Here is a 72089-nt window from a genome sequence, read left to right on the forward strand (position 1 = left end):
ATTTTTACTAATTTAATTGAGAGCAGTCTCAAATTAATTGTATAATTAATCTTGTCAAATTAGGTAACATTCATACAGCACCTTATTAAAGAAACTTGAATATTTTAAATTACCATGCTATTAGGCATTAATAAAGAAGTTCTTCCTCTGTATTGTTCTGCTTTATATCACAAAGAAGGTAATTGCAATATAAATTGCAATATAAAAGCTAAGTTCTATAGTACATTAATAATTAGATACACATTATTCCCCATTAAAGCTTTTTCTCTTATTAATTCAATCATAGAATGGATAAGCCTTTTTTAAAACAGGAATAATAACCTCCCCCCAAATACTAGGAATGAACTATTGTGCTGATGCCTGAACAACAGGATGGATAGAACCCGAGCTGTTGCTTGACTGGTGTCTCAGAGAAGCAGGTTTCTCAGAAACCTGGTGATATGCTGCAAACCACTTAAAGACACATGTAGCTGTGGAAGCTTTCTTTGCATCTCGTGTTTGGGAATAACTGTGTGTCAATTTCTTGACTGAAAATGAAGAGGTGTGCTCCCTGATATGCTCCTGATGATTACAGAGCACAGCAGCCTCCTTGCAAAGCCTGAACCAGTTGCCCCCAGAGACCTCTGGAAGTGACCATAAGGCTGATGTGCAGGACTGGGTAATGGGAGGTGGCGGCTGTGTTGTGGGAGGGGAGGGTGGGTGGGCTGAGCAGAGGGGAATGGATAATGAGAAGCGCTATCAATTTTTTAGGAGTATATGGAAATTGTACTCAAGGTCAGAAAGCCCAAACACTATATTATATCTGTGGGTGCCAAAGAGATTTTCATTTATGTAATATATTGGTCTACTATTTTAAATCCTTAATCTTAGTGCCTGTAGTTGTGTATAGTAAAAGTGCCTATTAGATTAAATACTTTAGGCACAAGAAATCATCCACGCATGAATGCTGAATGAGTAAAACAGCATTTCACATAGGGACATATGCTTGGGTATAATGTGTGGGATACAATAAATTGCAATGTCAGCCATATACATAGAACAGCCTGTTCTGATAAATTCAAAGTTACTGCTGAGAGGGAAAACCATAAACTAGCAGTGTGAAAGCTGCTCTCACAAGACAGCCAAAATTATTGGCATCTTACAGGTGCATCACATGGGAGTTCACAAAGTTGTCTCTGTGAACATGCTCTACCATGGGGCAGTGGATTACCTGCCTTGAGCAGCCGCCCATGCAAGGCAAGGAAAGGCTAAGAAATGCCAGTTCTTTCCACCCCCTCCTCTTGCACTCTCCTTCCGCCTCTTTCCTAGGTAAAATCACCCCTGGATTAACTGTAAGTGCTCTCAACCATGGTCTTTGGAATACATTCGAAGCAACTCTGTCAGACTCAGCTCTAACTCTCTTAAGCACAGGTTTGTGAATAGGAGCTCATTTATTTATTTATTCATACAATTGAACAGGAGAAATGTGTTCTAAAACAAAGCAGAGCATTTTGTCTATGCCATTTAAAGTAAAGTGGGGAGAGGGAAGCGGGGGCAGGAGATGTTGAACTGAAACATTGCATTCAGCCTGACACCAAGTGTTCCCATCTGTTATTTGAGGCTAGACCTTTCCCATTGTCTTTTTATTTAGCTCTCTTTTGTGGGGAAAAAGAAAAATCCTATTTCAGAGCAGAAATCCAGATTTGTTTTGAAATGTTACCAAAAAAAAACCTCCTTCATTTTTCTTGGCTGAGGCTAATCACCAAATGTGATCAACATTTGCAAATAGGACTTACCTCCCTCTCCTTCCCCAAATCTGAATCTGCTGTCACTTCTTCTTGGTCTCTCTCTATCACTTTTTCTTTTTTTTGTTTTTTTTTGTTCTTTTTTGGTGTTTTTGGTTTTCAGTTTTGTGGGTTTTTTTTAGTGACTAAGCTGGTATAGAGCACTTTACACTCAGCTCTGCCCTTGGGAGCCCATTATTCCAATGGCCAGCCTAATACACTGATTAGGTATGATGCAGCTGTCCTCTAGAATGGGGATCTCTGCTGCCACTTCATGTTTATTTGTCAAAAATAGGATGTTCACAGGATGCAATATCAAAGAATCCTTTTCCCACTTACTGTCTTTTGAGGACAGACATTTCCCAGATTTGTTCTTGTGTGATAGGGATTGTGATAAAGCACCTAGTTGGTTCAAACAATGTGCTATAGTCCAAAAAAACATAAAAGCCTAAGAAGGTAGACAAACCTGCAAAAGTTGCAAAGTTGTGAAAGCCTTAAAGTTCTCTTTTTCTAACAAGAAGTGTATTAGATAAGATGAGGTGCTGCAGAACACTGATAAAAACTACAACAAGAATTCCTCTGAATAATAGGACTTCATAGCTCAGCAGGCAGTTTGCTTCCATCCTGAAGAGTGAGTGACATGAGGGGATGGCTTCTGAAGGCAAGTGGGAGAAAAAAACCCCAGGCTTAGCACAACATGTTGCAGAGAAACAGCTTCAAAGTTTTAAGCATAAATGCTGATTTTTAACCCTACCGGAAAAAATGTCACATACTGCGAAATCCAATGTGCTACACATCTGTGTAGCTGTTACTTGAGTGAGTAACTACTGTGGGAGTGACACTCCCATTACCAAGTCTCGGACAGTTGAACGCTGAGCGGGAGCTACATGGTCACTGAAGAATGAAATGCTGACAAGGTATCGTGTTGGACTTCCTTCACTTTCAGCCTGGTTGTAATCTTAAGGCACCGGGACTTGTATTTTTTACAAGAATATAGGCCCTTTGCAGCTCTATCTGCCCCCTTCAAAGAGTGTGGGATGTAATGTGTGTCTGTTGCTAGCGATATTTTTCTTTGTAATTCAGTATGATTTGAATCTGACGGAGTACAGTTCTTGCTGCTTTTTCGCAGAGCTGTCGTTTTGATTTGTTTGTGGGTTGTTGTTGTTTCGGGGTTTATTTTTGCTGTGTGTAACGATATCTGAATAACCCTGGTGCATCCTTTCTCCCCCGTGTAATCTGTAATATTGGCCATTCCGCACTGCGCTACTCTTGGAGATTTGACTTCAGTCCTATCAGCCATACTGCTCAACCTGTCACTGGCTTCCTGCTGGTAAGACTGACAACGCCAGACTCTGCACATCTTACCCTCCAAAGGGGAAGGGAGGGGGGGAAATGTCCCAGAGATATATTTCCTCTGTTGCTTTTATTAAAATCAATCTTGCTCACCTGCAGGGTTTCTTTTTATTATTTTAAACATTTTTCCCCCACAGTCATTCCACATTATCATTCAATGTTAATAAAACTGGATGCTTGCAGTGAGGAGAAAAAAATGTTTTTTTTATCAGGTGTATATTAGCAGAACATGCTGAGTCCAATCACTGCTGCTTGCAGTTAGTCATTTGTTTCTTACAGCTCTTCTCCCTCCTCCCCAACATCCCACCTTCTAAAGCAAATAGATTTCGGAAGAGAAGTCTGAACACAGATGTCAAGCCCTGGAGTTGTACTGTAGTCAAGTGGATCACACAAGATGTGCCTGTTTCCTTAGGGCTTGGAGCTGACCCATTTCAAGGTCTTGAATCCTCCAAGTCACTGTGCCTTTGGCCACAGGATCTACCCTCAATAAATTGCTAGTGTCAGGATCAGTTTTGAACCGCAGGGCAAGACAATAAACAGGGACAAGTTTATAGAAATATCTGGGCTTCCTTCGATGCTTTTGTTTGAAACAATATGATTCATGATGCATTTGGTAATACAAGAAAAGCCTTCCACTAGAAACAATCCCTAAATTCATCATCTCTTTAAGACTTTGACCTAGAGCAAATGTCACATTCATGTTCAAGTACTTAGCTTAAGTGTTGTCCAGGTTTGTGATATACACAGAAGAAATATTTGCGGAAAACTTTAGGTATTTAGGGAGGAATTGGGCTGATGCTTGGTAGAGCCTTTGGAGCAGAGATGAAAGCAAAATCTTGATCTTAAGAAGGAACCTACTTATTTCTGCCATTCTTAAATTCATCCCCAGGGGCAATTCCCAGCACCTGCCAGAAAAGGAAAGGCTGATAAACCTCCACCCTTTTGTGATACTCAAGTAAAGATGATGAAATTCTGTTGCAAGCATCAGCAAGCACCAGCACAGAGAGTTTTTCTGATAAACAAATCAGAGAGCTGAAGTAGTTAGTTGCATGGGAAATGTGTGTTTGGATGGGTAATACTATCACATCATCGGTGGATGGGCTTTGAGCATCAATGCGTGCAAATCATTTTGAGGAGCACAGGTGGAAGACTCCACATACCAAGTATGTTGGAGAACAGAAGGCTGATGTGGGTTCAGCTTTTTTCGTAAGTACAGACTTCCTGTGGACCTTTGGACATGTGATTGATTTTATCTCTTTTGAGTGAAAATGAACCATACACTTCCAATGTGCCCCCAGCTGTCTATTTGCCACATGTGCTTCCAGAAGGAACTTTGGCTAACTCAGTTTTCCTCCCAGAGCTCTTGTTGTGGCCCAGTCCTAAAGCTGCTGTTGAGGATAACGTCTCAGCTTTCTGCTGCTGTTCTGAACCACTGCTGCTTTCTGAGAAAGTAGTATTTCTTTTCCCCAACATCACAAATCATTTTCCTAAGCAGAAACCAAACCAGCACACAGGGTAAATTCCCTGTCCTCGAGTAGAATGGCCATGTCAAATTTCGTCTTTTCCTTCCCTCTCCTGCTCACTGTTAACAGTCCCTCGTGACACCCGGAACAAGACAGCCGTGGCTTCATTTCCAGGCCCTCCCAAGGACATGTCTGCAGGGAACATACCTGTGGGAAAGGTACAAGAAGGTCCAACATGCAGCTCTTCCTGGCCATTGCTGTAACTGAGAGATGATGCTGCAGGGGAAAGAAAAGGGGTTGGGTTCTTTCCTAGGTATTGGCATCTTTCCCAGGAGACTCAACACAGCATATAGATTCTGCTCAGGATGGGTACGGCCCTGTATTGTACAAATGGGATACGTTGGCCATGCTGAGTTTGTATAGGAACTCAGACAAAGCCTGCGTATCTTTAAGGACACATAGATTACTGAAGGTGTGTACAGTTCAGTAGGGACTTCAAAATTAGTCTTTCCATTAAAGCAATCCTGTCACTGCTAGTCTGCTTACAGTTCCTTTCAGTGAATGGCTGTAGAAATTGGTCTGGAGGATTGTCTGCACTGGAGATTTTTTGTAAAAGAAATTAAGGGGAGCTGAAGGAATAATGACATTTTTTTAGTCCCATTTCATTTCCTCCTTTGGTGTCAAAAGAAAGCAACTATGAATCATTGTCATGACATAAGCTGCTCCAATGAGATTTTGGAGCTGTCTGCCCAGAACAGCACTAAACCAACATGGCAACAATCTAGGGTGCAGTATATCTTATTAAATTCAAGTTAGCCCACTCAGCTTTCATCTTAGCAACTTGTTCTCCTTCAGAAATGTCCCTGGTTGATGGAAGGTCCCTGGATCTGGCATGCACCTTCTGGGATTTCTCCCATAGCGCAGGGCAGGAGATAGTCCAGCGAAGCAGAAAACATAATTTGCTTTGCCTAAAACCACCTGCTCCCAGCTGATATTTTTTTTTCCTGTGAAGATTTTATGTGGGGAGAGACATATGAAGAAAGGAGGAGGGGGAGAATGAAAGGCAAACGCCTGCCATTTCAGGAGACCTGAACATTAAAGACAACAGTGATCTTCTTATGCATGCAAGACTTTACAGAACCATCAGTGTTTCTCAACATGCCACTGCCAATTAAGGGCAGAGCTATAGGCTCTGTATTTTGCAGTGTTATGCAGTGAGTAGGAGAATACCACCTGGACACTTCTGCAAGAAAATGTATCTAAAAGGAAAGTATTAGATGGTTGGGTTTTAACATCTGGATTATTTATATTGGAGTCTCACTGCTTAAGATAAAAGTATCTTCCATTCTAAAGGTCAGGAAATGCCATCCAGCCTTAAATCAGCCTCGTTATGCTAGATAGAATATGCACCTACTAGAATACCAGCTGATTACGTGACCTTGCAGTATTTTTTATGTGGGCACAGGAAGTGTTCAGAGACCAAATAAGCAAACTGATGGATGATGAGGCAAGGTGCAAGGAAAGAAGGAGCATCCCCTCAAGGAGATTTTATTCCTATGTGTTCCCCAGATTTGTCATGAAATATTAGACAGCGAGGTTAGTCCAAACCTCCAGAAGTCTCACTGCCAAATGATTGATCCTTTCTAATTACTTTTTTTTTTTTATTTTTTTGTACTAGTTAAGAATTTAGAGGTAGGGGGACTTTTTTTTTTTTTTTTTTTAGTTTCTGCCTTAGTTCTGGAGAGCACCAACTACTGAGACCAATCCTCTAGAGGAAAAATATCCATTTCCCCCTTTTTCTTCATTCTGTTTGAACTCTACAACTTCCCTAATTCCCCCAGGGAACAATTCTCTTCCCTGCAGAGCTACACTCAGTTTCAAAATTGACTTGAAAACAAGAAAACAAAAATCTGCCTTTCTTTTTCTTGTTTTCTAAAAGTTCTGACAAGGGCCTTTCTCCAGAGAGCCATCTTCTTCAATCTCTTTGTGTTTACTGTCACCTGCCAGCATTTTGTTCTGCATTAAGGAGGCAGTAAGCTAGATAAGCTGCCTCTTTTTTGCGGCTTCTTCCACCCACAGGCCACCTTCCGGCTAGATGTATCCGAATCTGGTCTTCAGCTTGGTCCCTATTCATTGCTCTGATTACTTGTCTACATTCAGAACATTCATATTATTCCGTGGATGGGTCTCTTTAATTGGCTGCGCTTTGCCTTTCTCGCTATTTTCTTTTTCAGTTTGTTCTGCATTTGGGAAAATTTGGAGGCCATGACTGTGTGCGGGGCATCACACAGGAGCTTTCTCTAGTGAGATACTTGCTATTAAACTGTAGTAGGAATCCGTTATTTCTGCTGGAGCTCTATATTAAATTACCCGGATACTTAATTAGACAGACTTAATTTGATTTAAATATCCACACGACTTGTGCAAGTATTATTCATCCTCTTGTAACTTCCCTCTACCTTTGATATACTTTGTCTAATGAGGGTAGTGGCACAAACACACACAGGTAAAAGATGTCTCTGTGTCATTCTAAGCATCATGTCAGTCCTGTTTTATGAAATATTTTGAGATCCTCAGACAGTAGGCGTTTCACTGAAATAAAGAGCAGTATCAAAATATTGGTTCATTTCCTCACCTATTATAGCTATACACTAGTCATGCTTCCTCACCCACATTGGGGCCAGCATGTTATTTGGAGCACTTACCTGAGTATCAGATCCTATGTGTAGCATACTTTTACGAGGCCATAGACCTCTGTTCAGATGCCACTGGCCTGAGAACCTGGTTGGTTCTCTCTGTCTCCACAGTAATTCACTTTCCCATACTCTAGCTTCAAGGGGACTCGGATAAACAGTTTGCTCCCTCTACAGCACATTATGGATGAAAGACAACACAAAGGTTTTGGAACAAATTCTTCTAGTCAGCAGAAAACATATACAAATCTGGGTTAAGAACATGTATGCTTTTCAGCACTTTTATTTCATTACAAGTTTTTTTCTGGTGCAATAATACACTTTCATGATTGCAGTGAATCATGACTTTCCCCATGGAACATGGTGTATATTGTCTCTTTCCACTCAGCTTGTTTGCTCAATATCAGATGTATATTCCATTTCTAAAACACTGGTCTTTGTCTTGCTGTTAACCCTGCTTGCTTGCTTTGTCAAAAATCCTACCCTGAGAGTGGTGCCCTTACATTTGATTGTACAAGGATTTTCTTCATCATGACCTGGGCAGAATTGTTTTCTCTCAAGACAAGCATCATCCTTTGCATATACGTGTCACAAGTTCTGAGAGAAAACATTCAGTAAATTTGAGAAATCAAAAATAGCAAGACCCAAGTTGTTCTACTACAACAGCCTTTTGCACATAAATGTTCCAACTGTAGCAGATCCCAGCTGTAGAAATAATGGAGATAACTCTCCAGAGAATCCATGTGGTCAGTGATTTCTTGGGGTCAGTCTGGCAATAGTCTGAATCATTTCTCTCTTTATTAGTTCTGCTTCTAAACCTAGAGGACACTGTGTCACTAAGTAACCTCTGAGCCCACATTCTCTTCGAAGCTGTTGTTAAGAAGGTAGCCATCTACTAACACCTATTTGAAGGGAAAAATCCCATCACACCCTCATGGTAGGAGCCCAAAGCTGGTTTTTGTTCTCCACAGACAGAACAGACACCAGTACTCAGGTTTGCATTTAAGAAACGTTTATATGAAACATGTCACAAAGCTAGAAGTTCTCAGCTAAAGAGCTTTTAGTACCTGTTTAACTTGTAGCTGGCTTAGTCATGTACTATTTTAAGATTTTTCTGCGTTGGAAAATCTCATTTCAGTGTTAAAATATTAGTGGCACTGCAATGTTATTTCCATGGTGCCCTGCTTAGCTCCAGGTCACTTATATTTTGTCAATCAGTCCTACAGTGTTAGTTATTTATCTATCACTTAACAACCATGCTGCAGAGAATAATTTATCTGGCATAGCATGGTAATTTGTACTATAATTTCACCCCTGCTGCTGCAGACTTGCATTCCGTTACAGCAGTGATTGAGGAAAATTAAGATTCCCAGGTCACACTTTGAGCTCTACGTTTTCTGCCTTTCATAATTTCATTTCACTTCATCATCTTTGATTGAAGAAAAGGTTCATCTAGAAATGTGAGAAGTGGTAAAAATCACCATGTTGTTCAGCCCAATAGGGCACAGTTCAAGAAGATAAAGGGACTGTGCGGTCCTGAAATTGGCTCAGGAGACTCATATACCATGAAAGTTGGACCTGCAGTAAAGCCTCTGCAGAACAAGCTCAAACTACATTTTTTTGGTTTTCACTTCTCTTAGAAATGTAAATACAATATACATGTGACACTGATGTACCCTTTTCCCCAAAGTCTAACCAGTGTTAATGCCAGTCAGTTGTAGAATCCAACCTTATCACTCATCTGTGCTAATTTAGGAGCCATTTATCACAATTAAGTGTGAAACTAGAAAAGGGGATAAATATAAAGAAGGTAAAGAAGGCTGAAAGAGAAGGTAAAAAAGAAGTTACTAATAGAATTAGTTTTACTCAGCCTCTTTTACAGAGCATAATAAATGTACTTAAAAAAATCCACAAAAAACAAAACCAAACAAACAATCTAAAAAAAAAAAACCAAAAAACCCCCAAAACCCACAAGTTTTAATATAATGATTAGATGATGGAACTTCTTGCAGTTCAAGTGGCCAGCCATCACAGAAATACTCTATTTCAGGTATTCACTTTCAGATTGAGGAAAAGGTGGAGACTAACATGCATGCATTTTATCCACTATTAAGTACTAGCATTTTGGCTGTTCTTTCTGTGGAACAGAGATTTTTTCACATTCAAATTGTATCCAGATGTTGCATCCTTCAAAAAAGATGTTAGAGATGGTCATTTTTTGACACAATCAAAATTGATTGATGCCTGTTAAAATGAGAATCTAGTCAGAATTCTAAATACAAAGGAAATATAAATAGTAACAGAATAAGCAATATCAGTTTTATGGAGATTAATTTTAATGTAAGCCTCCTCTGAGAGATTTAGGGGACTTGCTACACACCTACTTCTGCATTCCTAGCATTTACTTACTTATTTTTAGGTGGCATTTTTTTTTCTGGAGAAGAGCTTCTGAAGTAATTGCACAGCAGCCAGTGAGTATCACCTGCTTATCCAGTGCTGACACTGAGTTGCTCTTTTCTCTGTTTTTTTGAGTAAGATGTTCCTGTGCTTGTTGTTTTGTTTGCCTTAGCTCTTCTTCAGTATTGCAGAAGAACCTAGAAAAGAAAGGCTATTCTCATCATCAATCATTTCTTTCTGAATTGCACTTGATCTCCATCGCACACTAAGCTTCGTTAATGGGTACTTCAATCTGGTATCTCAATTCTAATTCTCAGAAGTTACTTATATAGGACTAGGGAGTTCAGCGTGAGCCCGTGTTTCTTTGTTTAACAAGTAACCTGAGAGGTAGATATCTGCTAACAAATACAGATGTGGTGAGACTACAGGCTGAATGATGTTTTTATTATTTGTAAGTAATAAACAACATTGTGCTGGTAAAACAACTGACTATCTTTTCTCATTACCACAATCTCAGCCTATCTAGAAACATACCTGAGTACATACTGGTGAGTTGTCTACACAATAAATGAATCAATGAAAAATATTAGGTAGAAGAGGGATTTGGGAGAAACTGTTGCATGGATACCAATACATACAATTTCTTAGATATTAGTTAACTCCATGGTGTTTCAGACTTGTAGTTTATGTTTTACCTGAACTGCTAGTGAAGGACGAAATATGAAACATGGCAGCATCTGGAAATCAGCAGGCAGCAAGAATTCATTACTGCTGATTTTCCATCTTCAGAAGTGATGATGAAATCCAAACATCAAACCATCAGTCTGAGGACCATCTTGACTGTAGTGTGGTCCCCACCTTGGTTTATCTGTAAGTAGCTTCTTGCTTGCTAAACTCTTATATGTGGCTTTGTGTCTAATTTATAAAAAAAAAATTAGTTCTCAGTATAGTCTCATGATGCTTCTTTCTGCTGCATCCCTTTCCAGGATGACTTCCTCTCCCCCACCTTCCTGGTCTTATTTTGCAGGTGTTCCTTCCATTTCTACTTCATAGTCTAGCAGGTGTCCAGCGAACTTCAGCATGACTTTGAGTAATTGAGCTCAAGCTCTGCTTTGGCAGAGAATCAAGCCTTAAAAGTTGACATCTAAACTTTATTTCTTTTTGTGCATTTAGCCTCTCCAGGTGGCAGGTGATAAGCATCCACCTTTCTCTTGCTAATCTCCACAGAAAATGCAGGTAAGCCTTCCTAATAGTCTTTTAAAAACAAAGAGTATTTTAAAAACCTCCTAAATGGTCCATTATTAAAAAAAAAATTACTGCATTATTATAGAGTGCTATAAAATGTGCCACTTGACAGAACTTCCTCTCGTTCCCTGTGCTTTCCTTGTGTGCAGATTGTACCAAAAGTTTATGAGAACTGCCTTTGACTACTTTTGGAGAGAAAGGCTGGAGACAAACAGAACCAGCCCTAGAAAACTTCTGGAAGTCTGTATCACTTACAGGATTGGGCAAGGTGGGCAGAAGGACAGCTGGAGCAGTTTGTGCGTTAAAGTTTGGTTTTCAGAGCTCAACTTCATGTAGCAAGAGTATGATCAGGAGAATCTCCGCCCAAGTTCAGGTCTGAGTCCATCCACATGGGATGCTTTGGAAAGCCAGGACTTTGCGTCTGAAACCTGTCCCATCTGTCAAGCACTGCTAGGTTTCAGGCATTGCACTCCAGCTTTAAGTCATCTAAAATGCTTGTATGTAGCTACATGTCTTTTTTAAGACCTTTACTGAAATTTGAGAGCAGGTTAAACACTCCATGTAAATACAGCCCAAAATAGATACTGACATGCTGCAAGAAATGTTTTAAATGCAGAAGCGTTTTAGATACCAAGATAGATATGGAAAGTAAATCTTTGTATCTGCCTTCTACTAGCTTTATACTGATGTAACAGCAGATTTTTATCTTAGAGACATATCCATCAGCGTATTGCATTGATATGGAAACTAGTCATAATGGAACAAATGGAGACAGCTGACCAAGTCCTTGGAGTGCAATAAATCCTGGAGGGGTTGTTCTCTTTATACCAACACCAATTTTCACTCTCAGGTGAAGAGAGATTACTCTGCATTTCTATAGCACCACATAAAGATTTTGGGCACAGAGCCTAGAAGATAATTTAGATACCAGGGCAACTGATAGGAGGGAAGTGAAGAACTCCTCTGCCTTTCTTTTCATTTTTTTAAAGTCTTAAATTGCTTTCTAGTATTGTAGAAGAATCTGAAACCTCACCTGGAGTCTCCATCCTTCTCACTCTGCAAGCCAGATGAGACAGTGGAGTGAGCAACCTTTTATCACAGGGCAGAGGTCATCTCAGCTGAGCCAGAAATGAGAACACATCCATGGTGTCAACCCACCAGCAAAACTGAGAAAAATGCTTGGCAGTTTGCTTCTGTATTGATAAAGGCCACTTTCAGGGAATGTGTTTTTCCCAACTGCTGGTTTTCAGTCATCTCCATGTTGCTGCTGGTTTTTTACTCATTCAGGCTTCTCTACTGTGCCCTTTTCCATGCCCCTTTCCCCCTCATTTATCTTTCAATGTCTTCCTTATAGATCCCCCTATCAGAAAAGGTTTCTTCAGCAGTGGTTTGTCCATCTACTAGTGTTTTGCACAAATTATATGGTTCCTCCCAACCCCTTTGCCTCATATACAAGTGTTAGCATCATCTTTTAATCTGAGAAATCCTTTTGGGTTTGCCTCCTTTTACTTGTGTCTGTATGTGCCTATTGCCCTTTGCAAAAGAAAATAATATGACTTATCATTAATTTTCCTCTTTATCCCTAGGAGCATTTTAAATATTGCCCTTTATAAATGTAAATAAAAAGCTGAGATGACTGGGACTTGACTTCCAGTGCCTGTAAACTGCCTTGCATCCTCTTGGGAACTGCTATCATATAAATAGCAATGAAGTCCCTGATTCAGAAGCTCAGAGAAGGAGCATTTCCAGAACAGACAGAGAAAGGCAAAGTACTGGTCCTACTGTTTTTAGGTGTCCTATCATTACAAGAGGTAGAACATGCTGATCTGGCTCCGACTGGTTTACCTGAAAATCAATAGATGTCTGCCTTCTCTAAGCAGCATTTACTTGCCTTTGCAACTACAGTTGTTTTGACTTTGAAATTTGCAATCTGCATTATTCCTTGGCTGCATAATTTGAAGTTAATTATTTGTACATCTGCTTACAAAACCTAATTATTTTAAAAGGTTATTCCTCTCTGTACTCAATCAGTTATTTAGATCATTTGAAAGGTTATGTCACTAGCTGGTTTCTTATCCATTGGTTATCTTTGAAGATACAGTTTTTATAGTGTTGTTTGTTTAATCTGACCACTCAGTGGCATTCACAACTGTTCACTAGGATGCAAAGCCCTTTAGCACACTACCAAAGTCTCCCACTTCAGCAACAGTTGCAGGCTAAGGTGTGTGTTATGCAGTGATAGCTGTTCCAGCTGCCTTCAACCCCACCAGACCCCCTCTGAAGCAGCCAGTGTGAACTTTGTCTGCTGTCTCATGGATTAAGAGAAAAGAAACATTCCCAGTTCTGACATACAGCCTAGAGGAATGCTGTAGCATTAGCAGAAGATATTAACGGCAGTCTCAAAGAAAGGATAAAATTAAAAAAAAAAAAGGTGAGAAACAGTGCTCTTTTGTTATTGTTGGTTTTCTATACTGGACTGGGTGGTTTGCCTGGCTGAACTTCTAGGCAGGTTCTACTGGGTCCTGCAGCAAACCTCTCAGAGCTGATTGGAGGAAGCAGCTCTGTCCAGGCAGCCTCATCCAAAGATGCAGGCTTCCCATTTCACAAGGAATAAGCATCTGAGAGAAAATGGTGCTCTTTTTGTGTTTATTTATATTCCTATGGAAGGAACATAGCATCACAGACCAAATGAATCAGGATCTAGGACTCTTACACCATTCTAACAACTTTTTTTTTTCATATCAGCAGAAAAGATCCATGTTTTGTGCCCATCTAAACAGCTGCTCTGTGCATGTGCAAGTGTGTGTGTGTATGCATTTAGAAGGATGCTTTATTAAATGAATTGGATGTCCTAGAGAGACACCTGGGGATAATGCATAGTTGCCTCTCACTGGTATGCCCGGTTACATCCATATTTATAAACAACTCTATCCTCAGAACAGGAGCCATTAAATCACTATCCCTGAGGCTGCTCTGGCTGTGGTTAGATAAACATAAGTATATCTGTGTATTTTTATGTCTAAGGATTGTAAGCCTGCATAGAGAGTTAAAAAGGGCAAAAGTTCAAAGCAGGATGTGATTGAATGGACGGATGGTAAGAAATAGGATCAGATGAGAGTAGAGCGCCTTGTGTGGAAGGAAGGCTGCTCATTAGCAGTGCAGAGATGCTCTAGGAAAGAGCCAGGCAAGTGTCTCTGAGGAGCAACATTTGGGAGGTCTACAGGCATGGAGTGCCTATGAACAGCAGGAAGGGACCTGACTGAGGGACAGCAAAAAACTCTGGAACCTTTGAGATGTTTCAAAAGATTGCATTCTCCCCTGCATGAATGTGCTAATCTGATCTGAGTAAGGAGTGATGCAGCTTGTAAAAATAAAATCAGGGTTTTCTGTCTACTTCTGGTTTTATACATTGTCCATTTTGTACTGTCTTAAAATCCTGATGTTTAGCTAATTTTTTCTAATCTTCAATTTATCTGGGATTTGTCCTGCAGATTCAGAGTTCCATGGAAGGGCACTGGTTCCTACTGGGGACATTGCTGGTTCACAGCATGATGCAGGTATACTATATCCATGTCTGTTTCTTTAAATTAGTGTGATTTTATTTCAGTTCCTCTATACTTGTGTTACCTCTCTTACCTATCTGCCATGCCCATGAAAGTTGTTTGTTGGATAGTTTTGGAACTTGAAAGCTGCTTTAGCAGGTGAGTTGAATGGCCTGAAGCCAAATGCAAACTTCAGGACACATTTGTATGGCCTAGATGGCACATTCAGATACCTCAGAAGCTTTTGTTTGGTTTTCTTACCACATAGCTTGTATGTTTCTGGCTGCAGTGGTAGCTCAAGTTAATCAATGTTTAATACACAGAGCAAGATCTGCATGATCCTACAGATGGTCATGAATGGTCATTCAGAGATAGGCATTCATCTGGTTGGTGAAAGCTGTTTACAGCACCTGCTTTGAAGTCCAGTGATGACTTGCCTCAATGCTGCTTTCACCTCAGTCTTTACTAGTAAGACTGGCTTTCAGGATCCCAGGCCCCGGACAAGAGGGAAAGTCTGGAGCAAGGAAGACTTACCCTCTTAGTGGATAAGAGCAGGTTAGGGAGCATGTAAACACACCAAACACACACAGGTCTACAGGACCTTATGGGTTGCACTCACAAGTCCCAAGGGACCTGGCTGGTATCAATGGGAGGCCACTCTCTATTACCTTTGAAAGGCTGTGGCAACTAGAAAAAGTTCCTGAAGACTGGAAGAGAACAAATGCCACTCCTATATTCATGAAGGGTAATGAGGAGCTGGGGAACAAGAGGCTGGTTAACATCTTGATTCCTGGGAAGGTGGTGGAGCAGCTAATCCTGGGAACCATTTCCAGGCACGTGAAGGAGAAGAAGGTGATCAGAAATAGTCAGCATGGAATGATGAAGGGGAAGTCACATTTAACCAACATAACAGTCTGCTACATAGATTTGACTAGCTGTGTGGATGCGGGGAGAGCAGTCGATGTTGTTTACTGCAACTTTAGTAAGGCTTTTGACACTATCTCTGATAACAACTTTATAGACTAGCTGACAAATTATGGATTAGAGAAATGTGCAGTCCGGTGGGTTGAAAAGTGGTTGAACAGCTGGGCCCAGAGGGTTGTAATCAGCAACATAAAGTCCAGTGGGAGGCAAGTCACTTCTGGTGCATTCCAGGGGTTGATACTGTTTAACATCGTCATTGATGATGTGGATGATAGGAGAGAGTGTACCCTCAGTTACTTTGCTGATGATAAAAAACTGTGAGAAATTATTGATACAGTCAGTGGCTGTGCTGCCATTCAGAGTGATATCAACAGACTGGAGAAATGAGCACAGGGGAACCTCACGAAATTCCATAAAGGCAAGTGCAAAGTCCTGCTTGTGGGGATGAATAATCCCATGTACCAGCACAGTTTTGGGGCTGACTGGCTGGAAAGTAGCTCTGCAGAGAAGGACCTGGGGGTCCTGGTGGACAGCAAGCTGACCATGAGCCAACAATGTGTGGTGAAGGAGGCCAACACCCTCCTGGGCTTTATCAGTCTGAGAGCCATTCTTCCCCTCTACTCAGCCACTGTAAGACACATCTGGAATGCTGGACACCCTCATGTTGGCCCATAGACTAAAGTTTTCAGATCTTACACTATTCTTTTCTCGGTAGAGTGAGGATTGTATTGACTTCAGTTTGGCCACAGGGTCTGTTTTATGGTGAGAAGAGTGTAGTCTTCATGCCTGTTCCATAGGGGACCTCTTGTGTGAGCCCAGCCCCAGAGGCACCTGCTTTGGTTGTACACCTGAGTACTATAATAGCTTTTTTTGGCAAAAGATTTCTGATTTTTATAGATAAGACCTCATGCATGTGCCAGATGAAGTGGTAATTAGAAGGTGAAGATTAGTAGATGGAACAGTGTCTGTTCAAGAAAACCCCTAGTTTAATCCAGAGTGTTTTGTGAAACGTTTGTCCGCCTCCTTGATATGACCCCTAAATTATGGTCCTCCTTCTCTGTAATGAAGAGACCTAATGTTAAAAACCTAATAGACCCTAACATTTTAATTGCTCTAATGCAAATATTTTAAATCAGTTTTTCTTAAACAAAGTGATGTTTATATTGATCTCTCTAACAGAACATAAGAACTGAAGTACATAAAACTGAAGAATAAACTTAAGGGCACTGCAGACATATTTTGTACAGACAATAGCCATGTTCTGGCTACTTTAGCTTCATTTTTCTATTTCTTAAATCACACAAAATAGCTTGTCCCTTTAAAAAATATTTATTTATTTTTAAGCACAGAGAATTGGGTACAATAGCAACATGCCTGCAGGCTGCAGCCCAATATTATTGTACTCGTTAACGTAAACCAGTAAAGCAGTACAGGTCAGATGATACTGCTTTGCTATACCTTTGTGACCTCCTTGAGTTCACGGGGGCTGTAATGGGTAAAGAGTAGCTGTCTGACTTCATGTAACTGGCTGAAATAGAATGTGTAAAGTTAATACTTACTGTAGGGCAATGACCATTTATTTTGGATTTATGTTACTGGCTGCAGTTATATTCAGCCCAGGAAAGGAAAATGCTGTGCTGCCATGAGATGGCTGTGATGAGAGAAAGGTATGAGAAAAAAAAATAATTAAGCTTTTAGAAGAGAGCATCCTGACGATGATTTAAGAAATCAGAACCACCTGGGGCAAAGAAGATAGCTGACCCAAACTGAGACAAACACAAGAGAGGGCTTATAGGGCAAACTCACCTCTGAAATAATTCCTCTCCCTTTAGCAGAACTACAATAGGTATAACTTGATCTATATGGGTCACTTTGCTATAAAAGAGGGATGTGCATAGTCTTAAAATAAATTGTTGTTCATTTTGGAACTGTTGCCTACATAGAGCGGGAACTGGCCATGTGCTGTGCTGACTGGTTCATCTGGGAATGCATGCTATAAACTGTGCAAGCTAAGTTAATGGAAATAATGAGTGTGGGTTGTTTTTAACCTGATTTCCCAAGAAAACAAGCCTTATGCAATCACCCTGGCTGAGTGTATTGTCTCAAAGGAGGTTGTTTCCTGATAACTTTTGAATTTATAGACTACTTCCAGACAATTTAACAAATAAATAGAGGTGAAGAAATCAGTTTATTTCTACAAATTTTGTGAAAATTGAGAGAGGTTCTTCTTACTGCCTTTATCAGTGGGAAGACAGATAATCTGACCTTTTATTAGAATAACAGAGGATCTACCCAAGAAAGAGATTTAGTTCATTAATTCTGCTACTCAAAGTATTATTTGTTTCACTTCTCATTTCTCCTCATTTTTCACATGGGAGCTCCCTACTGAAACACTGAATTACTCTTAACTGTCTGTGGGTAAATATTCTACTCTTAATTGAAACTGGACATAGACTTCATCTTTGGTACATTTTGCCATACTGAGCAAGCACTGTCAAAGTGAGTACAAGGCTGAGACGTGTGAGAACGGAAAACTTTATCTGTTGTCCAGTTATATGTGTATCTTCCATACTGGAGAAGCTGGCATCAAGTGTTATATAAACTCTTAATGAGTTTATAGGTTAAACAGAGAAGAAGAGAAAATGACGTATTGGGCTTGCTCAGAGCTAGTGATAAGAACCAGGACTCAAATCCTGATCTCTAATGTGAACTGTATCTTTTAGCCCTACAAACCTCCTCTTAGCTCTAAGTCTATTGCTCTTGAGAAACAGCTGATGTCAGAAGTGTATCTGTAAAGAGACTATCTTTCCTTTCTTTTTTTTGCCCCCTGCTGTTCAAATAATTTCCTGTCTTAGCTGGTTAACCTTTCCTACTCATTTCTATTTTCATGTAATTTCTTATTATAGTTGCAAGTTAATCACAAATCTGTTGAGAGACTTCTCTTTAATCTAGCAGCCTTCGTTTACTTTCTGTGTTATTTAGAACAGTTGTGCTATGGTTAAGAGTGTCCAATTACATTCACTGCAGGAGAAAAAACAAAGAGATCAGCAGCTTACAATTTCAACTGAAGATATCATCAAATGGGAAAACAAATTAGGTACCTAAAAATAAAATTAAGGATAAGGATTCACATGCCAGATTTGCTTGTACTGAGTGACACAGAATGACTGGTCTGATAATTGTTAACCTTTTCTCCCTAAATAAGAAAAAACGGCATGACTTCTTTTTTTTTTAACAGTTCTAAACCAGAGAAGAAGAAGCAGCCTTATAGAATCTGTACAATGTATTTTAGAGCATCTGCCACTTCAGTTTCTTAAATCTCATTGTGCGCTTGCTGTCACATAGGAAATCAGCAGAGATTTCTCTGACTCAATCAACAGATTCATATCGTAATACAAAAATGATAAAATAAAACATCGTCTGTATGGTGATGGTGGAGAAACTTTTGAAAATGGGGATATAACACACATAAACTAGTGGGTTGTGTGCATCTTAGCTTGATTGCTTCCTTCCTTCCTCCCTCCCTCCCCTTTTTTCTTCCTGCCACTCTCCCATCCTTTCTCCCTGCCTTGCTCCCTTCTTCCCTTTTTCTCATCCTTTTCTTCCTACTGTTCTCTCTCCCTTCCTCCTTCTTTTCATGGGGATCTACTAAATAATACTTTGAAATATATCTGATTTCGTCCATCCAGCTGTCAAAGGTTTCGTATGTTAATCAGTGCTCCAAAAGCTCCTTACTTAGGAAAAGCTTATTAGCTGGACCGTGTTGGTTTCAAATGCAGACTTGGATATATAATGTTTACTCATACTTTTCTACATTTCTAGAATACAGAGAAAGTGGTGAACACCGATTCCATCATGCACAAGATCGTTGCACCCTGGCACTGTCTCACATAAAGCATCTGCCTCAGAACCTTCCAATAACCACACTGTGAATGATCTTTAGCACCAAGGTGCCTCTTCCCTGAGCAGGTCAATAGATTATTAAAGCACTAGGTAACTAAAACAAACAATTCTGCAGGTAGAGAGATAATGAATTAAAGTCTCCATCTAGTTATCCAAATAATTAAATTTCTCCCAGAAAAATCAGACATAATATTCCACTCAAGATTTCTTGATAGAATAAATTTGACAGAAAAACAGCTTATTATAGCTGAACTTCAGATATTAATCTACTAAGCTCTCCAAAAAGGCCGGTAATCACATACTTTCCAGAAAAACTCCATGTTCTCCAATGGGCAAACCCAGGCACGAATCTGAACCATGTTGTCAAATATCAGTCCTTATAACTTGACTGCCATAAATGTTCTTCAAGAGTAAATATAATAATTTTCCAGGCACCAGATTGATTAAAATTGCAAACTACAATTCAGAGCTTGAAATTCAGCACATGAAACATCCTAAGCTCGGATTCATTGCCCAAGTTACCATGGCATCTTCTGAAATCATAAAAAGCAAACAAGCCCAGCAATATAATCGAGCCTTTAAAAGGGAAATCTGTCCTCAATTCAAAAGTAATGAAAGGTCAATCTGTTTCAGGTCTGTGTGGCTTAAAATTCTCATGGACGAACTGAAGATAGACTGCTGGTCTGTGCATGCATGTGTGTGTGTTTCTTTCTTTAACATGCCTATACCCCAATTTTCAGCTTTCAGCGCATAAATCAGTGTTTGCCACCACTTACATGAAAGTGTAAATAAAAAGGGCTTGATGACTCACTGCACAACTATAGTATTTCACAGGCAGGACCACAGCTGCTGTCCACCTACCCTTGAATTGGCTCAATATATCCTGTCCGGGTGAATGTAATTGACTTGCCTCATTTGTCTGTGCTAACAGGCTGTCTTTGGAGAAGGAAATAGGGGAAGTGAGACAAACCAATTTGAAACTGCCCTTGTAAGATTCAAAGATGAGTACTCCGAACGCTCAGTCATTGCAAGTCTCTTTAAGTTATTCATCACACAATGTATGCTTCCGGGTTTTGGGAGCTTGCTGATGACCTGCATGGGAGCAGGGGGTAGCATGGGCAAGCCCTTTTCCACAAACTTTGTGAAGTGCTGCGGGCCGTAGAAAGGTGAATGGGACCAGGCAGATGGAGTAAAGGTTCCAGGCAGTGCCTGCATGATGTGGTGATCTGGCCCTGGGGAACAACAGCAGCCCTTAAAGAGCAGGCTTTGCTGTGCTTGTATTACAAGGCACCTGATATATATCTTATCTATCTATCTATGCACTCACATGTGTATATGCATCACCACCTACTGAAGCATTATTAGTGATAAACAAATAGGAGCTGAACCCAAATGCAGAATAATCCTATTTCCACATCATCTGATTTCATGAAGTGGAGAAAATTTGTTCTTTATCAGAGAGAGTGGAATAGGAGGAAGGTAAAATCACAGTCTTTCAAGATAATATATAGGAAGCTGTTGTGCGGAAGCATTTCTTACCTCTTTCTGCACAGAAGAAAGCATAGCTTTACATAAGGAAACTATGCTTGGAGCAACTAATACAACTACCCTGGAGCTTTGTATTCTGGACATTCCACTTTTCTCTTAAAGTAGGAGTTAAATCAGAGTAATTTATGGCCAGTTGCATTAATATATCCTGAGAGTAAAGCATTTGCTTCTGGCCCCAGATTACTGGTTTCGTCACCAAATACTTGTTCCTTTGGTGTGCACACTTACACATATATGATTAAGGTTTATTTAACATTTGTGCATTTTCAATACCTGGATATTCTTACATTAAGATTGGCTCTTCATTGATCCCTGCAAGCTGGAACCAAAGTATTCATGATAAGTCTTCTATAACTCCTGCCTAGCTCAATAAATATGGGCTATGAAGCAATGCAATCTGCTGAAACATTGGTGCACATTTTAAACAGTCGTCATGGTGTAAATATTCCTAAATAGAAGTCCATGGTAATCTAATACAATACTGTGATCTGCAATATGGTAATTACAACTGTGACTTGACTCATTAATTTTGGTAACAGTTGTTAAGCAGCTCATTAGGTGGGTATCGAACAGCAGACGTCAATCTGGGGAGCCTCTCAAAACCTTCCAATATTTTTCTTTTCACAGCAAGAAGTATGCCAGAGGAGGGGGGGAGGCTGGACTTAGGGACTTCTGAGCTGTTAAGTTCTGGGCGCTTCATGATCTTGGCAAATATTGTGCTAGCTCTGTGAGCCAGAATTAAGCAAAGTTATTGTTGACTAGTACATTTCAACTGCTAGCCTTGAAAAATTCCTCTCGATTGCTCACATCACTTGTATTCCAGCAGACCCTCCAGTTTCTGCCAACAAACAAGGGGGCTAACAGAGCACACCCCTGCATAGGATTACACAAAACTGGCCTGTGCTTCCACTTGCTTATTTCATGTCACACTTGTGTGTGATTTGATGTTCTAAATGGGATGATTTTTGGTGCTTACTTATGTTAATTCAGCTATAGTACATCAGTCGGAAACAAACATGCATTAGTTCCTCTTCATACATCTGTAGGCTGGTTATGGTGAACAAGATCACAAAACTCACAGACATGAAAATTAAAGCTGTCAATGGCAAGCACATGATGTATAACATTTTTAACATATGCTTTAGTCTCCTTGCTCCTGTGTATTTCATCAATTTGCTCTTAGGCACTTAAAGAAATTGTGTGACATGTCCAAGACTGACCAAAAATGGACAGTTCTGGCTGGATAGCCACTCTGCAGAGTGGGAACTAGATTTGACTTCAAGTATTTAGCTTGTTCCTCTTGTTCTGAGGCTTTTCCTGAGCAGATTCCTCAAGGGAATTTGAATAGACTGTTCTGAAGCTGACTGACTACAAACAGCAACGCCAATACACACAGGGCCAGGTTCAGCCACGGTGTCCATAGATTTGCACAGTTTAATCTTTGAACCGAATGAAGCCTAAAAGCTGTCAAACTTATCTCCTTCCCCCTCCACAAAACCTGTCCAGCCAGGCACAGAAGTGCCAAGATCACTATCGGACTCTGTAGTACAGAGGGAAACACTGGAGCTATTCGAAAGTTGTTAGTAAAATCTCTCATTCCAACTCTGCAATGCTTTGGCAGGAATGGAGTCAGGAGCACTGCATCTAAATGATGTCTCCTGCCTTGTATATCACACATGGCTTTCTGTTGGTGCATTTCCCCTCATGTCTGCAGCCATGAGTGAAGCCTTTGTCTCCAGAAAACAAGGACCGTCACTTTGTAGTGTTGTTTCAGGGCAATGGTGTTTTGCAGCTGGCAGACATTTTCTGGGTTGCCAAAGCTTAATCTGCATTCCTGCTCTCAGTCTACTTCCCTGTGGCTCTTTCCTCACATCTTTCTTTCTCCACAATGTCAGCCCAAGACATATCCTGTATAAATGCTCACCTGCAAGTAAATGACAATTTTCTCATATGTAGACCATTTAAACCAATGGTGCAATATAGCTGTCTTCTGGACATTTAGGCATGTTTATCCCCTGAGTGACAGAGTATATTAAATACTGCTTTTAATCCACTTTTTATTTTTCCTATCCTTTAATCATCCTCATTTCTTCTTGATAAACAGCGATGATGAATAACACCATAGATCCTATACTACTAGGAGAAGGAATAGTAGTGGCAGCACTTAAGTGACAAACAGTAGTATGTTTATGTCAGACTTAAGGTTAGCTTAGAGGTGAGAAATGCAAACTCCTTACTGTGAATCTGCCCAAGATGTGGTTTGCTGAATCTTGGCGAGCTGGGCTTAAAAAAGGCTCCCAATTCCTTGCTGAGTCAGCTGGAGAGTACAGTCACATAGGGCAAAGTCACATCCACAGCAACACTGCATCTCTTTAAATTCTCTATTAGCATCTTCACCTCACTCACAGCCTCCACACTGATTCCCAAATAATGATATTGCAAACAACAGTCAAAATAGTATTTCCCCCACCCCCACCCCGACATACTTTCTGCTATTCAGTTACATATAAAATAAGGCTTTTCAAAGCCTGGTTTCCCCCCCAAGAATACAATCTGGATGCTGTTGAATACAAGCCTTCTCCCCTGGGTCGCCTTTAGCCTGGAACAGCTTTTTTTGTCTCTGTCTTGCTAAGTGTCCATCTTTTTTCAGATTTTCAGATCTTACTGGCAAAATTCTCCTCCTCTGCTCTTTAAATTTAATTCTGTAGAATAAGTTTTAGTAGGATATTGGTTATAGGAAAGACACTACAGGTCAGTCTCACCTTCCTTAATGTAAGCTATCGAAAAATTGATTGCCTTTTCCAAGTTAGCTGTCCAGCTTCCTTCTGTAGTCAGTGGAGAGATAAACAATTTAGCCAATCCTAGATAAGTATTAGAGGACAAACTGCAAGTTATGTATGGGCTGGTTAATACTGTGGAGAAGTCTGCTCCCTCTGACTTTATTGTATAACCAAGCTCCCAATACACCTCAAAGTCAGTCTGGGTCTAAATTCTGGCAGCCCACCTGGTTTCTCAGCGCACTAGGAATCTTGCATTGTGCTAAGGACATTTTATTTAATGCCTGACTCAGCCAGCTTTTCTTATGTGGAATAAGCAATTTATTTTTCCCTTATTTGATATTTTTGTGCATCCCTGCAAAGTGGAGCTGCTGGATTTTATAAGCGCGTCAGCAAATGGTTGTCTAAAGTCCTGTGGTACCACAATTCAAGCAAAAAGCCAAGCATGTGACTGATCCTTGAAAGTGTTACTAGCACTTACTTCCTTGCCTATCTTCTTTTACATCACTCACATACTTTTCAGGGTTTTTGCTCCTCCAGCTCCATTTTGTGCCTTCTCTTTGCTGCACCAAGCTATTTGCCAGACATGGGAACTGTAGAGAAAAAGCCCTTTGCCAGGTCTTCTTTGTCTTGTGATCACCCACTCCCTGAAAACAAAAAGCTAAATATAAACTAAATAAAAGTTTTGTTTAGCTGTTAGGCAATCATAAAAATTCCCCAGATCTGCAGAAAGTTGCTCCACTCAGACCCTCAGAGATTCAAACTATTTCAAGCCTGGACAAACATAAAGCTCTTGACTCCTGTTTAAAGCCAGACCAGGCTGTCATGATCCTGTACTGGTGGCACCTTTGGTGTATGTGTGTGTGCATGAGCAAAGGCTGCTGGGTTGGAGGGAACGAGCCCTGGAGGGAGCTACTAAATGTCTAGTGGCACCAGAAAGGCAGACAGAAAGGGAAGAGAGAGAATGATGCAAGTCTTTTGAAGTGTTTGTTTTGCCTCAGCTCTTACATTTAATGTTTATATTTCTTTGCAATGAGGCAGATAACTATCCAGTGAGCAAAGGAAACTAGGTGTGGTTTTTCCCTACCTCTTTTACTAAATCTAGTCCCACAAAGTATCTGTTATAACAGGGATTTCTTTTTTTTTTTAAATTCATTTTCTTCCATTCTTTTTCTCCTACAAAATCCTCCAAGAGGTACAGCACTTTTTCTCCCCTTCAGATTTGGTTGCACCCTAGAGGCAAATTTTCTGAAAAATGTTTCCAGCTATCAGTAAGTTATTGGAGAAAGTGGATAAGGACAGAAAAAGATTAGGAATAAATTCCACTTTGAGGAAGCAGATTTTGTCATGCATTCCTTGTTTTTAAATAGATCCAAAATACAGAAATTTTAGTAAGCTGCTTCTTCATATAAAGAAAAATAAATTGCCATACACTGTAAAGCAGTTGAATTAGTTCATAAAATGGGTATGCTATGTGTGGTTACTTGGTTACGAGCCACTAGATACAATCAATAATTCTGCCTTATCATTGTACCATGACAATATTGCCTAGGCATAAAGGGCTAAAAAAAATCCACATCTATTATGAACTACTGTCTCAGTTTTTCTATTGCAATTCCTCACAAGCTACTTTTTTATATGTGTCAAGTCTCATCTGTGGGGGAAGAATAATTTAGAAGATCAGTAATAGGATGTGGAACATTTCACCTCCAGGTCACTTGTTTGAATCTAACCCTGAACCAGTAGTGATTGAAAATCATTGCCATCTGATTGCTTTCTTTTGCTGGCCTAATGGATATGAACCATTGGTCCTAGTCTAGAGCTTAAAAGACGCCTGTCCACATCAAAAATCTTCCTTCGGATTGTAGTTAGCCTCTTTACGCTCCCAACAGAGAGAGGACCAGAGTGGAATGGGCGATAGTGAATGAATTGCATTACCCTCATGACCCGGAGGTAGCCTTTTCACGTAAGTAAGATATTCTGGTAGAGTTAGGAGAAACTTTTATTGTCTGCATGATACTCTGCAGAGAGATAGAAAACCAAGCCTCCAAGTCAGATGATGTCACGCATTTTTTGAGTGCTAAACTTTTCAGTAGAGTTGAAGTATTTTGGGACTTATTCTCTAACCTGCACTGCTAATTGAGAAAATTTTTTATCAAAGATTTAAGGAGGCTGAAAAGAATTAGTGTGTGAGGAATGAAGGGGAAGATGATAAAACAAAGGCAGAGCTGATGGTCATACAGAAACAAAAAATAACTGAAACCATGACATTACTGGCCAAGAATTTGTAGCTTGGCTAATATACTACATAGTACAAATTGTCCAGCAAAATCAGTCCTTTTAAGATGGGTTTTTAGTGATGAATCTTACCTTCTCTAACTGATGCAGCTCAACCATGATCTTTCCCTTGGCTTCCCTTCTCTTACTTCTTTTTGAGAGGTTGCCTATTAAACACTGTCTGTAACTCAAGAGGAATGTGCCTGGAGAAGAGGTCCATATTTACCCCAGAGAGGAACTTCTATTTTTAGAAGGTGTTATAAAGCTATTTGGGATCTATGCTGTTGTTCTGGGAATAAATAATCTTATTTATTGTCACCTGAGCTGCTTAATAGTGATCCACAAGGGGCATATGGGCATGGCTGAATGTAAATGGCCATGCCTATGATGCCACCTTTCCTCTGTCTCGTCAGACAGGAAGCACCTCAAGTCCAGAAGATAGAAAGCTGTATTTCTCAGTGCTGCCACAACTCATCTCTGGTTCTCCTTTTACAGGCCTGTTTGTTTTCTCGGGACAGTAGATCAATCAGACAATGTAAGAAATACACTTATTATTTTATTCCACAAGACCAGACAAAGAAAAATCAGATCAACTCTGTGAAGTATAAGCAGAAGAACAGAGGGTTCATTATTATTCTACCTATAAAGCCCTGCCTTAATCATGGAGCTTTTCTTAATTTTTCACCTGGTAAAATCCTTAGGTAAAATCCTTTGTGAATTAGTATCAGTAATGACAAAGCTAAAAGCTAAGGCAAGACTTCAAGATTTGGCCCCATATGGTTTTGAGTGTTTTGGGGTTTTGTTTGTTGTTTTGTTTTGTAATGCAGGTCATCGCTTTTCTGTACAAAGCAGTGTTCAATACCAATTCAGGAGAAAAAAGCAAGGAAAAAATAGGACTGTACTGCTGCCTTCCAGGAGCCAGTAAGACTAATGTCTTAGATTATAAGAAAGGGCAGTAGCAATATCACCAGTGCAAAGTACAAGTAGCAACTTCTGGCTGCTTTATCACTGACTTTGTTTTTTTGCCAATTTAAGATCAAGATCTTAGAAAGAATTACATTCTGTCTTAGGAGGAACTGACAGAAACACATTTTCAATTACCAGTGGGTGACAACAGAACAACAATGTTGGTACTTTTTTAAACAAGGTTATTTCTTGGTTTACAGAGGTGACTATTTATAAATGACTGAACAAGATCCTCTTACAAATGATCTTATTTTTTAAAAAAGGAGATACTCTCATTGTGGGAATGGAAATGTTCAATTTATATCATACACTGTTTTAAAGGGCAAAGCATCTTTGTGCACACAAAAGTTGCAGAAAAATGTTTTGAATTTATCAGTTCTTTATATACAATCTGTCTGTGTGATGGGGTCTCTTGTGCCAACATTTTGCACGGACACAATCCTGGTAGACTCGTCTGAGTTCTGTCCTGTGTGAACAGAGCCTTAAAAGAGAGTGTGGTACGGTCTGCAAATCACCACCTCTTTGAAGGAAGAACAATGCTTTAGTGTGCAGCCACACAAACCAGCAGGGACATGACCCTTACAGATAACAGACATTAGTGTGGTATCTTAAGGAAAATAAAGAAGTTTTGCAGTTTTTCAGTGCACTGAATAAATGCTTTTAGTGAGCTAAGCAGGGGGGAAGAAAGGTGGAGATCTTTTTTCTATGTGATTATAATGAAGAAAGAAGTGTTGCTAAACTATTCTAGCTTAAATATATATCTAATTTGAGCTTTGCCAATATAAAAACTGAACTATACATTAAAATGGCCTGGAACAAGCACCATTCTGATGGCTAAGCACAGTTCAACAGTGCTGGAAAAGAATACACTTACACAGAAGCACGAGTCAGAAAATGATCTAAGTGCAAGGCATCATGAGTCCCACCTAATGGGGCACTTTGTGAGGTTGTAAAACAGACGTTATATGCATTACTCCAATGATACATAAATTACATCAGGGTAACAGCCTTTGGTATGTAAAGGAGTCACATAAACATGGCAGGCCGTGTGGTACTTGAGAGCTGAAAGCTGGATGGGAATAAAGCTGGCTGGCATCAATACTGCAGCTACATCCATTTGTCTTAGGATGATGACCCTGACAAATGCTGGTCCTTTCTTGTTCCACTTAGTGTGTTTTTACAAATCTGGCAGTGTCATAGTCATACAAGCATGTCCTGAAACCCAAAATGGAAGGAGTGTTAGACCCGTTGAAATCTCTGAACAATCGCGGAAGGTCAGAAGGAGTGATCTGATGCTGAAGTCTGACACTGAACACCAAGCCTGGGAGATCAGGTGTGAGAAAAGGCTTGGTGTTGATGGAGGGCATTAAATACCCAAGCATATTTTGGAAAATTGGTATGGTGACAAACAGCTTGTCAAGCAGATCCTACCCCACCTCAAAGAACTTATCAGCAGTTCATTGTAGATAGGCGACTTGTGTGAGTTCTGAAATAACAGGGGGCACAGTTCTTAGAAATAAAAAGTGAGAAAAAGCAGAATAAACATAAAAGACTACAAAACTCTACAACCTTCGGAAAATATTGAAGCAGGAGTTCACATAATCTGGAAAAGAGAGGTCTCCCTGGGGACAGTCAGCTTGACATGTGCAAATGACCTGGCTGTGAAGAAGAATAAATAGTGCTTCATATCCTCTCTGAGCAGGACAAGGGGAAATTGGTTTAAATTGCACAAAAGATTAAAATTATAAAAGATTAAAATATAGGAGGGAAACTGTGAAAACTGTTAGGCCCTCAAATGGGTTGCTTAGGGAGGATGGGGGATTTCCCCCTTGGGGTAGCTTCCAGGGACAGGCTAGACAAGGCATCATGAATAGTTCAAGTACAGCTCATCTTGCACAGGAGGCATGGAGTGGGAAGGGCTCTCTCTATGTTGAGGGAATTCATGTAGTCTTTTTCTAAGAAGAAAGCTGAAATTTGAGAATAAGGCTCAAGCACTAGTCTTCATGGAAAAAAAAATGTTAATGATATTAAGGACTTTTTTCCTTCAAAGAGTCTCCCAACTTCCTTGCTATTCAGATTGAAAATTTTACTGATACAAAATTGTCCAACCTTTCATTTTATTTCCTGGTGCTGTTAACTTCACCGTTTCAAAACCATCTATTTTTGGTTAAACAGCTTACATATAGAAATGGGTTTTGCTTCAAAGCTTTTTGACACACCTATCATATTTTAGGTTTTTCCCAAAAAGTTATTTTTTTTTCTCTCTTGCCTTTTCTTTTCCAACACATGTATTATAAATTGGTCTAGCTGAACAAGTTTTGTAGTTTAGCTGCTTACAAATTGTAAGCTGTGTTCTTTTTGCAAGGGGGGAACATTTTAAATTTTTGTAACAAAGTGCTTTGCCTTCACTGAATCTGAGAAATTTAAAGAAACTGAATATTAGACTTTTCTTAATAGGAATAACAGTTAATGTTTAAAATCTAAATGGATATCATGCATTATAACTGGTCTGGAGAGGTTGTCTTTTAAAGTATCTGGTTTGGGAAAAACAAACATTGCAATTGTCAGAAACAGCAAGAATGTTAAATAAAATGCATAACCCCACAATTTCCCTTCTTTATGAACAGCAGTGCATAATCCTGGAAAGGGTAAAAGCTGGAATTTGCTCCATGGCATTCTCAGGACTCATTCTATTGTTGGCCTGTGCTCATTACCCAGAAAACTCCACCTCCCAAATCTCAGATAAAATAGAAATTACCAGCAGTGGAAGGAAATCTCAATTAAAATCCATGACCTTAATACTGTCAGCAGACAAATCTGTGCCCGTTACGCATGTCTTAATTTTGCAGCAAAATCTATTCCAAAAGGGCTGAGATGATTCATTTTCTTCTGGACTGATCATTTTCACATCAGTTTAAGGAGAATGCTGGCTTATCTGTGGGCATAATGTTGAAAGGAATTTATGTATAGCACTTTCTTACAGCCTCTGTGCTTGCTATTGAGCTTGAGGGGACGTGAAACACTTTTTCTGGAATCTGCAAAGCGAAAATTGTATATTCGCAGTAGGAGGACTGGTTCAGACAATCACAGATCCAGAGACCTGGACTAGTACTTAGGCTGGAAATGCCAGAAGATTATTTTTTTCCAGTGCTGCTTTCATAATCTTGTTTCTAGACCAAGATGGAAAAAGGCACACAAGAAATACTTTACAGTAAGGCAGAAGAGTCTAGGGAAGAGCATGGGCTTTGTGCATATTTCATAAAAGGCTTTATTTTTGGCTTAGTTTTATATCATAGTGAAAAATTTTGTCTGAATAAAGTTAGTTCCCTCTTTTTTAAAATGTTGGACAGTCCCACCAAATCTATTGCCAGTAACTTGTAGATAATGCTCTGTGGCTAAAGGTCTTCTGTAACATTTATTTAATAGATTTTTCTATGTAGAAGATAAGCACGTGTCTACAGCATATTTTTATGAACCAGTTTGCTAGAATGTCTAGTGGGTTTTTTTGTTGATTTGGCTTAATTTGTTGTTTGTTTGGTTGGGTTTTTTTGGTTTTTGTTTTTTTTGGTTTTTTACTGTGGAGAAATCAGACTAAAACAGAATAATTGCTGGAGGCATCGTGACACCTTAGCTACAGTTCAATTAGACAATACAGTAGATTATTCATGTGCTGTGGTAGGTTGACCTTGAAGTCTGCCAGCCACTCACCCACCCCCCCATACACCCAGCCAGCTCCTCAACAAAATGGGGAAAAAGTGATGGAAAAGCTCCTGGCTTGAGATAAAGACATGGAGACCACTTACCAGTTGCTGTCACAGGCAAAACAGACTTGACCTGCGGAAAAATCAGTATGAGTATATTGGGTGCAGGCTGCTAAGAGTTGGCAATGGGGAACTGTATCTGTCATGGTGCAGCCCTGTAAGTCCCCCCTCCCACCTCTGCCCCCCACTTCCAACACCTGGCCACCTGCATCCAGTACACATGTACTGACAAAGTGTCCCCTAGCAGAGAAATTGGAACTGTCTTTTCATTGAAGACACTTGAGCTATCATTACCTTAGAACATGGTGTCTCACGTGAGTAAGTACGGGACATCATTGATAAACAGAGGGACAATTTTCAAATGCAGAAAGCTTAAGCAGCTAAATCCATATTTTAGCCTTTAAACTGACCTGCAAATAACTTTTGATCAGCACTCTACCAGCTGGGTCCTGAGCTAAGTTCCTATACACTGGTATAGCATTTGCAGTATTGCAGTATCTATGATTTCTTCAAAGTTTGTGATTTTCCTGAATTTCACTAGAAACACTAAAGTAGTCACTGCTCCATTTGTAGCTTAGCCCACACCAGGTGCTAGGGACAATCCTCAGAGAAGACAGAGATAGAAGTCTGTGTAAGGATAGCCAGTGTCAGGTTGGTCTCATGGCAACCTGGTACATGGTACAGTGGCAGTGAGGGCTACTCAACACCGTAAGATGACTACAATACAGGACTTTATGTTTCTTGAGCTCCAAAGAGCAGTAAACTCACCACATGATTAAATAATGCATGATGCTGCATTATTTAATTTACTCATTTGGAGTGTATGAGTTTTTCTTCTTCTCTTTTATTTCTTTTTTTTTTCCTTTCTTCATCTGCCACTCAACTATGCATGAAAATATGATGGTGAGATGCACCCAATGAGCAATAGCAAAGAGTCAGTTAATGAGTTAACTATTGCTGCCTTATGCTAACAAATACAACACAGGGCTGGCATAGTAGATGAGGGAGACACAGAGGAATGACCAAGCCGGCTGATTGCTTACAGCTATGAAAAATTGAAATATACTATTTAAGCGAAGTTAAGGCTACTTCTCATGTTGTTCCTTTAGGCATTACTTCATATGATTTCTTTCAGCAGCTCAACTGTCTTAAATATCTACTTCAAACTTTCTGTAACTCCAAACCTGTAGTCTGAAGTTTCCACCAGCGCAACGTGGCTGCTAAATCAGACCTTATTTTCTCCAGATGTTGAGCATCTGTCATTCTTAATTAGACCAACAGGAGTTGAGGCTGTGGAAAAGCATGCACTTTTAAAGGTGACTCGCAGTGGGATGGAAAACTGGAATTTTGCCCTTTCTGCTTCTTCATGATGTGAAAGAAAAGCTAGAAAACTTTCTCGTTTTGAGCCTGAGATTATTTTATTTAAATGATGTGCTTAGAAATATCAGGAATATAAAGTCAGGCATTTCCTGCTTTTGCTAGGAAACCCTTTGGAGGCTTCATCTCCACATATTATTTATTTGTACTGAGGTATGGCTGAATAGGGATCAGTGCTGTACTGTGCATATGTGATTTGTACAGCATCTGGCACAATCTTTGTTTGCTCTTAAAAGCTCTGTGGGTTTTAAATCTTAAACAAAGGAGTGTTTTCTCACAAGGTTTTTTAGGTAGAGCTGTTGAATCAGTGTGTTTAAGAAGAGGAAACAAAATTCCTTTGCTGTTTCATCAGTGTGGGCAGAAAATGTTTTGGCTTGGTCTCACTTGATGTTGGTTAACCTGGGAAACACTCAGTATATCATTGTTTATGATTAAAATACTTTTTGTATAAATGTTTTTTAGAACTGTGAACATTATAGGTTTTCCAATATTTGGTATGCATCAGTGAGCTTTCTCTAGACAAGGTGTTAGTCATCAATGGAAAAGATACTTTATTTTTCTTTAGCCACAATAAAACTAAATATTTTGGACAATATGTTTGTATAGGTTAGAAAGTTTCAATCAACCAGTTTCCATTATCTTGTTGATTTTTGCTGCTATAACAAGATGAAAACTGCTCCTGATTTTAAGTCTTCATAGGAAAGAGCAAACAAAACAAGACAAAGCAAATCAAACCAAGCTATCACAACAAAAGTAAATTGAAATTCTAAATTCTAGAAATAAATAGCAAAGCCTCAAACCAAAATATGTTAATTTGAAAAATAACAAATATTAAGGGACCTTTATGAGATATGTAATAAAGAGGCAAATACAGATACAGCTTGATGTTGTTTTCATTTGTGTGGTACCTCTGAAAGAAATTGAACTTAATTGCTTAAGTAGAAATCTGTCCTTTGGAGCTCCCTCTGTTTTCCTTTTCATTCTCTTCATACTTTTGGCTACTCTGAAAGCCTTAATTGTGCAGAGACAAGCTATCTCTTTCAGCTGAGTCAGAGACACCTATAAAATCTGAGCTGTTCGAATCAGATGGGGGAAATGTAAACAGGTTCAATCATGCGTGAAAGTTTACTCACAGTATGCAAATATAGAATATAATTTGAGAGTACCAGAAGTGCAAAAACTTGTATTATTTGCATGGCAAGATCAGGGTTAATAAAAGAGGAGCTGAAGCAGAAAGCCAGCTTCCACAGAAACAAGGAGCAGAGCATGAAGATTTTTTCACTGAACAAGGATTAATCAAGCATCTATGACAGTTTAAAAAGACACTACATGCAAGGAATGTTAGTATCTTTTCATCTGTAAGGAAAAGATGATCCGCAAAATCACTAAGGCAACTTCCCTGGCCCTGTGTGCACAGCTGCTGTTGATTTCACAGGAAAACAAAAGCATGGAAGAACAGGCAGAATCAACTTTTATAGATAAACATATGGGTTGATGTTTTTGTTTCCTTCAGGTTTAAGAATCTAGTGGATGGGTGTACTAGATTGTTGTGTACCACCTGATATTTTAAGCAGTAGCTGTAACTTTTAAAACTGATTAGTGCAGTGTAGTGTTCATCTTGCAACACTGGTCTTTAGAAGCCTTTGTTAAGCTGAATTATTTCACTTTTCTTTTTCCTTTGGCTATGTACCAAATGTAATTGTAATGCAAGTTAATCCTGATAGCTGTAGCATTAGAATAGTGTAGTGAAGATCCAAACCACTTTTTTTGTATGCAGCTAAAATGCTTCCTACTTATGCTGTCGATCCTTATACATCATTCCTGTAAGCATATGTTCTGTAGCTTCTTTTTGATCAGCATTTGAGTTGCAAACAATCTGCCTAAATTGTCAGGGGTTCATTATATACTGTGAGAGGATATAAAGATCTCTTTACCTCTAACTTCTCCTCAATTTGTTTTGGATGCTTTTATCTTAAGGATGTAGGACAAATGCCTATTTTGTTAAAAAAGCTAAGTCTCAATTTTTGTATAACCTATGTTTAAAGAACATTACAGCTTTTCACATATCTTTTCACTTCAAAAAAAGAAGCAGGCAGAAAAACCTCTACTTTTTAGCATTATATTAGGATTTGTGGCATTCAGTCTAGTTAGGTGTGACTAAACTTCTAACAATGGGTCTTAACATGTTGCATGTGATCTACATAAAACACCAGTAAACTCTGCTGAATCTTTTTCACACTGAGGAAAAAAAAAACCACAACCACAAAACAAACAAATAAAAAACCCAAACAGAACCAAAACAAATAATAAAAACATACAGCTTTACTGAAAATAATAAATACAGTGTGAGTTGATAACTGCATTTATTTATTCATTTATTTTCAAGAGGAAAAGTAAATATCAATAGGGAAATTGGCTCTTCCAAGATCTCTTTGTGTTAAAAGCAACAATATTAGAGAGGCTTTAAGGGTTTCAGATTGACACAGATGCAAAGCAGCTGATTCAAGGCACACCAAAGTGAAACCACTGATAGTTAGATAACTGCATGGATTTCGAAAAGAGCTATGACAATGAAAACCTTCTTTTACATTCAACAACACTCAGAAAAGCCCAACTCTGGAGGCATTAAGAAAGAAACAGTGAAGAGCAAATCCTAGGACACAGTGAGAATAAGGGACTGCTTCTAGGGTTGCTGTAGGATTGCATTCCCTTGCCTGCATGCTCTTCTGGTGAGCTGTCTTTCCTAGTAATCAGGAAGTTACCCTTGCCTTGCGTGAGGTAACATGCTTTTTCCATTTTTAACCATGTTTATTTTTAACAAATTAATTCAATAGACCTGTCTAATTGGCATGCTTTTTAATTTCCCTGGAGTTAAGAGGTTTGCATAAGGCAGCATTATAAACAAAGACTTTTACTTTTTGAGATCCAGGCAAACTTGGGGGTCCCTGTCTGCTAGACGGGATTTGAAACCTGCTACTGTGAGCTGTCAGGACGCAGAGGGCAAACATGTCCTGCCAGGAGTTCCCTGGTGTCCTTGGAAAGGAGGCCTGCAGAGATGGGAAATCCTGTGGCTTCAGGAGCCACATATTCTGGTGTAAATAGCCTGCTTAAACCGAAACACTTAAAAATAATGGTGGCAGCTTGAATTGTCCTTCAGCTGTGGTGCCTTTTGGCAAGTCACTGAAAGGTGATCATTGTTTAAGGATATCTGAACCCCTTCTGCACTCAGGTTTTCTTGCACAGAGTTCACTGAAAATCAGCATGTTTTTTTTTCCCAGAAACCATAAGGTATACGCATTCATGGAAAAAAACCCCAAACATAGAACTGGTAAAATATTCTTCAGCGAAGTTGATCCTAGAAGTTAACAATAAATTAGTCTTTTTCATTATTTATGAAGAATTGTGCCTTAATGGTCAACTTACTGAGGTTCTGACTTTCTGACTTAATTTGTCCATTACATTGTAGTTTTCTAGAAGAAAGGAAATCATCCCTGCAGTGGGCAACACACGAAACGAGCCAGTGGGTGTGAAAGTTTCATCCCAACTCCCTGACTAGAGATTGGTTGACTGTGTTGAGTATGGAGCGTTCTAAAACTCATACAACAGGTACGAGAACGTTTGTGCATGAGCTTCATCCTACAAAAACTCAGTATGAATTTCACTTCAGGAATATCTATTAGCATTGCATTCCCAGACTAATCAGATAATGTTTCTTGAAAATGTTTCTTTTTTTTCACAGCTTTCTAAACCAATGGGGGACTTCAGCAGAAACCCTTTAATCGCTAGCTATCTCTATATACTTTAAAGAAACCTGTAATAGACAGTTTGAAACTGTACTGTGCAATGTTGTATGACTCAGTGCTGGACACACTTATGAAATTTTAATCTAAACCCAATATTGACTTAAACAGACTTCATGCTGATATCTTTTTAAGTACTTTCATTGCAGCTCTTGTTGTAATACTCCAAAGACAGGGTGAAAAATCAGTTTGATTTTGGACAAAATATCATATGAATCTTCTGTACGAGGGAATTAAATCGGAGAAATAAGTAACTCAACTACTCTACCTAGATAGGTGTAATCAGCTAATATCACTAAAAGTCAAGCTAAAGTATTGGAGAGAGAGAGAAACAGTACAGCTTCACGTCAAACAATGGTTGCAGAAGCTGCCCATTAACTGCCTATAGGAATGCATAAATGTTTTTCAGTTTAACCTGAATAACCTTGATATCAAATCAGAAACAGTTAATTCCACTTCTCTGCCCTTACTCTTAAAAAGAGAGCACAAACAAGAGCACAGAACATTTTACTTATTTTGCATACCCTGAAAAGGTTTGGGTTTGGTTTTTTTTTTCCCAAGAATTCAGAAATTCTGATCTTAGTACCTCTTATTAGTACCTCTTGGTACCTCTTTTACATATATATAATCTTTTCTATATGTCTTATCCACTTCAGGAGGGCTCCTCATGAGTCTGTGCTCAAATATGTAGAAAATTAGGAGTAATTTTAATACGTTCTGAGGACCACAGCCTTGGTTGTAGTAAGAGAAATCCTTGTCCTTTAGCTTTTTGATTAAGAACACAGGGGATTTCCACTCTTCTTGATGGCAGCATCAAAGGCCAAGGGTAAAGAAGTAATATCATACAAGTGAAACTGCATCTGTCTCACAGCAAGAATGTAACATGTTAGGTAACATTTTTTAATTTTTTTTTTTTTCCACAAGAATATGGTCCCATTGAACAGGGTGACTTTAAAACTGTTTCAGTTTCCTGTTTCTTATAATTATTTTAGGGGTAGCTCCTAGCTAGCTCCACTAGCTCCTGCAGGAATTTTTCTTTGAGAAATGTGCAAAAGTCTTGAAGTTTAAAACTTGAACAGCTGAAAAAAATCAGGGTATATTGACTTATGGCAGATGTTTTCCCAGCACTGCTCTCACAGCAAACTCCTGCTCCTACATCATCTTGCAAGTGCAGATTTACCCTTCTTGCCCATTTATCCCTCCCCTGGGTGCTGGATTCCATGGAAATAACAAAATGAGGCTTCATTAGCATTTCTGCAAGAGCCTTTGATCAGATGTCTCATTTAAGGGAAGAAAGGAAGAGTGGAAGGAGAAGGCCACATGGTTATTGCTCCTTGTTACTGCTGGCTGTTCTCTCCAGCCTTCCTGTTTCCGATGCTGACATGTCAAAAATCTCTAGAGATGTCAGTGTTTTTAAAATGAATACACAGATTTACTTTTCATGTGTGCCTTGGTTCTTTAGAAGGGAGCAAACTCCCTACTTCCATCTGTGTCTAATTCTTGCTGAATGCAACATGAATGCTGCCTTCCTTACCAGAAAGTCTGTATGACTGATAGATGTTTGATCCTGTTATGCAAATATCTACCCACCTATTAGGTGAGTGTGTGAATGTGCACATGAACTTGGGCAGAGCAATCAGTTCCGACAAAAGCAGTAGTTATCTCACTCACCACCTGAGTCTCTACTGCAGCTGACTTGGGTTAGCAATAGATGGCTACTTAAGGGGAACTAGTACAACTTTTCTTACTTCTGAGGTGAAATCTTCACCTTGATTTAAATCCCTTTTTACTGGCAAATGACCAGAGTGATTAAAAGGAACTGAGAAAACTAGTTTTTGTCACTAGAAGCTCATAGCAACAGATCCCATACAACTATGCTATAAAACTATCCCCAGAAGATGTTTGCAAGCAGTTGTGAGGAGTGTGGAGGGAACTAACAGCCACCATTGCCTGCTTTTGGTCTGCCAGTGCTATGGACTAAAGCAATGCAGTCCAGACTAAAGAAGGCAACTTCTGCTTCCAGAAGCTGATACCATGGCAGAACGTTGGAAAAGAAAAAGAAAAACAAATTGGAAGAGTCAGTTGTTATCCTTCATTTCTCTGCCTCACCACTTCTCCTCACTTCTCTGCAACGTTCTCAAGCAATGCCTTCTGAAGTTACTTTGAATGGCTTACCACCCCTCTGTTTCCCTTGGGTCTTCCCCTCCAAGCATATTTTAATGTCTTACCATATGCATGCTGTGCATGTTTCAAAAAAACCAACCAATATTGTGTCCAGCATTGCATACAGACACTTTTACTTCCTTATTTACCTTGTGCAATTTTTTACGACAGTAGGTAGTGTCTTCCAGCATTGCTTTAGATCTTATTTGTATTCTTGCATCTCCAATTCAAAAAGCCATCTGCTCTTTGTTCTAGCCTGACAAGTTGTATTTTGTATGCAGACCAACCTGGCTGGAGAATTTCAGCCTGACTCTAGCTATCTGAGCACAAAAGAGACAAGGCTCATATATTCTTACAATTCCCTCTCTGCTCATATAAAATATAAATTACAGACACGACAGATTAACGTTATCCTGTTACATCAATCGGGGATGTAAAAAGTTCCTGCCACTGTACACATAACCAGTATATTTGTCCCTTTCTCCAACTCAGCAGCTCTGTTTTCCATTTGGATAGTGTGTGCCCTGCAGAGCGTATGGTTTCTTATGCCACTGTGGTCTTTAGTTACTACCATAACAATCTAAAAGTTTATTAATATCCTGCAACACTTCCAGACTGGAGGGAGGAGGTGATCTTAGAAGATCTTAGAAATTGCTGCAGACCAGGCAGCTCTTCCCTCTACAGGAAAATTCCCCCAGCGGAGAAAGAGGAGGCAGGAATGAGGAGAGATACCCCAGCATCAAAATTTCTCCTGTGAGATCCTGTTTGGAGTTCTCTGTAACTTCATGCTTCACAATTTCATAGGTCATGCAGTAAGAACTGAAGATGTCTTGGAGGAAAGGGATAAGAAAAAGCTTCTCATTTGAACATGGAAGGTAAAACTGGCCCTACCAGCATAACAAAAATACTGGATACAACACTACAGTATTATGGCTTTTTGCATAGGTGTAAATGGAAAAACGAAGACAAAAATACACGCAAGCCTATCACAAATGCTAAATGAAGTAAATGTGTATAAATACATGAATACACATTTGTATTTAAGTATGTGAAAATAAATTTTATTATTACTATGATGTACTATGTCTCCAAACATACTCTTTCTTTCCCTCGTTCGCAAATATAAACACTCGCAAATGTGTTTTGCTGAATGCTTGGGTACTATTTGGTAACAATAAAATTGTAGCTTAGGAAAATAAAAGGCTCATGGTCTTGGCTTTTTAACATCTTAACACTGCAACTTGTGAATTTTTTTCCCAGAGGACTCAAGCTTTCTCAAAGCAGAACAGCTCCCCTTGAGCTGCTTTTCTCAAGTTATGCTTAAAATGACCCATAAGCAGAGTGAGACTGGGTGAACATCTCTTTCTTCCACAGCCCTGTGAATTTTTAATGCCTGGCATTAAGGTGAAAATCATCATTTCTCTCTGCCTGCTGGGCGATGGGCCATCAATTAAATTCTCTTTTGTCCATATGTAAAATAGCTAATGGTTGCAGCTTCTTTCCATAATAGAGCCATTAGTGGTAATCTAAATGGCCCCTCTCTGCCAACCGATTTACTCAGATGGGTATAGATGAATTGGCAGTAATGTGCCATATACACCTGGCTCTGTAGATGTCCTGAAAGCAGCAAAGGTCTCTCAATATGATAGTTTGCTGCATTATATTGCTGTTTGATATGTAACATAATTATACACTGGTATGGCTGTAGCTGAATTTACAAATGGTTTTGTATTCCAAGATTTCAGTTTACACATTTGGTTCATGATCCGACATAATGCATATATAAAATGTCTTCAATCTGGTAATGTGCATCTGATTCACATTGATTATACTCAGCACTGGTATTCAAAGACCTAAATTATCTTTGTTGTTTGCTAGCTTACAAATACAGCAGATAACTGTTACGGAATTTGAAACCCTTTGTAAATATGCCCATTTGACTACTGCACAATTAATATTTTATATTTTATTTAAAAGTTGTCTTCTCTAAAGAACTCCCTCTTCTTCGTGGGGGGTGGGGAGCACAGGGGCTACATCACATTCTGTGGTAATGGTGAAGCAAGAAGGGAAAGCAAAGTACAAGCCACCTAGTGAACAGTGATGAATGTTTCAGTCATGCGCTTACCCGCACCGTGTGCAGTGGCTGAATAATCAGCAAGATAAACTATCATTTTATTTGTGTTTGCTGTTTGACAGGTTTAATAAACCAAATAACTTATTCAGTAAAAAGACGGCAATGGTCCAGGGGAATGAGTTTTTATTTTTTATTTTCCCAGGGTTGAAGGGCATTAATGTATATCCAGCTATTACCAGATGTGTCATTGTTTTGAACATATAGAAAGACTACAGCAATATGAAAAAACTCTGTAGCAGTTGGGAAAGATGTAGAGAGTATTTAAAAGTGACATTGCCAAAAGAACAGATACATTTCTTGCACTACTTAAATGTTTAATGATTTAAAATCTGCTATCAAGAAAGCACTTCTGTCCTGACAGTAATTCACTTAATGGCCAGTGTTTACTCCTGGCTAAATGTAAAATGTTTGGGGTTGTTTCCCTTTTCAATAATGTGAGGGAGGAAAGAAGAAACTGGGAAGAAGAGATACTGGGAGAGGTATTCCAAAAGCTATTGCCAATAGTTCCACTCTACTCTCATTTGAGTTTGAAGTGGAATCCAAGTAGTTGATACTGAAAAAAAGTTAGACCAGTACTGAATGCTCCACCGTCCTGTATGTTTATGTGCACACATTCAAGTTTATGCACATATGCATACATTGTAATTAATATATCTGTGTCCAATAAACACATACACACTTTTTTTCTGCTTGCTTTTCTTGACTGGCTCACTTTCGGCGGAATGTTTCCAATTTGGGTCATTTCTGTCCTCCTGCCAGTTTTCCAGTCCAGTGTGATCCAAATTAAATAACCTTCTATTGTACCATTCCTGATGAATGTCAGATTAATCTTAGCAGAATGTGGGACTTTGCCTGACAAGATGATTACTGCGATATTTAAACAACCCTTTGGGCCTTAATTCTCTAACAATTTATGGTCCACCCTATATGTGAGTGCCATTCCTGTCTCCTGAATGTCCAGGTGCACTCTGCTGTGAAATATACAATATACTAATGTTCGGTGACAGGCACTCACTCTCTTTGCTACACAACAGCATGTTTTAGATAGGGTCGAAGGAGGACTTTGAAAATGCTCCCCTTCCCCTCTGCTGCCAAACTCCAAGGAAAAAGTCTCAACCCAAAGAAAAAGAGAAAAATGCTGACAACAGTCAGGAGGAGCCAGGTAAGGGAAATCCTCTCTTGCTTACATTTAAGCAGAGGAGCTGTGAACTTCAGTGTGGTGACTGTCCCCTCCTGTCACTCGGAGCAAGTGATGAACACAGCCTCTGCTCCCTGCTAGAGCCAGCTGTGAGTGTGGGCACTGAAGGAGCTGGGGCCGGCCAAGGCAAACCCTCACTGGAAACCCCAGTCCACAGTGCAGACACCAGACGAAGAGCCCAGAATAGAATCCGGGAAGTTTAGGAGGAATTTGAGAATGAAGCCAACATTTAATGAGGTTTGGGAAGAAACTTCCCCTAAGGGCCTGTTATTGAATAGCTGCTGGCTGTAGGCTTTTTTCGTTGTCTTTTAGAGCAGCTGGTACTGGCCATTGCTGTAGACAGAAAAGCTGATGGGGTCAGAGATGGCAATAGCTGTCTTCAAGGCTTGTTCTAATTTGACTTAATAGAGTACAGATTCTGAGCAAAGGACACATCATGATGAGGATGTATTTACAATGTATGGTTAAAGGAAATATCCCGCTTTCCCACTTACTTTGTGTCCAGCCTGTCCCAAGATACAGGGTTATGTTTCACTCTCACAATGTGCCTTTTTCTGTCTTATGTCTGTAGTGTCATAAAGCAACTGGTAGTGTTTAGTGGCTCTCTGCACCAGTAGCTCTGTCTTGAGGGACTGAAATTGATGTAATTTATCATGGCAGGTGAATACGCAAGCTGTGCCTCTTGCCCCATCACACAATGTAGCAGAAGAAGCAATAGACAACGAGTCGGAAATAGCTTTCTCTTTTCTTTTTTTCCCACAGCTTTCCCAAACAGCAACATCAGATGTCTGCATGGCTGGAATATCTAGGTACAGTAGCTCCTCTTAATGGAGTTGTGTACTACCACACACTGTCAGAAGCTGTTGACTCTTTATTACTGAACCATTCACTGTGCATCTATTTTGCCAGGAGTGGTAATGAAGAATGTATTTTGTTTTGTAACACTTTTTTTCCAAAAGAAAGAATTCCTTTCCTTGTGTTTGATGCTTGTCTTGATGCTTTTATTCTGTCACTTAACACTGAAATGCCCTAGTATCTTTTATTTAATAGCCAGATCCCAAGCAGGACTGAGCAAATGGATGTGGCTGTCATTGCCTGAATCAGTATTTTTTTCTCCCTCCACACTTACTGTAGCCTAATAATACAATATCACCCCTGGCTTGATAGATTCATTAAAAATCATAGCTCCAGGCCTTTTGATTACATGTGCCAGTTCTTTCAGAAATTTAGGGATGAAGATTACCAGGTCACCCTGACTTGACTGCAGTGAGCTCCTTGAGTTTTGGTTCCACCTCAGCTGTGTTACTTTGTGTTTCCACAGACTTATTTCCATTAACCTTCTTGCCTGCACCTCCACTTTCAGAATCATTTCACTAATCCGTGCCAGAAAGACAGGAAACATGGGCGTGAGTCAAACCCACAGGGGGTATCCAAGGGATACATAATCCTACCCCTGCTAGGAAGGATCCCTCAGCATGAATATTGCAACTTGAGTTCAGAAACACTGCTGCTATTTGGAGGAGAGAGACCCTGCAGGACTGGGGGGAGAAGACAGCGAGTGGCATAGTTTTGTCTGGGCAGGGACCCATTGCAACCACTTCTAGGATTTGTCCCAGTTAACCTGGCTTCTCACAGGTGCTGGCCCCATGAAGTCCCTGGGGAGGCTGGTGGGAAACACAGCTGCTCTGCACCTCTGCAGGCCAGGCTGCTTATGTCTGGGACTAATCAGGAATGCTTCAACCGTGAAAAGGTTTGTGACTTTGAGAATATTTTACATATCCCTGTTAAGAAACATCAAAATAACCCTAATCCCTTTGCAAACGTTAAGTCTTAACACAATCTTTTACTTGGCACTGTAGCCGTGGGCAGTCATACACACATGTTAACAGGCCTAATGAGCAGAACAGTCAACAAAATAAAGTAAAAAAATAAAATAAAATAAAATGAAATAAAACAAAATAAAATAAAATAAAATAAAATAAAATAAAATAAAATAAAATAAAATAAAATAAAATAAATAATAAACCCTTCCTGCTTCCAACAGTGCAGTCTTATCACAGTTGGGCTATATTTTTCTTCCGCAGATTTCAAAGTTTTGTTTTAAATTCTGCACCTCACAGCCATACTAAATATCCCCTTAGACAAGACACAAAGCTGCTGAGTAAGACCCCTGCAAATCAGGGATGCTTTTTCATAAGACCAACATGCATAATTTATATCTGCATACAATTAGCCTGTTTACATTTATACATCTTCTGTTTCCTTTTATGTGAAATATTCCACAAGATACTTGGTACTGATTCAAAGTAACCTGCTTCTTATTATTTTGTTGTTTTTTGGGTTTTTTTAAGGCTGCAGGACTACACAATTTATAAAACCTCACACCTAATAAATACTTTATATGAATACACAAGTGTTTTCTTACGAGGTAGCAATGGCTTTACATTAAAAATAGTCCTGCTTTTTCCCAGTTTTTAAGCTCTCTGAAGCAGTAGTCCTTGACACATATAAAAAATGTGTTTAAATTGTGGTTTTGTGGACATGTTCAGTGTCAGAGTCATAATCATCTCTACAGAATGGGTACAGCAAACCACCATCCTTCCATCACCCCTGATGTGAAGGGTCACTCCTTTAAGACTGCAAGATCCTTTAGGGAGTTGGACTTGCTTCACCAGGCTTATGGAGTTTTTCTTTAACCCTTCTCTGCCTGGTCACCTTTATGGTGTCTCTTGGCCCAAATTAGGTGACGAGGTTACATGTACGTAACAGACGATAATGAAGAGGCTTGAAGTGATCATCAGAAATACAGCCAGCCCACAGGAAACGCTGGGGAGCGCAGTGGTAGGGCATGCCTGTACAGCAAGTGAGAAGATGGGGAGGGCTTACACTGGGACTTTCATCAGGAAATGGTGAGAAGGAAAAGCACTGCCTGTGGCAGAGGTAACTGGTCTGAGCAGGAGGGGTCATGGAGAAGGAGGCCTCAGGGAAGAACAAGTGTCTGAGGGAATGAGCAGGGACAGAGGCTGGGAGAGGTGCTTGGGAAAAGAGACTAAGATTTTCAGAAGAAAACTGTTTCTTGCTAAAGGGAAAGAAACCCTCTTATTCCCTGGGTAGCAAAGACCACAAGTTTTTATATGGATAATATTTAATAGTGAAGACATACATATCACATCCCTTTGTAAACAACTCTACTAGCTCTGTACTCACATAAAATGGAGGAAGTTGTGGCTATACCACCTACAGAGGTATAGCAGAGATTCTCTCTTTTGAAGCATGTCACGCTCACAGCAATGGAGTTTTGGGTTCCCCCCACACCCCTCTGCAACTTCTACCATGTAATGATGAGTCAGGTCAGTAGCGTTTTAACTACCAGCTACTGAACTTTGCATTTGAGTGCCTGGGGAGACACTGGCACTGCCTCCCTCAGCACACCCTGGCACTTAATCCTGGAGCATTTGTTCTTTGGAGCAGATTTCCTTTTCATATTCCACTCCCTACCTTCCCCTTCTTTTTTTTACAGTATCCCCTGAGAGCACAGTAGCTATTTTCTGCCCATGAGTCAATGGTGAGAACCATGAAGAATTTGGTACAGGATGATCCAAGAGAAGGAGAATTACTGGTATTACTTTGTTCTCACTCAGCATCAACTCTCCCAAGAGCTGTTATTGTAATATAAAACACAGCTGGAACATAAAACATTGATCCTTATGAGTTTTTTCTTCAATCAATATTTCTTTATAGGGAACTTCACTTAGGATGCAATAAAGAGGTACATCATAACTGCTATGTGCCACAGGATACAAGGGTTCATTTTAGATGCTCTGAGTCCTGCTGGTATTGAAAGGGGACTACGGTGTCACAGCAGGCCAGAAGATGATACATTTGGAGTCTGGGCTCTGCAGTCTGTGATGCTGTTGGTGAGAACTAGGACCTCTCGGATAGCTCCCCAGGGCATAACCCTTGAGTCTGCAGCTCTTGACCTTAGTCTCCAGGAAGTTATTTCTCTGTTATACTCTTACTCATCAGCTTTGAGACTCGTACTTCTCTGGATGAGGAACAAGATGACTAAATACTGACCAGGACAAGTCCAAATTCTCTAGATTATCATAAAGCCTGAAGGATTGAAAATGAGTGGGGAAGAAATATCACAAAATTATTTACATAGAAAGAAGTTGCCTGGCATAAAAAGACAATTAAAGCATCCATCCCAGTAGTGCATTACTAAAATGAATTCTGTTAGAAGCCCAAGAAGAGCTCAGAACCACCTCACAAGGCAATAAGGGAAGAGCGTCAGATAGGAATTAGCGTTCATACAACCAGGCAGATGGGTTGTCCCATGCAGCTCAGATACAGAAGGGGCATTTGCCTATTTTTTGAGACTGGAAAGCACCAAACAGCTTTCAATGTAACAGGAAAACTTGTCTGTCAGATACTGAAACAGAGCAAGATAAGTTCATATTCTTACAGTTCTATGTCCAATACTAAATAGAGAGTTACTATTAAAATAAATTGAGGAAAACGAGAAGGAAAAAAACATTCTGGGACAAGTTAATCTTTGGTCTGATTGTACCACTTGCCATTATTTGGCAAACATCTCCATTTTTATTTCAATTTTATTTTTAGAAAAGTGTTTCAATCCTTTCCCACTATCCTCTGCTGTTCCTTGTGAAATTAATAACAACCAACTAATGTTGCCAAAACTGAACTGGAATTTTGTTGCCCAGTGCTGCCCAGAGATCCTGGTCAATATGTGAGCATCACTACTTTGCCATTTTTCATTTTCTGCAGGCCAGTGACCAACAGGTATCATCCTGTCTCAGGTAGCCCAGAGATTTAGTTAAGTCTCAACAACATACAATAAATAGCAGGGAAGAGAGAGAGAAAGATTACAGAGGTCAAAGCCAAAAGCAGAATGTGACAGCTACAGATCACTTGGTTGTTTTAAAATTAACAGATGCTGGCAACTATCCTTCAACCCTTTACAGAGATGCCCTGCAAAACAGGAGGGGTTATGTGAGGGACTAAATCTCTCTGTGTTGTCTCATTTTCAGCTACCATCTGAAGGTAGGATTCTAGTAAGCTTTGTTTGCTTCCTCTGATTTTCTGAATCTCGCCTCATTTTGGTTCCTAACACATGGCAGAAGAAAAGATGTTGCCCATCCTCCCTCTTCCCAGCTCTGCTCCTGTCCCCAATTCAGGCCCGGAGTTTTTAGTGCTGAGAAGGTGCATCCCTGGTGGATCCCACTGTGGATGGGGATGGGGGATCCTCACAGACTGACTAAGATCTCTGTCCTTGAAAAGAGGCTGAGAACTGCAGATCCTTCTGTTTCGGTGTAGAAACAGGTATCAGCTCGTTATAAATGAGCTGATAAAAAACCTTGTGAGTTTTTAAGTAGATACTTGTGAGTTAAGGGATTGCTAGCCTTTAAGTAGCAAGGCTCATCTGCCTCATCTTCATCTGTTTTCTTTCTAGCTGTTCTTCCCTTAGATGCACCTTGAGAGAGAGACAAACAATTGAAACAAGCAGGAATGGTGGTTGACTTGCTGTATCAGAAGGAGGTCAATACTAACATATTTCTGAGTCACTGAACTGTGCAATGAAAATGCTGGTGATTTCTGAGAGATGGGAAAGAGTATGCACAAAGCATGTACAATGACACATACACAAATGCGTATACAAGACATATGCACATACGTAGTACACACACACACACTCACACTCACACATAAACAAATATCATGCTGATGTCCAATGAAAAAATTTGGTATTTTCTCAGACAATTCCAGATAAAAAGGATTGCTTGTTTGATCCACTATGTTGACTGTGAAGAGAAAACAAGATGGAAGTGTAGGCAGAGGTATGATGTGGGCAGAGTGTTAGAAAGTTCAGAATTATGTCAGTGCAAAAATGCTTTGGCAGAGCACATAAGTGTAAAAATCTGAAGATAGAAGGAGAGGGAATTCAATTTCCTCCATTTTGAGCCTTTCTTTTACAAAAGAGGTGAAAAGTTCTTAAAACATTGAAGAGAAACACGGGTTGTTTGAGCTGCGAAAAACTCAGTTTAGTTCACACAAGCCTTGCTGATTTTCTCACTTTCTGTTGATACGGTATGCATGGAGTTATCACACCAGTGATATTTCACAGTGTTTCTCAGACCCCTGAAAGGTCGTGGGATCAATTGCTGACAAAGTTCTGCTACAAATGCTGATCAGACCAGATGAGGATTCAGTGCTAGATAAGGTATGCCTGAGCAATTTCCACTTTGAAGTTCACTGAAAATTTTAGGGAAACTACGAGTTATTTGCTACACTAAAACAGGACAAAAGAATAATGTTTGAAGTGAAGATGTTCCTCATAACTATCCAGCATGTTATTGGAGCAGCAGGTGGAAGAATTAGGAAAACCGTGCCTAATTTGAGAATAAAGGATTTGCTACACTTTCAAAGGTTAAAGATCTGGTCTCTTTGAACCAATCTATTCCTCATACCCTAAAACTTAGCAGTGAAAAGTAAGTTATTTGCACAAAGAAAACTGGAAATCCTTTAAGATATGTCATAAGTCTACCATTTAATGAACTACATGAATAGTAATCATCAGTAAATGTGTAAAATATTGGATTACTTACACAACAGCAAAAAGAAAGGTTCTAAGAAAGCATATATATATCCTGAGGGGACTAGGGTGGTGTTGGAGCAGACCATAAAAGAATGGTCAATGAGCGAAAAATGGTCAAATGAGTTTCTGTTTCCAGCCTTAATAAATGACTCTGACAATTCCTGTCCTTTGTTGATTTGTAAAATAGTTTAACAGCTCAGCGTGAACACTCTGTCAAGATTGAAGTCTATCGTAGAACTGAAATACAACCATTTGCTGTTCCTGGTCGGCTACATGCTCTGTCAGAAAAGATTTAGTGTAGTAATGAGCAACCAAGAAAGGACATTTGTACAGAATTTCCTCTGTGCTATGATTTGATATTAATGCTGGAGCTCCAGGAGGGACATTCAGGCTGGCTGACACTCATGCATGTGAATCTGAACTAGTCCTACATTTCTGTTGCTACGACCCACAACATCTTGTTGGGCACAATCAACTCTGTACTCTGCTGCTGCTAAGTTTCCTTTAGAAATGGTCTTCACTGAGAATACTTCAGTGTTTCTGACAGAGGAAGGGGATCTGTGGCGGGGTTTTTCCAGAGTGTGTTGAGGAGGCAAAAGTTAGGCTACTCATGTAACTCCACATGTATTGTTGCTGAGGGAGGAGTCCACTTTTCACGCATACTGTAGAAGTGGCTTCATAGTTCGCTCCATACTGACCTAATTTAAACAGCTTTCTGACTGTTGTCCATAGCAACACACCATGAGTGCCTGAGAGATGGCCAGAAGGATAGAGATCGTGCAAACCTGACATGCTGGCTGTGGGTAGGCTGAGAAGCCCATTCTCCTGATTTACTGTCTAAGTCTCTGTCTAGGTGTGCATCTGCTGCCCCCTCTAAACATGCCTCCTGGGGTGGTAGAGAAGTAAAGAAAGAGTTATTGACTTCTCAGCCACAAGAGATCAGAATCTACTGACACTGTGGTGTATGATGCCTCTCAAGTGACTCCTGAAATTTAAGACCTAGTCTTGTTAATGCCATGAGGTGTTATTTTACACACAGATGGGGTACGAAGGTCTTGATTTTCAGCCAGCCTGCACAATGCTGGTTTGGTTCACAGGTTGTATAGAAAATGGATGGGGAGGTGGTCTGAAAGGGGCTGAAACACCTCTGTGATAAAAGCAGTGAGCAAGTGAATTTATTGAAGGTACGACTGAGCATCTTCATACCCTGCCAGGTGGTGAGATAGAGGACTCACAAGTCTTAATGCTTTTATAACATTACTAGTTATAATTCTAACCAGTAACAAACCTACTTGGAAGAATCTTTTGCTGGTGCATTTTGTGTGCAATTTTGTTTTAATATATATCCTTTACTCTTCAGATACTGTTCAATTAGCTGTTCTCACTGCTGACATTTGGTGATGTTTACCTGTATAGATGAGGACTAGGTGAAGGAAGTTGGGATTTTTCTGATGCATTTGAGACATGATAGGTACTTTGAACTATAAATATGCTACAATATATATCAATATAGTTATGCAAAACAGGGTACTGGGCAATGCAAAACACATAAAAGGAATTGTTTAGACCATGATTTTGTACTGAAACTTCTTTCTGAAGAAAACTGAGATTTAGAATGCTAAGCTGCTGGTGTTTTGGTAAATAAGAATCTGGGCTTTTTATTGTGTGCTGTAGTTCAAAACCATTTTTAATTAGTTCTAAATAATGACATTGCTTCGAAAATATTCCTGAGTAAGGTGGAAAACTGTTTCTTAGAATGAGATCACCACTATCTAGATGTACATTTACTTGCTGAGACACAAAGGCAATTATAATCCAATGCAGGTGGCAGCCGGGGCGGGGGGGGGGGGGGGGGGGGGAAATGTGTTGTATTTCTATGCTGATGTGCCCTTTATGGGTTGTTTGTCCCTCCAGTAACTGCTGCAACTATCCAGCACTCATCACCTAGTCTTCTTAGCCCCTTCTGCCTCCTTTCACTCTCGTTGTTCAGGAACTAAAGATAACAGGTAGATATAGAGTTCTCACATGAAAAGGATCCTCACTTTGCAATGTTAGTTGATGCTCTTCATCTCAACAAATCTCTCTTAAGTGCTTCAGCAGAGAAGAATGGTCATCTTGTTGACAGTTTCATTCAGACACTATGTTGATTTTTTTCAACAAGTCAGAAGAGTGACTGGAAGGACAAATTACTTGATGACGATTCAGAAGATGTTATCTCTGGTTTTAGCTATATCACAGATATAGTCCCTCCTCACACCTGACAGTGTCTCTGCTTCATGTTACTAATGTATAATTTGGGATAATGTATAACTTAGTGGGTGATCTGAGATGTAGTTTAATACTGTTTGGAAACTCAGTGGGGTTTTCTAATGATCAGTAGTTGTGTAGTGACACCCATATTTCTCCTATTGATCTTTGCCATGAATTTGACTGATACCATGGAGTTACTGGACCAGTGACCACTTCTGTCACTGGAGGTTCTTATCCAAAAGAACTACTGCAATTATCACATGAATTTTATTGCTGGGATGATGTATCATCCTCAAAATTGTCCTTACTCACCTTGAATGAAAGGCCAGGAGTTATGGAGAGTAAAAACCTTACTTTCATTATAATGTCATGAGTTGCTCCTGGATTGCAGTGATGATGAAACTTCATACTGAAAAATATTCCATCTAGAAAAAGCTGAATTCATCCTTTTCATTAGAAAGTGGCAATATGGAAAGAATTTGTGAACAGATCTTACATGCGGTGTAATTCTGGTTGGGTTTTTTGTCTCTTTCTGTCTTTCTTTTCGTACTTATCAATGACTATGGGTATGTCTGTTTTGTTACTTACCAATAACCAAGGGTTTTTTTCTCTTCTAGTCTGGCAGAATTAATTCCTTGTGGCAGGTGAGCTGATTCATATAAGCTTCGTAGCCCAGTGTATTTTTTTTTTTATATTTTTTAGCTAGGTCATTGAATTTACAGTCTTTGACTCTAAAATAAAATGCTTTAGAAGGAAATATGTGTATTTTGAATTAGTAGAATACATATCAGGGTCCTTATTTAAACTGTATATCAAAACAAGGAGATGAATTCAGTGAGTATGATCTTCAGCTGAGACATCAGTTTACAAACTTGTTAATTATGTATCTTAAATACATAATTATAACAAGGGAAAAGTCTGCTTGTATGTCAAATAACTGGGTGCGCTATCACCACAATTAAAGGAATTCTCCAATCATTTGGGAAAAGTATTTTTTCCTCCTTTTTATTTTAAAGACCAAATAGAGCATACCCTCCATTTGTTTGTCAGTTTCAGAAAGCTAAATTAGGATGACTTCTAAAGAGAGGGGCTATTTGCTACCTAGCTGTTAAAATCATGTTTTGCTGTCTGCAAACACAATATTTTCAACATTGTAATGCTAGGCAGGAAGCACAAGATTACTAGTTATCGTTTCTGACTTCACTGTTTCCTGTTTCATGTCTTATCCGGCCTAAAATTTCTGTAGATAAATGCAGCTTCCAAGTTAAACATAGATGTGGTGCAGTGCAATTCTGGCAGGTGCTATTGTATTTGTGCTATAAGAGGTGTTACCTGAGCTTGCTTGTCTTTAAAGCTGAGAAGACAAGGGGGCTGATTCTGCCTTTCCTAGAACATGCATAGTGATGTAGAAAGGAAAATCTCCACCAGCAGCAACATTTCGGAGGAGGTCCACAGCGAAGAGTTTGTTTTCCAGTCCTTCCTGGACTCTCACATATACCTGCCCTTTGTTCCATGGGAATTAGGCTTTCCTTTGCAATTTTTGCGTGTGCATTACAGCAGTTTGTGGAGATGCCGATACAAAAATGATAAAGGTTAAGGGTGTTCTAGCAGGTATCATGCAGAAACTAATAGGTAGGGGAAGAGAAATAGGCACTATAATGCGGAGATTAAGAGAGACAGTATTCCAAGAAAGGATGCAAAGATGCATGCAAATAGGAGAATTAAACAGGAAAAAATAAGGTAGTAGACCATGATTGAAAATGGTTAGCATGAAAGCACAAGGCAGGCAGAAAGGGCCTAAGATAATGCTTATTGAAATTTCATTCATCAGAGGAACAATAGAAACAGGCACCTAATTTTCATGAGCATCCTAAAGTTCAGCAAGCATAAAATCATAGTTAAATTACAGAATACCAACACTCTAAATCATGCATACATACATAAAACAAGATGTTTTAAAAAAATGAAATGTAATCTTGTTTTAAACAGCTTATGGTCCCCTCCAGAACCAGTTTAGTCATTTTGTCTGTAATACACTGGCATGGTTCCTGTAAAAATGGGAGCAATTTGAGATTCAGCAAGTTAGTTAGCAATTTAACTCAGGGAAAAAAAAAATCAGCTTGGTATATTCAAATAATCTTCAAAGATTTTACTTAAACTCACAAATCACAGAACTCAGGCACAACTAAATGGTGCTACTTAACCCCCTCCACTCTGTTGAAGGATTACAGCAACTATCCATTGTTTGAAACTTCTTTTAACACTTAAATTCAGCAGATTAAAGATAGGATTTTGCAAATTGAGTAATAGGTAAGAAGTTTGTGAGAATAATAATGACAGAAGGAGTCATTGTCATCAAATTATTCTAACTTGATAGTTATATTTATAGTTGTGTTGGATAATTCCCAGGAGCTGGAAATATTTTAAAATCCTTTGTAACTTCTTGACTGTAATTTTTCTCTGTGAGTGGTATGTCTGTTGTGCCTGTACGAAAGTTGCTCAGAAACAAGAGATACTACTGAAGTTGAAAAACATCTTTTTGTTTTAACTTCTCCAGTATTGCCAACATGATTTTTCTGGTTATCAGAACACATTGATTTGTGAGAAATCAGACGCTTGGCTAACAAAAAGCACAATAAAATCTGGAAAGCATTAATAAAAAAGATTACGAAATGGCTGCTTCTAACAGAAAAGAAACAACGTGTACATTCTTCTTATTCTCTGTCATAGACAAATGTGTTTAAGGAGTTCTGACAATTGTTTTGTTTTGATTTAATTATAATATTCCTTGTGGAAATATTAATATCTACCATAAAATATCTATCACATTTAGGCATATCTATCATATTTGGGTAAGATGAGTAGAAGAGGTAATGGCTTTGTGGTAACAACTACTACAGAACTTTGGCACAAAGTTAAGCTTTATTTCTCAAAACAGATAGCTGTGAACTAGAGTACAAATAGATTCAGTCGGATTTGATAAGGATAAATGATGCATTTGAATTTCAGACAGCATGTGCTTTATTGAACTGTGGGATGGGGTATTTCTCTATTACTTTTTCAAATGAATACTATTTTTGAAACTCTTCTCTCAAGTAGGCACTGAATCAGCTTTTGGAACAGCTGATTTATGATTCTGTACCCTTCAGAGCCCAGAAAAGCCCTCTCATAACAACTGATTTCTTAAGTTTTTAATTTTGCTTTAGGTCAGCTCTGGTCCTGTGACAATCAAGAGGGCAAGTAGAGATATAGCAATCTGATAGCCTATTGACAGAAGAGCTATATTACTTCTTTGTTATTAATGGTTTTGTTAATAACAATAAATACTGATTTTCACAAATTCACTCTCTAATGCACAAAATTAAAATAAACATACTTTCTATATCTAATTGAAATGCTTTTCTTGGACCAAGATCCTTCTGTTCAATGTTTTTTCCTCCAAACTACTAGCTTTGCCTTGGCAGCGTGACAATTCCATATTGGCATTACCAAAATGTTCTCACAGACTTCACGTTCCTTCAGACTCCCATCATAAGAAAACATACATGAGAGCTTTGAAGCTTCATACCTTTGAAGGCTTCATAAACCCAAGCTCAAGAGCTATAAAAAAAATACATTAGTCTCACATACCTTGCAATGGCATAAGTATCTTTTAGTTCCCACTACACAGGTCCATCCACTCATTCAGAAGCACTGCTGAATTCTGAATTCCAAAACTTTTAATTTAAGCCATCAGTTTGTCAGTCAAACAAATGCTGTTAAGATTTTTCCTGCCTTTGCATACAGGCAGAGGAAGGCTTGCTACAAGATTTCAAATGCTGTGAGACCAGAACTCGTATACCGTGACTGAAGGATGAAAAATACTAGCACAGCAAAGAAGCAAAACCACCTGAGAAATTTAAGTTAAACTATCCTGTATGTTTGTGCTAAAAAGAATGACTATTTTGAACGCGAACCAATTACTCATGTTTGTGATACTATGCCACCTTCTTACCTGTTTATTGTACAAATTGTTAAGGTAACTTAAGACTAAACATATGAACTTTGATAGCCTTAAATTTTACACCTTCAGAGTAAAACATTGTTTAAAATATTGCGATTAAAGTATTCTGGAAATGTATTTTTCACTTGGTTTTTTTTTTTTTTAAATAATAGTAAGATGAATCCCACTGTGGATTATGTCAGTCTTGTCAAACTCTATCATGTCAGCTATCAGAAAGATAAATGGAACAAAGGATGGAAACAAAGACGTAGGTTACTGAGCAGGAGACAAATCAGGATGTATGTATAGTGAGAGAGAGAGAGGATGACATAAAAGGATGAATGGAGAACTGACAGTACAGTATGGAGGTGAAAAAAAGTGATGATATAATGGAAAGGGAAGATAGTGCTATACAACAGTGAAAATCTCTATTAAGCTACCTCCAGTAAACAGTCTAAAAATACTTTAATAACCTTAAGATGTTTAAAGATAGTTTTAGGGTATCTCAGACCAACTTTGTCTGACCTTTATTTGTCATCCCTTTCTATCAGAAATCCTGTAGAAAAGTTTCCCTGGATCATATGCTATTCAAAGCTTGTGCAAGGAAGATATTAACGCATTGTTAGTGCTTATACCATCCTTGTTTTTCACATTGCAGTGACCCAACTCATTGTTCATGACAACGCCTCTTAGTGCTTTCCCCGACCAAAAAATGTCTCCCATCTGTCATTACATCTTGTCCCACCTATTTTATCTTTCCAGATCTGTTAATTATGAACTACACTGTTAGTAAATACAAAGGGGATGATAATATAAACCAGTCTTTATATTAAACCAGTTCAATATAAACTTTATGTTAAAATATCACATGACAGTGCACGTGAGATTCTTGTAACTACGAAGAACCAAGGTTTGTAGAGTTACAGCAGATTACTTGTTCCGTTGACTGGCCATGAGGTCCCTGTCATTCTCGCACCAAAGCCGTTGTGAAAACCATGCTGCGTACAGTGAGCTGTTATTACTGCTATTCCTCAAACAGGTGTTTTCAAATATTTCGATTGCTTGGATGGCATGTTAAAAGAAAGAAAGTTTCATAGATTGTCTTTTCCTTTCTTTGCTGACTGAGGAGCATCCCAGTGGTATTTACAGCAGCTGATTATATGGAAACATAATATTAAGGAAGAGTATTTGATTTTTTTCCTTTTTTTTTTCCTCCCTCTCTCTGTTATTGAGTGTAATTTAACAGCGAGAAAGAGGAAAAGCAGACTTGTGATTTGCCACCATCTTGATCACAAGCAGCATGTATGCTCATGGTCCACAGGAATATATTTGGGAACCACCCTCTAGGACTGAGCACTAGAAAAAGAAATATGTTGTCTGTGACTGCTCTTGGATATGAAGCTCCATGAAGAATTTAGATCTTTGTTTTAGAAGCAAAGCTGGTGGCACAGCTCTAGTGAATACCAGTTCCAACTCTCCTAGAGGTGAATATCCTCCACACAAACCTTTAATCACAGGCTTTTTGTACCACTGCCTGTCAGCTGTCATGGACCTTGATCTTAGAGTATATAAAGTTTTTGTCATAAAGGTTTTTTAAATGCAATCCATACATTTCAGTGATTGCTTTAGAAAGGCAAGTCTACATTTATATGCATATAGGTGACAGTAAAGAAAGCTTTTTGCCCAGCAGAAAACAGGCATATTTTTACTCACTGAGTAGCTAGAAGCATGCACCTCAGAAAGGTTGTTGGAGAAGCTTGTCAGAAAAAAAAAACTTCTTCCTGGGGGACTGCAAGGAAACCACCATTGAAGGAAGGTGAAAAGAGAAATATACTGGAAAGCAGCACAGAAACAATTCCCAGGATGTGGCAAGGGTGTTGAAGGAAAACAAGATCGGAAAAGAAGTGAAAAACAGAAATATAGTCACAGCTCTTTATATCTGAGATTAATTTCTGCTTTTCCATTTATTCCCACATGTGAATAAACATTATTTTCGTACTTAATGGAACTTCAAAATTTCTTCAAGATTCCTTTTTTTTTTTTTTTTCAGTTGAGGGCTAATTTCAATTAACCTCATATTTCTCAACTCTCATATGAATTTGCTCCTGATAGTTGGCATCTAGATACTGAAAGGAATGATGCCATTTACAAATCCTTCGGGAAGAAGCTTCAGTAATTTATACTGCATTGATGTCAACTGTGTACAAAGAAACACTTGTAGGTTAAGGAGGTCAATAACTGAACCCCTTAGTTAATGATAAATATATGTTTTTGCTAGGAGGTCATAAAGTACCCCAGGGTAGCTGCCAGATGTGTAAGGTGTCTGATCATCCAGTCTTAGCATCCCTTGAAGCATTGAATGGTGTCATCTTTTCACCAGAAATATTTTTTCCAAATACCTGTTTTATAAGTTGTCACTAAGAGAAAAATCAAAAGGATCCACAGATAAAAACATGGTTTAGAAGATTGTAACACCAACTGACAAAGCCTAAGTGACTGAAAATGCAACATAGGTCACACCCTGTGTTTTTCTTCGCAGCAGCACAATAAGGCAAAGTTCCACTCCTACCATTGAACTTCCTGGCTTTTGTCATTTTTGTCATCGTGTTAACATTGATAAGCATTCAGCAGTGCCAAAGGGGTGTGTGAAAATGATTGCATAAATACAGTATTGCTATGCATATAATTAATATAATAACAGAAAATATGCACAAGCTACTGCTGTACTTGACTTGTTTGACTTTCATTGGTTGAACGAGAATCTGCACTTAGTTTCAAGTGTTAATACGAAGTGGGGATGAGGGAAATGTGCTAATTCTTGGAACCATTGCCCTTCTGAAGAGTGACAAGGTGGAATTTTCTAGGATACTTGAGATTTCAGTCCACTAGTATGATTATAGCATGTTGCAATGCAAAGTGGAATTTCCTATTTAAGAATGTATCTCAGGTTCCTAAGCCCCAGGCCAATGAAACCTGAGCATACTGTGAAGGTGAAAATGTTCAGTCTCCAAAGTAAGAGAGCCATCCACATCAATTTGCAGCAGGCTAAGTGGCATCAGCTATGGGAGGCAAGCTTACGAAGTCTAGTTCAGAGAATTGTACTGCAGAAGTTACATACTATGGAATGAATAAACAAATTAGAGGCTTGTAACTAAAATACTGCAACACCATTAAGTCTATAGAAACATAGGGTTGCAGAAGGGAAGATGATATAGGAGAAGTGATGTCTCCTGCATAGTATTAAATAGTGTTGACTGTATTAAGGAAGAAACTTGATTGGTTAATACTGTGCAGCAGCTGGGATTTACATCAGATCATATATTATGGAAATTTGTGAAGTAAGCTTCACTTGTGGTATTGCAAAACTTTGAGATTTTACATTTGCAAGTACATGTACAAATATATACATAAGTAGTCTGTGTGAATCTGCATCCCACTCCTCACCATGAGATTCACTGAGGAGTGAGCACCAAATCTAAAATAAAAACCCCTCAAAGCAGCCAAAATTCTCCTGGTACCCACCACTACAATGGCACAGATTGGGCAGATTGATTCAGAGCAAAGTTAAAAAGAGGCTCAGGCTGCTTCTTAAGTTTTATGGCCTCTGATGACTCTGTAAAAGCACATAGACTATGATTTTCATTATTATAGTGGCATCTGAAAGCACCAAAGTTTTCAGATTTCAGGTTTCACTTTGCTCTTCTGAGACAAGTAATGTAAAAAAATTGAGTTAGAATTGTCTGGCAGAAGATAATTATGTAACATTTATGGAAGAGTGCTTGAAATTGTGATAATACTGCATTTTCAAGAGAACTTTAGAACCTTCAAATAAGGCCTGTTTGTGTTAATCTCATCTTATTTTCTTTCAAAATAAGGTTAATCATAGAGACAAAATCTGAAAGCAGATATTGCAGCCTGATACTTCAATGTATTGAATGTAAGGTGTCAACTTCAGCTCTTGTAAAAAGGCATACAGAAGTGAAATCTGTATGGAATTAAAAAGGCAAATGGATGGCAGATGTTGTTAATATTATTAGCTGTACAGAAACCCAGATCCAGAGAAGCCCCTATGTGGGAGAAACTGGTATCCAGACAGTGATCTAGAACCAAGATTTACTGCCAAGTTTATAGAGAATTCTGAACTTCCAGGAAGATTTTCTTCCAGCTTTAAGGAGTGTTAAACTCCAGATCCAAACTTAAGTGCTTCTTCAATTCCTAAAATCTTCTATTATTTGTTCTATATGTATAATAGCTTCAGCAGCTGCATACTGATGGCAAGTGTTGTAGAATATGTGTTTTTCCTTATAATGAGAGTCAATAGAACAGAAATCCTTAAAAATGCAATATAACATTTGATGCACCATGGAGTGATACCTACTGTTGTCATCACAAATATCTGCTACAGTGGCAAAAAGAAGCTATATTGACATAATTTAATATATTGGGTATATCCAAACACACAGCCCAGGACAGCTTTTACTCACATATAGCTTTCAGTGAATATACTCGCGGGTTTTTTTCAGCTATAGAACTGAAATGGCATATACATATTTGGAAAGTAAACTTCTTGTTACAGAAAGAAAACACAGTGGAAGAAACTGTCAACAAGAGAGCTTGATTAGTATGCTCTGTCCTCACTAGTATCCTCAGTTGCTTCTTTACTAAAGAGGTTCACTGAGACGCCGAATACCTGAAGGTCTGCTGGGTTCATAACTTCAGGTTCTCACACTTCAATTTTTTTTGTTTAAATGATTGAGTTTTCAGGCTATAGATTTCAAGCACTTTTGCTTAACTGGAAGTTAGGCATCATATGTTTTTATCCTCTTATGAACAGTTTCAATAAAACATTATATATAGCCACTTGGAAATATATGATATATGTTGAGTTTGCATATCTACAGTATTTTTCTGCTCCTTGGTGAATGTCAAGCACACTTCTGGATGCCAAATGTTGTGGTGTTCCCTTTTTAAAAAGATGCTCTCATCACTTCCCTCTGACCCAGTAGCTCTGTGAGGAAGAGGAAATAAGAGGTTCAGTGGAAGCTATATGGTAAGTAAGTATTTTCAAGGGATGATTTTCTGCATGACAAGTTCAGCATTTGAGATTATTAGCTTTCAGTTGTGCTATTCTGTCCAGCAGAGCAGGATTTGAAAGAGATAGTTAAAAGAGAAAGGAATGAGTAGTAGCAAAGTGATTTGTCTTGATTTTGATAAATTCTTCAACACTTATCAGGCACAACATTTACAAGGACTCGTTGCTGTAACGTACCTGTTTCCACTGTGCTGTTGATTGTGTTCGTGGTACTGGCTTGACTGGACAGCTAAACAGAACCCAATAACATGTAGGAATAAGCAAAAACAGTACAGACATATCTGTCCAGAGGTCAAACATGAGCAAACAGGTGGGTGACTTATACAGTGGCTGAAGGAGACACTAGAAATTAGTTGGGAATGGACAGACAATAATGATAATAGCAACAAATAGTAATAATACTACAAAATTGTTGTTGGCACTCACTTTGGAAGCAGGAACAAACATGAAGCAAGATTCAAATCTAGAGAAGGTGGTATTATGACAAACCAATACTTGCTCCTGGTGGTGTGTGCCAGAATTGGAGTGTAACATTACTGTCACCCAACAGCCACCTTCCACTTTCATGGTGAAAATTATTATTCTACAGTGGGGTGAAAACCAGGAGACTCTAAGCAGGTATGGGTGTGACTGCTGTCATTCTAATTTTTTATTAATTTCTGCAGGAGTTTTAGAAGGCTTTTCTTGTAAAACTGTACTTAAGTTTTGACTAAAAATTTTTTATCTACTTCATTACGCGATTAAGTTTTGTTAATGAAGAAAAACTGATGTAGAAGCCAGGGAACAATTTTACCCCCCAGGCAGTACTGACATGATGGTTTGATATAGTTTCACAAATGTTGTATGTACTTCAAATAAACATTAGACTTCCTTACTTTTCATTTTACCTTTTCCTTTCTGAAGTTTGACATGAATATGTGTAACTGCTATGTTATGAAATTCTTCTAGGTCCAGCAACACATGAAAAGCTTTGATCAAATGCCTCTCTGTTCATGCAAAGGTCTCTCCCTTTTGTTCCATGTTTTGAGGGAATTGAAAGGCTGCTATGATAGTAGGACAGTCTGTTCCAATATGGAAGAGTAGATGCTTTATATAGCAATTTGGGGTTGTAGAGCACAGCATTATGATTTCCTTCTGTGAGAATTTCCCTGTGATGTTATGGAACTACAGTCATAAGCTTTGTAATCCACAAACTATACCCAGAATCTTGTACAAAACCAGCTTAATTAGGAGGGCTGTCTGACAGATATACTAGACAATAGCATCACCACAAAAGCTAGCTGGGAATTTTGTGACAAAATGGCTTTTCATCATAGAAAAATTATTCATTGAACCTAAAACTTTCAGTGGAAACTTTCTCTTTCACCCTAAACTTTGCAGAAAGATTTTACAGGCTCAGGGTAGAAATAACGACAAAAATAACAAAGCTAGTCAGCACTGCTATGACAAGGGAGTTCATCAAAAACACCTGGCCTGATTTGGGCAGGAAACTCAGCTCTAGACCTTCCAAATGTCCCTTGCATATCCTGACTTTTCTCCAGAGGGGAGCTGCTGTTTTATGAAAATTAAAATACTGTGAAGCGGGGACCTGAGCCTTGGTCTTCCATGCCCCTGGTGATTTCTCCTCTCTTCAGTACACAGTGGTTTCACCCTGTGATGGCACACTGGCTGCTGAGCTGCTTGAAAGGGAGCGACTCCATCAAGGAGGCTCAGCAATGAGGACTTGGACGTTCACCTGCACTGAAGAGTAAGGTTGCACACCCAGGTGAACCCATTGGCTTCCTTCCCATCTTCTTTCCCCCTCCTGCAGAAGAGATTGAGATGGGAATTTCCTGTCCCCTGTTTTTCTTCATAGCATGCTTCTACTTTTCAGTATCTGGTGAACATGCAACTCTTTGCTCCTGAGTTCTACCACAAGATATATTCTCTGAGAAACCTGGGTCTATTGTGTTACCATGCCTGCAAGGAAATGCTTCAGTTGACAAACCTGTTACTGCCTGTGCCTGAAAGAAAATATTTCTGTCTGAAAGCTGCTTTATTCCCTTGGGTGAGGATACCCTGAGAGGAAGAAATATGCATGTCGGTGATCCTGGGACAACTGGGATCTGTTGCCAGCACTAATGTTGGGAAGCTTGGGCGAAGGAATTCTAGATTGCATTTTAATTTAAGCATTTCCTGCACTGTTCCTTGCAGCTCTTTTCATCACAAACCTTTATTCTTTCATTTCTTCTATTAGCTCCTGAAAACGCTATTTTCTTTCTTAATGTACCAATATCACTTCTCTCTTCGGAAAATCTTTTCTTCTTTGTCCAGATCACTGTCTCTTCTTTCTTTTCCATAAGGGTCTCATGAATATGGCAAAAAAAAAAAAAAAAAGGATTATAAATCGTCTTTTCAAATGCAGTTGAATTTTGTGTTAAGCCTAATATGTATTCAAATGAACATTGCTGCCCTTGCAGTCTCAGCTATCCTTCAGTCTGGTTGGAGAATTAAACTGTAACACAAAATTTCTCAATCACAACTATTTAGGGATAAGGAGATGGAAAGCATGTCTGATACTGAACTTTGCCTTTTTTGAAGGTAAAATAGTTTTGACTACATCCATGTCTAACTAGACATTGTATTGTGAGTACGACCTTTTTGCCATTTGTTGTTTTATAATTTTTCTGCATGACTGGACTACAGAACACATAACCTGGCAAAATATATAATTAGAGGAGAGATCATATTATTTATACACAGGCAGCAACAGGCACAGTTTTGCCAGAGTGTGCAAGTAGCAAAACATGTATTTAATAAGAAACAATGTGTTACTGAAACTAGTACAACTTCCCATCCCCACAAGTGCTTCCTATAATTTGAGTCCAGTTATTGACTGATATATAAGAAGATCTTTAAGGAAGAATTTTCATAATATGCTGAGGGAAGGAAAACATGATGCTAAAAATAGGCTGCCAGGATTATTATTAGTCTGTTGCCAAAAAATCATAACATCATCTTAAAAGGAGTATATTTGGGTTTTTTTATATTTGCCTCTGGGTTTTGTATATAAGGTTTTGTGCTTAAAGCATTTTGCATCACAGTAAGGACAACGCATTTTTTAAAAAGGAAAGAGAAAACAGATTTTCACATAATACCTTCAATTCAGATGATGAGATCTAGGAAAATCACCACATAGCACAAAACTCTCAATAAAAATCACAAGACTTGACAATACAGCCTCCAAATAATGATTTTTTTTTTTCATTGAATATTTCTATCCTGATAGAAGAACATCTAGAGTTCAGATCCAGCAAACAGAATAGTCCCTCTTGAATATGTGTTCTTTCCTAACTAGGGCAAGAAAACTTTATTGTCACTTCCATTTGCACTGCAGGAAAATATGACACTTTAATTCATTGTAAGGATCGCGCAAGACAGTCTCACAATGTCTGTATTTGGTCTACAACAGTAAATTTTGCTTAAGAAAAGCAAATGTTATTTGGAATAAGTTCGGCTGCTTCACAAACTTTTTGCAGCCTAGCTATCAGAGGAAGATTCATGGAGAGGCCATTAAAATTTAATATTTCAAAAGTGAACTCTATTGTATGCTTAGCAGGTATTTTTAGCTTCCAAAACTATTTTTATTGTTCCTCAAACACTAAATAATATATATTCACTTGGAGAAATTCTTTTTTTGCTTACCACTGAGTAGATCCAGAATAACTCCATTCTCTTTAACAGTGTCACTTCAGCATAAGGGAAAGCAGGATTAGGTTCTGTATGTTTCTCAGTTCATTGTGTTTCTGTATGTGTACGACTGTATTTCACAATTGTCCTAGTGTTAGTTAATAAAGTATATGTTTTTCCAGTTCAGTCAATTTTGTTTCTCTTTTTCCTGTAGGTATTTCGTAGAATACTCTCTAAACACATATTTACCAGTCTCTGTAATATAGCTAGATATGGTATAGACGTTATTTTATTGTCTTCCTAATGTTATCTGATACAGTAAGTATTTCTCGGTTATTGCAATGCTGTATCTCTTTATATATGTATAAAGGAGGTATTTCACACTTCCATGGTTAAGAGTATTCTTCCATTTGTCTGTAATATTTTATTACAGTGTATTTGAAAGTTCCAAAATTGATTTTTCAGCCTATAATGTGTTTTTTACAGAACTTTCTTAGTCTTAATATTGATTTCACTATATTTTTGCATCTAAATTTTTTGTACTTCCCAATTTTCTTCAATATTAGCTTTGGATATAAAAGAAAATGTTAATTCTTGCTCTTTGATGCTACTTGGAGTTTCTGAGTTGCCTCTCCTAGTAATGCTAACTTTAGTCTTAAATTGACTTAAAAGTCAGGAGGCCCTCTGGCTGTCAGAAATCCCACAACCAACATTTAAAAATCTACCCATCAGCTTCTCTGTGGTAAGTCTAGGAGTTGGCATTTTTTTCCCCCACTCCTGCATTTCAGTTTTCATCTCTCTTCCTCGATTCCCAGTTTCCTATTTCTTATTCACTACATCCGTCGTTATCCTTCAGTTCCTCTTCCACATGTTGTTCTTCTCTTTTTTTCCCATGACACACTACCCAATTACACTATTCCCTGCTTCTTCTCTTCTAGTCTGCTTTTCTGCTCCCCATTTTCTACTACATTTAGGGAATGCAGAAACAAAAGTTTATCTTTTCTACTAGGGGCACTTTAATATTTGCCTACTAAGACTTCGAAGAGGTACTGACCATATTTGTAGAAAGTATTGTAGCTACAACTGTATTCAGAGAGGGAGAAAATGGCATGTTAGTAAAGGGGAAAACCTTACAGATTTGCTTCAGGAGCTAAGTCTTAAGGAAACAAAGACAGTTTCCACACTTGTAGTAATCCTATAAGCATCAGGAACTCAGCTCATAATTTTCTGCTCTGCGAAATGTCCTTTCTCTCCTACTCTCAGTTTCTGCAGATAGTAAGGTAGAATGGGAAAAAGAAATGCTCTGTGAGGAAGGGAAAGCATGTATGAACCACAAAGGGAGATGTAAGCTGCGGTTTTTGTTTTAGGAGAAAATATTTCTCTGGTGCCTTATTCTTTTTTTTTTTTTTTTTTTTAATGCAGCTAATCTGACATTATGCTACATCAAATGTAATAAATAGTGAACTATTTTCCAAAATACTAGAAACAGGGACTATTTTTAGAATGTTGCTTTCCATAACAGTATTTACCTTCTTCCTTTCTGCTGTGACATGCTGAAGGGAAGTGACGTGTAGAGGGAAGGACACGACCAAGCAAGCCGGAAAATTAAAAGCATTTGGAGTTACAGATGAGGGTATGAGACTGCAATGCAATGGGCCTAAATTATCAAAATAATTTTGTCTAATTCTGTGCTAGGCCCTAACTTTTTAGCTAATGTTCAGTTTAGTTCTCACAGAAATCTATGAGCACACTGCTGTGTACTTCTTATAGTAGTTCACTGTTGTTTATATAGGTATTTCTGGATTTCCTTTTGCTATTCACTATGAGTCTGAAAAAAGGGCTAGATGTAAGTGATGGGTGGACTGTGCAGCTACGTGATTTTTTTCCATTGTGTTGTTTAAACCCATTGCACTAAACTTACTACAAGTTTTCATTCCCTATGTCTGATCGTATGCAAACTCCACATTTATAAGGTGTAGCTCATACAGTATGGCGCTGAATATTAATTGATCAGTGTAAGTTTTAAATAGACCCATTGGGAATATTAATTATTTTAGAATATATATTAGAACCCCAGTTTTGCGAAGACCAAAGCATCTACTTAATTTGTTCTAGGACACTACATGGAGTTCAGAGAAATTACCTGCAGCCTATGAATGTATTTTTGCTAGTTCAGGGTCTCCATTAATATTTTGCAGCAATTGTTTTAACACAGTTTTTCTAGTTTTTAGAAGTATCTGAGAAACAACTTAGTATATTGATAGAACTTAGTATATTAGATAGAAAAGGAAACTTAAAATTGTTTGACTGTGGTTGTCAATCATTTTAACAAATATTTAGTTGGAGGTGATACAGATTATTTGCTCACCTCTGATTATGATTAGAATAAAAGATTTTAGCTACAACTTCACAAACAGTAGAAAAGAATATCATTACGAGTCACTTTAGCTTGCCCTGAAGTTATGAAGACACAGAGCAATGTCACTGTAATTGACACTACATGCAGTGGAGAATAAAATCTACATGGAGTATGTTTGGCTAGGTGAAATAGGTATCAACAAACCTAAGTCTTGACTGGCAATGTGCAAAAAAGATTTAGGTGAGTCAAGACAATTGTTAGTTGTGATATAGGATTATAGTCTGGAGTTACCTCATAATGATGCTGTACAGAGGAAAGGTATCATATGACAAGTTATTTGATCATCTCTGATACAGCATTCTTGCCACAGAAGATCCCATTTTATATCAGGAAATTAGAATATGGAGTACTATTATTAATGGCTTAATCAAGTGAAAAAGAGCTTAAAGTACTGCAGATTTTTTTGGATGAAATTCCAGCTAGGCTTTTAAAAAGAACTGTGCAAAACTGCTGTTGCAGTTTAAGCCCAGCCAGTAACTCAGAACCACGCAGGCGCTCGCTCACTGGCCCCCTTCTTCCTCACCCCACTCTCTGAACATAGATAGAGGGCAGACTTTAATGTAAGATTTCCTCAGCTAGCTTGGTTCTGAAGGCTTTCATGGACCACATGGGCACAATGGAATAAACACCAAAGTCTGCAAGAGTTTGTTCTGATTTTGACCTGTATACATACATACATATGTGCATATACTCAACAACACAATCGATATCCAGCAAACAGAGATAGAGCGTTCTCTGGAAAAGGGTGTGTCTTTCTTCTCTCGAATAGTATTTGTGGAAAAACTAATAAATAATATTTTGCAGAAAAGCTGGGATATAGGCAGAAATAGTTTTCATTTACTAATTCTGTCTTCATAATGGGGCGCATTAATCACAGCTGTATTGTAATTAACTGAAGTCATTCAAGGTTATTTTTGCTAATAATTTGACTGAAAAAGGGAACCCCTGTGGAATTTGAGGATATTTTGCTGTAACATGAATGCTTTCCTTATGTCAAATGTTTCATTGTTCTTCCCTGCTTTGTTTTTACACTCAGAAGATGAGGAGGGAGAGAATTCCGAAAGCAGAGTTGTCAGTTAAGAGTGTAGTATTTTAAATGGCATCTTTATTGCATCTGAAAGCATACACCTACCTTAAAGTGAACTGCAGAGCACTGAAATGGATAGAGCCCATACGTTGGGGTGGAAAGTGTAGGTGCCTCCTGACGAGTGCTGTGGGATTGTTAATGGCCAGAAGTGGGAGGATTTGGTTTTGCAGCTCATCCAGCACAAGGGGTACTGCTGTCCCAGTTGAAGGTAGCTGGAGAACTTGGCTCTTTACTCACCATAGCATGAACAAGACTTGTAGATGTGTGCTGTGGGAGCGCTCCTGTTCAGGTACTGACCATGTAGCTTGCCTTGCCTGGTAAGCCCACAGCTCAGACTGATGCTGCCTGGCTCTATAAAATTCAGAGGTGCAAGACTCTTTCAGGTTTGTTTGTCCTCGCCCTTCCTGAAGATGTAATTATTTCTTGTTGGAGTAGTTAAATCCTTTTTGCTCTAATTCAAGAGTTTAAAAAAAACCCAAAACACATAAAACAAGTAATGAAGATTTCTATTAATGATTTGTATCATCCTATAACTAAAGGAAATGAAATAAGTGAAAATTAGGCACATGACAAGTTCAGAACAAAATCCAGTGTTTTTCAGAGTTTTAAATTACTAATATAGAATAATCTTAGGAGGAAGCTGGCTTTTAACAGGAACATGGATGTTATATTCATATTTCTGATCAGAGGAACCTTGGTCCATAACCTCACAAAATATTTTTTCCTGTAGACTTGATTCTTTGCCAGTGTAACATTAGAACAAAAAACCCCTGAATTGTAATAATATGTTTGAATGAAATATGCTTTATTGTATTAAACAAAAACCATTGGGGTGACACAAGCACTGTGCTTTAGCACACTGAAGTCTGTCTACCAGAGTTTGAATCACTCAAATTTTTCAACCTATGCCAGCATTCTGTTTGTTATGATTTTTGTTTTAGTTTGCATCCTACTGTACTTCTAGATGAAGCTATGGGAGAAGGAAGAAATCAACATTACGTACAGCTCACAATCTTCATTGGAATATGAATAAGTGCAACCCTTGGGGGGGTGGGGATTGAAAGTAAAAGTGGAGACAAATGTTGTAGAAATTGTACTTTTGTAGTGTATGATAAAGGAAAGGCAATGCATTTAATAAATACTGAGAGTAGATCTGTTCAAGCACTGGGAGAGAATGTCTTTTCAATTGAAAAGGGAAGTTCTATCTAAAGCAAAATAAATGTTAAAGCCACTGTTCTCTTATAAATGATCTCATAAATGAGAAATGAAAACACCTGGAACCTGATAAAGACTGTATAGAGCATAGGACATCATAGAAAAACATGCAAAATCTGAGATAGAGGCTTTATCTTACAGATGCATATTAGACTGACAAAACAGAAGCTGTGAAATACATGGTTCTCGTACAGGCAATATTTGTGGGAGGAATAATACATTTTATCCCCTTATGATATGGGGAAAAAAGAAATAACCTCTCTCAAACACATAAGTATTTCATCAGAACTGAAATAGAAGCATAAAACAATAACTTGCTGTAATAAATGTGTGGCTTGTGTTAAAAATGTTGAGCCTCAAAAAGGCACCCTGGCTCAGGTTTGCTTCAGAAGTAGCTGAAATCTAGCTAAATCTTGGCACAGCTGCCACAGAGCAGGTACTTCCGTTTCCATGAGTAAAATGGAAGCGACAAAATATGTTTCATTACAAAATATCATGCTTTCTATTTTGGCTTTGTATTTTTTTATTTTGAGTCATTTTCCCTACTTTAAGAAAAGGGAAAAGCTTTAGAATTCATGGCCAAAAAGGATTTTATTTCCTTATAAAATAATAAAGTTGGGAGACCTTTTAAAAATGGCTTGCGTGTCTTTTGTGCTTGTTTCTGTAAATATTCCAAAGTGGTGAATAATCTTAATGCATCTACTTTGACTGCAGTTGTCTGGCAGATGCTTTTATGGTGCTCTTGCTCCGCTGAGGTTACTGGGCTTTTAGATTTCTGCTCAGATTCTGTAGAGAATTAGAAAAATGTAACATATATTGTTTCATAGCCATACTTAAAATGTGCAACACAGAATATCACTTACAATTTAAGGATTTATAAAACAGAGAGCTTATTTAACTCCCTTGCTTCAGTGGGTACTGAACTTAAAGCACCCTTTGATAGTGCATTTTACGATTCTTCAGACTAAAATGTGACAAACCTCAATACAAGACATTAGAACTTCTTTTTCAGGAGTGTACTGGACTTCAGGCAGCAATGTTCATTTGTTCTCTCAATACTCAATTACAAGACAGTATAAAACACTGGAAGTAAAAGTAGAACAAAATCTATTTCTAGAACATCACTTTTTTCTTCTTCTTTTTTACAATCAATCAATCAAAAACCCCACAGTGCAGTTGAATTAAAAATCTGCATTTTTGCCAGAATCACTGTGGAATATGTTGCCAAAAATGCCAGGAAGTCAGCCTAATTTTCAAATATGGGCATCTTAATAGGATACCCAAATGGCACATTTGGGTACTTACATGGACACTTCGATGTGTAAATGCCCACTATGTGGATCTAAGTGCTGATTTGAGCATACATGTCTGAGATTTAAACATGCCGTTAAAACATCCATATTTGATATCGGGCCCATAGTGTGCATGTGTATTATTAATGTTTTAGTAGAGCAAGAGCATATGAGCCAACTATGCATCTTATATAATACTGGGTAGCTGAATGCATTTCTACTGCATACATGTTGGATATAACACCACCACTGAGGCTCCCAGTAAATGTACAGACAACGCTTTGAAGTACCTTGGATAGGAAGAACATGAAATGTCAGCAATATAAAATAAAAAGAATTTCAGGATACACTTCTACTTCTAAATGCATGCACTACAATAAAGTTAGGAATATAAATATAGCAATAAACATTGAACCTTATTTTTGCTGTGCATAGTTCTACTAGAACCTGAAGGTCACTTATTGTAATAAAGATGTTCATGGTTTAAGATGTTCCCTAAGCAGCAGTTGCCCAGTGTATTGGATATTAAGCATTCCAGACATACCAGACACATAGCCTCATTCGGTCAGGAATTCACGTCTGTACCAATCTTTTTCATGCCTTTCCCTCTTGCTCATTGAACAATCTTCTTTTATGATTCTGTGGGGCTTTTCAAGCTTTCTTCCATGTACTCTAGCTTAAACATAATCTTCTGAGTTAGAAGCACTTCAGGAATAAAAATACATGATCAGGAAGGAAAAAAAACGCAGTCAGTCCAACCACCTGTGGAACTCTGAAAGCTAAGTGAAAATCTTTGTGTTTGGCTTTTACTTCCAATGTGCAGAAGTGGTTGATATTAAGCTTGGAGTTGTAATGAAAGTACAAAAAAACTGTGACAGACTTGAATGTGATTTGTAAGTGGAAAAATGGAAAAATGTAAAACGGAAATGTAAAAAAAAAAAAAGAAGTAAAACAAAAAAAATGTTTGCAGAAGGACTAGCCTTGAGGAAGTAGGAACCTGAAAGCTCTAGCACAGACATCCAGGACTTATATTTCTACAGAAGCCTTGAAGCACACAGATCCTTGGGCCAGGTGGCCCTTTGGATGGAGCCCTGTGTGGGGATAGAGAAAAGTGGTGGCTCCTCCTGAGCTGCTGGGTCCCAAGATGAGAAGAATCCCATCAACTTTGCTTAGAGAAGATGCAGAAATCCTCCAAATGACTTTCTTTTTATCTGGAATGGAAATTGGAAGGTAGAGTTCTACCAGGCTTTTCCTGAGCATGCTTGATGCAGGTACAACCTCCGTGATCAATGGCTTTCTATGCTCTGATTTTTGCAGAGACAGAACAAGATCTAAAATATGCATCAGGTATGAAAAAGCAGGTACGAAAAAGTTTATGAAAACAAGTGTGGACAATGACATGGTAAGGGAGTGTGTAGGAAAACATCAGTCTTGGCATTAGTTAGGTAAAAGGAAAAATGGTAGTCTGAAGCAGACTGGAAGCAAGCATACACGAGAAGAAAACCAACCATTTTTCCACTATACAAAGATCTTACCTTAGTCAAACTCAGCTCAAATTACAGTAAAGTGAAACAATTTTAACAGATTCAAGTTACAATTATCTTAATCATGCAAGTATAAATGAGTTAACACTCCAGCATTTGAATCAATGATCTCAAACTACAGGTAATTTTTTGACCATTCAGTTTATGGTAGCTGGGAATAAACAACGCTTTTTAACATTTTCTGATACAAACATACATGCCTAAAATACACTACAACTAATTTCAGGCAATGATTTTTAAAAAGGTTGAGACTTAGCTTTTCTGTTCTACATAGCTTGCAGGATATTTTAAAGCCAATAAGTAACACAGTAAAATGTATTGCAAAGCCATATTCAGTTCTGATGCAAACAAATACAAATTTTGAGTTGTTTTGCATATATAAGACTTGATAGGTTAGGTCCATTTTCTTCCCTCTACTTGAAAATAATGAACATTTATTTTGCCACTGAAGAATATGTCATCGCTTACTGTGCATAAAGGCATAAGAGAACTCAATGGTGAACAGGAGTTTTGATTAATAAAACTTTAAAATTTGCGTGAGAAACACTGACTTAAGAAGTAACAGCTGTTGCTGAAGAAACATTGTATATCAATAAAAATAATTACCTTTACCTTACAATATTATGAATTTAAAGTTGAGCATCTATGTTTCAGGTAGGACAAGTCCCAAGAAAGTAATTTATCTTGAAGTATAAATTAAGGATTACACAGTTTATATGATTAAAAAATAAATGCCTAACTTTATAGAAGGATTATAAACAACTGCATGAATATGAGAGCAGTTCTTCAATAACAGAAATGTGACATAGTAAGAATGATTTAATAAACAAATTAATCTTACTTATAATCATACTATATGAAACTTTTCTGGACTTTTACTCATTTGCATATTTCAGGCTTTTTCAGTTTACTGGTGCTACTGAAAGTTTAATAAGGCTGTGAAAGCTCACCCATTATATGTAACTTTCATGAGCCAAATAATAAGCATTATAATATTTTACATATTCACAAACACTGTGAATCCACAGGTGTTGCAAGAAACCTCTTTTTGACTGCTGGAAGTTGATGTACCAGCTGACGCTACATTGTTTCACCTGCGCACAGTGGGGAAAACCAACATCATGTTAAAATTTAAAGTACATAGTTCCATGCAAGAAGGCTTTATTTTTGTTTTTAGTAGCAAAACCAAACCAAAAGAACCTTAATGTGTCATTAAGGAAGCTTCAGTGCAGATCACTTGCACCTAGAACTGTGACAATTCATTGACAGTCTTGAAAGAAATTGTAATTTTGAACCACTTAAACAAATTGAAAAACCAAACCCCCTGATCTCAGATGAGAATGGAATGGAAAGGAACAGCATAGCATAGCATATTTTCAGATTCAAGAGTCCCTAGTGATCATCAAGTCCAACTGCAGGACCACTTCAGGGCTGACAAAAAACTGAAGCATATTGTTAAGGGCATCATCCAAATGTCTCAGACTGACAGGCTTGCAGCATTGACCATTTCTTTAGGAAGCCTGTTCCAGTGTTTGACATCCTTCTCAGTAAAGAAATGCTTCCTAATATCTAGTCTGAAAGTATACTATTTCATTATGAATAGTGTGGGGTTTGCTACGTTTTGGGAGGATGAAGGGAT

The sequence above is a fragment of the Strigops habroptila genome, chromosome 10 (genome assembly GCF_004027225.2).
Source record: "Strigops habroptila isolate Jane chromosome 10, bStrHab1.2.pri, whole genome shotgun sequence".
Lineage (NCBI taxonomy): Eukaryota > Metazoa > Chordata > Aves > Psittaciformes > Psittacidae > Strigops > Strigops habroptila.